We start from the raw sequence: 69,778 nt of genomic DNA on the forward strand, positions 1-69,778 counted from the left end.
GTGGCAACCAATAATTATCTCAAAAGAAAAGTTTAAGGAAAAAATGATAGGGGTATGCGTTACACAGGTATGTGCACTAGTCAATACCCATTGATCTATATTCTTAACGTCTGTGCATTAAACTGTTTGTAAATTTAATCTCTTTTAAAACTGATGTTACCTCCTAGCCACCTAATTTATGGCTTTTCAAAACACCAGGGAAAAGCGTGTTTGTAATAAAGAATGTGACACAAATTTCTAATTATACCATAATTTCTCATAAATACTTTTTGTGTGTGTTCCTTCAAGACTTACTTTTTGTTTAAAATTTTAAATTCCAGGGGCACCTGGGTGGCTCAGTGGGTTAAAGCCTCTGCCTTCGGCTCAGGTCATGATCCCAGGGTCCTGGGATCGAGCCCCGCATCGGGCTGTCTGCTCCGCGGAGAGCCTGCTTCCTTCTCTCTCTCTCTCTGCCTGCCTCTCTGCCTACTTGTGATCTCTGTCTGTCAAATAAATAAATAAAATCTTTAAAAAAATAAAAATAAAAATAAAAAAATAAAATTTTAAATTCCATTGTAGTTAACACACAGCAGAGTAATAATTTGAGGCGTACAATATAGTGATTCAACACTTCTATACATCACCCAGGGCTCATCACAAGTGAAATATTAATCCCCATTCCCATTCCTTTTTTGTTTTCAAAATTTTATTTATTTATTTGAGAGAGAGAGAGCACAAGTGGAGGGGAGAGGCAGAGGCAGACTCCCCACTAAGGAGGGAGACCAATGTGGAGCTTGATCTCAGGACCCCAGGATCATGACCTGAACCAGAAGCAGACATTTAACCAACTGAGCCACCCAGGCGCCCCTTGATCCCCATTCCTATCTCACCCATCCCTCCACCTGCCTCCCCTCCAGTAACCCTCTGATTGTTTCTAGGTAAGAATCTATTTTCTTTGGCCTTAGGGACTTAGTTTGAGTCAGTCTAACTTTAAAAGGGTTCAACTGACATAATATTAAATTATTTCTACTTTCTAATCATATATATAGTCTTGGATCCAGTTTGAGTTAACACTGTTTGAAACTTTTCTAGGGAGACTCCTTAATATATTTAGTAACGCTAACACTTTCTTTTTGGCACTTGTATTAATAGATGTATTTTGGAACAATGGCAATGGTTTATTAGGAGCCAGGCTGTTTCATAGAAGAAATATTTAATATTATAAAATAAAACTGCAGGCTATATAATTACACATAGTTCTATTCAATGCTCCACCATAATTTCAGTTACAATTAATATAACATTTATAAATTCTGAAATCTTACAATTATTATCTAACAAGCAAAATAAATTAGAAACAAGATTTGGGTTTAAAAAAATGTATAAGGTTTTTAGTCAGTGAAAACTTCTTTTGGGAACCCAGGTGGCTCAGTGGGTTAGGAGCCTGCCTTCAGCTCAGCTCATAATCCCAGGGTCCTGGGATGGAGACCCACATCGGGCTCCCTGTTTGATGGGGAATCTGCTTCTCTCTCTACCCCCCCCCCCTACTTGGGCTCTCGCTCTCTCTCATGCTCTCTCTCTCTTAAATAAGTAAATAAAATATTTTTTAAAAAACCTTTTTGTTACTCAACTAATAACTTAGAACTTCATTATTTCTTGATGCTTAACAGTTCCACAAATTCTTGCCTTAAAAGATGAGATTTCCATGTAATTATCAGCAAATATTTTTTTATAATTTTTTTATCATCCACTCAGAATCGCCCTCAGCTTCAACTGCGTATTTCCCAGAGGTAACTGAGGATATTAGAATCATAGACTATTAAAACTCGAAATGAGAGAAATTTTTTTCAACTATGTTGCTATATTCAGGAAGAAATGGAGGCAGGAGAAGGTGAAATCCCTTGCCCAGGCCACAGACTGGTGTCCTGAATGTGCATTCAGAAGTATTGCTTTAGCGCCCTCTACTGTTGAGGCCTGCTACATTGCCTGGGGGCTCAGCAGGAAATAAAAGGGGACAAAAACTCCTGGCCTCAGGAGTAGGGAGAGAAAGACAAATAAATTGCTAACATACATAGACCGGCAGATACACATACGTGCTATGAAGGAGAATAAAGTAGGGAGGGAAGGTGTTGCAGAGGGAGCTCTAATTTTATTTTATTTTATTTGGAGCTCTAATTTTAGATACATCGAGGTCTGAAAAGGCCTCAATAATCAAATGACATCAGAGCAGATTAAGGGAGGAAGGAGGGGGTTCGTAGGGGTGAAGGAGGAGGAGCTTTCTGGGCAGGGGCAACAGTCCATGCAGAGGCCTGAGGGAGACGCCTACTTGGCCTGTTCCAGAAACAGCCCCAGCCGAGGTAGGAAATAGAGCAGCAGGACAAGGGAGCATGAAGAGCTTTCCAGGCCTTTATAAGGACTGGGCTCTTATTGTCTAAAAAATGCGGAGCTACTGAAGGTTTTTGAGTGGGAGAGTGACCTCCTTTAACTTTGGTTCATTGGAGAATAGACAGTAGGGAGGCAACAGCAAACACAGAGACCAGTTAGGAAATTGAATTAATCCAGGGTAGAGAGGATGCTCTTTGGGACCAGGGTAGTTGATATGGAGCTTGGGAGAAGGGGTCAAAGTTTTGAAGGTAGAACCAAAAGGGAGTAAATGGCAGAGGGAGAACTAGAACCCAGATTTCTGATGCTCTGGTTTTTGATGTACCGTGTTGCTGGATTGTTCTTTTAGAGTCAAAGAAATTATTCCCAAGAAATAATTGGATTTCTGAGTCAAAATAAGGATTGGAGTTGTAAGTTTTCACATGCAGCTGATGCACAGCCCACTATCATTCTAGAAAGAAAATGTTTATAATTAGAAATTGCTGGCATTTCTCATGTTGACCCATCAGAAAGAAGAAAATTTTAATTACTTGCACTTTTTGAGTTGCTGCATTGACCCTAGACTTAAAGTATTAGTCTGAAATTGCACTATAGTTGCTAAAAAGAAAAGGCAGAGAGTGGGCTCATAATAATTAAGTTAAACCTGCTTTAGAAATGAGAATCTGGGGGCGCCTAGGTGGTTTAGTTACGTGTCTGCCTTCAGCTCCAGTCATGATCCCAGGGTCCTGGGATCGAGCCCTCAGTCGGGCTCCTGGCTCAGCAAGAAGTTTGCTCCTCCCTCTGCCTCTTTACCCCGCTCATGCTCGCTCTTTCTTTGCCTCAATGAATAAATTAGAAAATCTTAAAAAAAAAAGAAAGAAAGAAATGAAAGTCTATCCCCATTGATCACCTGTAGAGGGTGTTCCCTGCCCAATACCTGAAAACAGGGTTAATTAAAAGTAACACATTTTTCAGATACCATGCTTACACACATACATCATTTCTCCACATTTAAGATGCCAAATACATCGTTTTGTGTGCAAACATAACAATATTTACATCCAGCATCATTCAAGAAACTCATGTCTCCAGACATGAAAAAATGCTCATCACTAGTCATCAGGGAAATGCAAATCAAAACTACCATGAGTCCACTTCTCCCTCTCCCTCTGCCTGCTTCTCCCCCCAACCTTGTGTTCTCGCTCTCTCTTAAATAAAAAATCGTTTTTAAAAAGGTTTTATTGGAGAGCATGCACTGGGGGGGGAGGGGTAGAAGAGAGAGAATCTGAAGCAGACTCCCCACTGAGCAGGGAGCCCAAAGCAGGGCCTGATCCCATGACCCTGAAACATGACCTGAGCCGAAATCAAGTCGGTTACTTGAAGAACTGAGCCATCCAGGTGCCTCAAGTTTCATGGTTTATATTTGGTTAGACTCTTAAGCCTTTTTAAAGCTAGAACATGATCCCATTTTTTTTTTTTTTTTCTGTTATTGAACCTTCAAAGAACAGATGAAAGACTTTACGTAAAATAATTAGTATCTCAAGTCTAGAAGCCTGAGCAAGGCTCTGGGTGTCAGAACCCAGCCCTCTTCCTCCCAGGACCCACAGGCTGGTAGGACAAGGTGTGCAGCCAGGCCTCAGGCTTAGTGGCACCCCGCAGGTGACAGCCAGCCGGAATCCATCCCTGCCAGGCTTCAGAACCTGCAGCAGAGAGCTGCAGCGTAAGGGGCAGTTCTCCCAGTTATGGAGAGAGCCATGCCGTGGGCACCATGGACTGCCGAGGAAGGGGCTTAAGGCTGCCAGCTACTGTAGAGAAGCTGGAGAGCGAAGGGTGAGGGGTACACCTGAGGGCAGAGCCCCAGGACCGCGAGATGCATCCAAACATAGATCTTTAAAGGTGTCATTTACAAAAATGAGGAAGTGGAACAACCCTGTTATTGGCTTGAAAATAAAGTTCATGTAACAGAGATTAATTCTTTTTTTCCCCTCAAGATTTTATTTATTTGACAGAGAGAGACAGCGAGAGCAGGAACACAAGCACGGGGAGTTGGAGAGGGAGCAGCAGACTCCCCGCTGAGCAGGGAGCCCGATTCAGGACTTGATCCCAGAACCCTGGGATCATGACCTGAGCCGAAGGCAGACGTCCAATGACTGAGCCACCCAGGCGTCCCAAGAGATTAGTTCTTGTTTGAAAATTAATGTCTTTATTATTCTTTGATGAATACAAGTCCATCAATGTATGCCCAAATTAATGTAACAAACTGATTATGTGCTAATGATTAAAATAGAGACTAATTGCTTTCCTCAGTATCCATTCTACAAGAGTTAGACACATTTTTTTTTTTTTAAGATTTTATTTATTTATTTGTCAGAGAGAGAGCGAGCGAGAGGGAGCACAGGCAGACAGAATGGCAGGCAGAGTCAGAGGGAGAAGCAGGCTCCCTGCGGAGCAAGGAGCCCGATGTGGGACTCGATCCCAGGACGCTGGGATCATGACCTGAGCCGAAGGCAGCTGCTTAACCAACTGAGCCACCCAGGCGTCCCAAGAGTTAGACACATTTATGGACAGTTGTTCACTATGAGTTTCAAGAATATTTCAAGCAGATAAAATGGTCTTTTATAGAAAATGACAATATATAGAGAGAAATCAAGTAAGACTTAAAGAATAATGCCATTATTTTTATTTAAAGCAAGACATGAAAGATTAAACACATCCGCATTTAAATTAGGGAGGAAGGATGACAGTAAGTAGCGCCTCTAATATACTCTGTGGTCCTCACAGGGAGTGTATTTTATTCACCAGGCCACCAGGCCTCGATGAGTTTTCACTGGGCTACAAGGATCCATCTACCCAGCAGACGACACAGAGACTGTGAGAGTTCACTTTATGTGTCACCTGCACTGGCCACAGGGTGCCCACACTAAACCTTGTTTCTGGACGCCTCTGCGAGGGCGTTTCCAGAAGGGATGAGCATTTGAATCTGTAGACTCGGTAGACCGCCCTCCCCAGTGTGTGTGGGCATCATCCCATCTGCGCATGACCCGAATACAAGAAAAGGCGGAAGAAAGAGGCATTCACTTCTTTTTTCCGCCTCACTGCTGGAGCCACGTCTCCTGCTCTCTGCTTCTCAGGCCTCCGGACTCGGGACTGAGTGACGCAGGGCTTTCCTCGGTCTGCAGCTGGCAGACGGCAGACCGAGGGACTTCTCTACCGATTTGTCGTCATCTCTCTCTCTCTCTCTCCATATATCTACCTCCTATTGGTTCTGTATCTCTGGAGAACTCTGACTAAAACACACATAGCCAGTCTCCATAGGTGCACAAGAGAAACATCCGCAATTCTTGCAATCCAACCACCCATTTTCCACGACAACTATCAAACCGCTTATGTGTTATTTTATCATTTTTTTCATCTCAGTATATTTTTATTACAATTTCATTATAGTTGACGTTTATGGATTGGTCCATACCAAATGCATTTCAGGTAAGCTGTTCCCTAACAACACATGGGAAAGCAGAATCATCCCAGGGAGGGGGGCTGCCTATAAATCCAACTTCTGCCTGTAGACTGAAATGCCATTGATAGAATTTTGACATTAACAACCTTTAATTCTAAAAAGCCTGGGTATCACTGAAGCACCGGAGTGGCTTAGTTAAGTGTCTGACTCTTGGTCTCAGCTCACGTCTTAATCTCAGAGTCGTGAGTTCAAGCCTTGTGCTGAGCTCCATGCTGGGTGTGGAGCCTACTTAAAAAAAAAAAAAAAAAAAAAAAAAAAAAGATAGGGTATCTTTGACCTTATCTTCTTGAACTTTTTCTTCCATTATCACATGTGCATCTATCTTATTGAGGTCTACAGCACTGTCAATAAACACAAAAATTAACCATGAATATTTTTTAGTTCCATTATATACCTAGCACAGAGATTCATCTGGTAGGGGGTTAAATACGTTCTGAAAGAAAATGAATTTTAAAATATATGTGCTTTACCTCCTAAAAAATTGTTTTTATAGGAAGCTAGAAAAGAAAATGAAAAAGCCAAAGAAATCATTTATAAAGAAATCACATATAAGGAAACCACGGGAGTGGCCTACACCCCATATCTGGCCAGTTCAAAAGAGCACACGGGCTTCAAGTTATGACGTATCGGGTAAGGCCTCCCCCGCGGACCTCTGAGAGCCTCCGGCAGTGTCGTAAGATATTCAGTATCACGTGAAACCGCTTGTCAGCTTTCAAAGCTGTGAACTCCTTTATGTCAGCTTCCACTATGAAATAGTGACCTGAAAATAAAGATATTAGTACTACTTTTCATAAGGACAACTTTCAGGATGAGATTTAAAGGGATTACATTGTGACCATGAATAACATGGATCATGTTTACTATCATTAGGCAGCCAAAGTTGAGAACAGAAATCCTCGGTGAAATTATCAGTATTCTCTCAACTGAAGTTGCGTGATGTTTAGCGAAGTGTAGCCCTGCTTATTGTATTACTAGCTGTCTGCTGATATCTTCTGAACTGACTTTTCAAGAAGAAATACGGGATAGTGGTTAAGAGAATGAAATGACTGGCAGCTCCATCCCTTAATTGGCTGACCTCGGACAAGAACGGGACGCTCTCTCTGCCTCATCTGCAAAATGGGGGTAACATAGCTCGTAAGATGTGAGGACTAGAGCTCTCAGTACACTATCTGGCACGTGGTAAGTGTTTTCATTACTACTCCAATTCTGAAAACAGTGGGTAGAGCTTTATAATAGACTCTAAAGCAGTGTTTCTCCGCCTCGGAAGTAGAGACACCTGGAGCTAGGTATTTCTTTCCGTGGCAGCGGTCTTGTGCACTGTACTCAACTGTGCTTTTAGTCTCTGGACACCAGTGGCAGCCCAGCCCTAGCTGTAACAACCCGAATTATCTCCAGCCATGGAGAAAACGTGCCCTACTGGGAAAACCACTCCTGGTTGAGAACTACCTCTCTAGATTCAGAATTTTCTAGAATTCACCTCGTTTCTCACGATTTAGTTGCACTCCAAACATGCACACATATATAAGCTATCATTTTTACCTTTGGTATCTTTCGTTTCTTCGTCAATAAATCTGTGGTAGAGATTTCTGGCCACGGAACTCATGGACTTTTTTGGTTGATGTAGGATCTTGTATTTACTAACCACCGCCTTGTTGATTTCTTTAATAACATCATTAATTTGACAATAGGTTAAGCGAGATTTCATGTACCTGCAAATAAGTATGTGATTAATTTTTAAAGAATCATTATACAAAATTATTTTTTCTTTGAAAAGTGTTTATGTATGATGACTTTATACAGAAGCAAAGCTATTAGAACTCTTCATAAAAATACATACATATGTATAGGCACTTGGGTGGCTCACTTGGTTGAACGTCCAACTCTTGGTTTCAGCTCAGGTCATTATCTCAGGGTCGTGAGATGGGGCCCAGTGTCCAGATCCACGTTTAGCATGGAGTCTGCTGGAGATTTTTTTCTCTCCCTTTCCCCTTGCCCCAGCCCCCACCAAAATAAATAAATAAATATTTTTAAAAAATGTATATCAACTTCCAAATAAACACATCTCAATAGCTGAAAAATTAAATAGAAACAGAGTATCAGTCGCTTAACTTCCTATTTATATCTGGATGTATTCATCTCCATTCTTTGCCTTAATACTTAATACTGCCTTAATACTCAGACTTAATATTACAATTTTAAAAAGGGTCTCAAATACTACAATTTAAAACAAGGTCTCTTGCTGGTTAACTGCAAGAGAAAAGTTTATTTAAATATCTTTAAATGTTTGTGAGCAAGGAAAAGAAAAACTTAAATATTAAGTAAAGGGACACCTGGGTGGTTCAGTTGTTAAGTGTCTGCCTTTGGCTAGGGTCACGATCCCAGCGTCCTGGGATCGAACCCCGCATCGGGCTCCCTGGTCAGCGGGAAGCCTGCTTCTCCCTGTCCCTCTGCCCTTGCTTGTGTTCCCTCTCTTTCTATCAAATAAATAAATAAAATCTTTAAAAATATATATAAATAAGGGTGCCTGGTTGGCTCAGTGGATTAAAGCCTCTGCTTTCAGCTCAGGTCATGATCCCAGGGTCCTGGGATCGAGCCCCGCATCGGGCTCAGCAGAGAGCTTGCTTCCCCGCCTCTCTCTGCCTGCCTGTGATCTGTCAAATAAATAAATTAATTAAATATTTTAAAAAATAATATATATATATATATATAAATATATATTAAGTAGCTTACATAACTATACCACTCTGGTTTTCTGCTAACTTATCTGTTCTGAGAAAGAAAGGGGAGGAGGGGAAGGGAAGATGGACAACAAAGACCACAACAAAGATGGTGACGACCATCAGGACAGAGAGCCAATAGTGCAGCTGGCAGAGGACAGGGTCTGGGGGCGAGTTGCAGGGAGAGGGGAGCCAGTGTGCAGCTAAATCCACTCTTCCACTCCCATCTCCCTCTTGCCATCCTCCCAGTCACCATACAGTCTTAGAATAAGGCTGAAACAGGAGACTCGATTTCTCTGCATACGCCAAAAACAAAACCCAATCACTTGCCTCAATTTTTCCCTTCAATAAACTGTGGATTCAGTATGTGAAACACTGTCCTTCACCTCTCCTCCTAATCAAAACTTCTATAATATGAAATAACATATATTATAATTATATATAACAATCATATACTAATATAATATAAACAATATAACATATTAATATGTACATGATAAAATATAAATAATATAATACAAATAATATATTAATAATAATATATTAGCCAAAAAACATTCATTTTCACTACTCTCTTCTTTTCTTTTATTTAAGAATCTTATTTATTTGAGAGAGGGAGAGAGAGCTGAGCACGCACCTACAAGCAGGGGGAGTGGCAGGCAGAGGGAGAGGGAGAAGCAGACGCCCCCTGCACAGAGAGCCTGATGCGGAACTCGATCCCAGGACCCCAACAACATGACCTGAGCCAAAGGCAGAGCCTTAAACAACTGAGCTACCCATGAGCCCCTATTCTCTTCTTTTCTAAATTCATTTTTGCTTCTGTTGTTTGTAACTATAATTCTTACAAACTGTTGATCCTATAAGATAAAATAAAGAAAAGCCCAATGCTTGGAATACATTTTTCCTTATCCCAATCATCTAAGTTCTCTCAGTCAGTAAATAACCCCTCAGTTTAAAAATGAATAAATGAATACTCTACCAAGACTATCCTAATTTCCTTCATCTCTTCACAGAAGCATTTTATAAAAGCCCATCTACTCCACTGTTCCTCACAGACATTTGCTTCTTTCTTTAGGTCAGCCAATGAGCAACAAAAATAACAGTTTAAAAAATTGAATAGCATCAAACAAAATTTTCATGAAAATAAAGCTATCATAAAATAAATGACTGACCAAAAAAAAAAGATTAAAGAGAAAGGTCAGTCTCATTTTAAGGAAATCTAACACAACTAATAAATCCAAGTTTACAATAATAGTTAACAATGGCAAAATGCTCATAATAAAAAAAGCAAGTAAGCTCTAATAGCAGTATAACTACATTGTTGTAATGACAATCAGAAACAACCTATTATACATGTGAAATTAAAATCTGAAAGGAAATACTCCATCTTATCTGGGTGGCAGAACAACAGTTAAGTTTTTTTCTGACAACATTTTCTAAAAAGCTGTTATTTGTAAAATGAAAACATAATACAATATGCAACAATATAAAGCCAAGAAGTTAAGCAAAGCCCTGGAACGATGAGAGTTTAAAAACACGAGTTTCCAGGGGCACTTGGGTGGCTCAGTCGGTGAAGAGTCTGATTCTTGATTTCAGCTCAAGTCGTGATCTCAGGGTCATGAGATGAAGCCCCACGTGGAGCCCTGCATGGGGCTCTGTGCTCAGTGGGGGGTCTGGATCTTTCTCTCTCCCCCCACCCCTCTAAAATAAATAAATAAATCTTTAAACAAACAAACAGAAGTTTCCATCATGGGCTCTCCATTACTGTCTTCCGTAAAGAGCAAAGCAGACCTCCTTCCAGGGAAGGAATCTTGTCTTACTCACCCCTGCACTGTTCTCAGTGACCCACAGCCCGGAACAGAACACACACTCAAGCATATGTGTGGCATAAGTTGAAGAGCAAACGGAAACCAAACACACACAACATTTGCCATTCTAATTCTCAAACCTATACAGCACACGTTCCTTAAAATTCACCAAAACTGAAGCTACTTTTTTCTTTTTTAAGATTTCATTTATTTATTTGAGAGAGGGAGCCCAAGAGAGCACAAGTGGGAAGAGGGAGAGGGACAAGCGGACTTGAAGCTGAGTGAGGAGCCCAACGCAGGGCTTGATCTCACAACCCTGAAATCATGACCTGAGCCGAAAACAAGATATGGACACTTAGCCAACTGAGCCACCCAGGCACCCCAAAACAGCTACTTTTAAAATGTAACTAGATAAATCTGGACCACAAAATGGTCCTGGAGAGGACTCAGTAATACCCTCACCCATCTCTAGATCTTGCTCTGAAGAGCTCTAGACCAAATAAAAACCATGATTTTAACCATCTTCAACTAAAGGTTTCCTGCATTTTCATTGTCTGAGGTAAGACTAGCTGAGAAAAGATCAATATTTGAACACAGCACACTGTGAATATAATCAGGCTTTAGGATGTAAACAATCATGTATGTTGACCTAAAGAGTTGAACGTTAAAATTCTATCTTAAATACTTACGCTGGAATGCCATTAAATTCATCAGAAGTTATAAACGGCATTTCTTTTATACTTCTTTGTTCTTTTGGGGGCTTCTTTGTGGCTGCGGTTTCCTCAACTTTGACTGGTTCCTCAGGGTCAAGATCTGAGACATTAGCACTGCAGACAGAGATGCACAGAGATACAAGCGATCATCAGAATTTCATAGCATACTAGGAAGTTTTCCCAACTGAAAACAATCCGTTAACAAATACAAGATTCGCCTTATTATAATTGTATAGCCAAAAAAAATTTTTTAAAGATTTTACTCATTTATTTGACAGACAGAGATCACAAGTAGGCAGAGAGGCAGGCAGAGAGAAAAGAGGAAGCAGGCTCCCCACCCAGCAGAGAGCCCAATGCGGGGCTTGATCCCAGGACCCTGAGATCATGACCTGAGCCGAAGGCAGAGGACTCAACCCACTGAGCCACACAGGCGCCCCTATCCAAAAATTTTTGCTGCCCCTTCTCCTATCGTTCATGAAGATCTGAATAGTGAAGTGAACACTGAAAAAAGAAGTCCCCAAATCTTTAGTAGTAGAATTATATTTACACACCCAAAACACGGGTGTATGCTGTACCTAGGCTAAACGTCTTCATTGGTTATCCCACTGGCTTCTCAAAGTCAATACGTGTCAAGTCGAATTTATCTTAACCTCTAAACAGCTTCTCTTCCTGACTCCATAATTCTGAACATAGAAACATTAATCTTCTTATACTTCTATTTTTCTAGTTTATCCCACTGGTTGCTAGTATCAGTCTCTGCCTGTTGCAGATTCATTTTAGTTGCCAGCAATGAGCATGGAACTTTTGGCTTCAGTCCTACCCAATTTTTAGAGTCAGTGAGAAGCCTAATATAGTTCCTACCCCACTAGCTAAGAGTCTAGAAATAGGCTGTAGCTTCTGGGTGATTTAGCTGCCAGGGAAGGAACAGACCCTTGTTGGCAGCAGCAAGTGAAGCCATGCTGGCTCGACTACTCCGAAACAGAAATGGGAGACAGGAGACAGAGCAGATCCAACCCAAGAGCAAGTGAAGGGAATCCCAGAAACACAGGAAGATGAGACCCCAAGATGACAGCTGAGCACCAGACATGAGGGAACCAGGCCCGACTGAGGCGCCATGACTGCAGATGGACATATTGTTAGGTTGTCGAGATGAAGATGGCCAATGCTATGGTACCATCAACCTTCCATGAGTGTTAACATGAGACTTCATGGTGAGCCTGGCAGACTCTTGGCTCTACTTGCTTGTCTTCACCAGATGCTAAGAGAAATTCCTGATTTTTTCCTTCATGCTCTGCTGCGACTGTCAGCTGAAAAGAACCATTTCAAGCTACAGAAAGGTTCTGCTATGACCTTGGCTGAAAGCTGAAACTAAGCCACAGTGAGGTCGGGAGAAGAAAATTCCTCCTATTCCCTAAGCCATAGTCCTGCTGGCTGTCTGATGTCCAGCCCACGGCACAATCCTGGCAGATGTCCTGTGATGACCTCGGCTCCGAGCTTTCATTCATGACCTCACCCACCATTTTCTCTTCTTGCAGGGACACTGCAGGGGAGCCTGACCATGCCAAGTACTCTGTGGAGCTTATCTTTTTCTAGAGAACTTCAACCATCCGCAGTAATGTGGCTCATCTCCCACACGGCAAGGCTCATGCCTTCCTTTCAGTTTTTCAAATTTAAACAGCATCATGTTTATAGAAACACATGTGCAAGAGTATGATTATCACAAACAGCAGGATGGCTACCTCTTTGATAAAGGAAAGGTCTGCAAGAGAAGAAGGGTTGTGAGGTATAGGTAATATCGTATTTCTTAATCTGAAAGTTAGATACACTGATGTTTGTTTAATTCTTCTTCAATTTGCACAAATAATGGTTAGTCACTTTTCTGGATATATATGATACATTTCAAAAGTTAAACATTTTTATATTACACATGGAATGTTTTTACACCCTTGGAACCCCCTTTTAGAAATGTAACTTTGGTGGCAGATGCCTGGGGAGGGGGAGCAGTGGAACCATGGAAGGACAAAGCACAGGAGCTCTCAAATGACAAAGACACGGGATGATGGGAGATCGCACTCAGAGCCAGCCAATGAGAACAGAAGGGAGGGCTGCGACAGACAAAACCCTACAGAGGCAGCGTGCATGGCTGAGGGCTACAGAGAGAAAGACAGGCGGAAGGTACCCAGCTCCTGTCCAGGGGAAGGGGGGAAGGCAGCAGGCACGACGGGTTGGTAACAAGGAACTGGTCGGTTTGGCCTCAGACATGCAGAGCTGGAAGGAACAGCTCATGTGCTAGGCTCCTGGCAAGCAGCAGAGGTCACGTCAAGGCTGGAGTTGGGACATTTGAGAGCACTGACTATGGTGGAAGGGAAGCGTGGGCCAAACACAGCTTTAGGAGATGCCCGTAATTTAAAGGAGGGCAGAGAAACGGGAGGCAGCCAAGTCAGAGGTGCAGGATGACCACGGAGCACTGGGGCAGAGCAGAACACAGCGTTTCAGAAACAAAGAGACAGCGAAATACAATCTGGAAAGAAGAATCGGGTCTGCAGGGGAATTTCTGGGTCAGCTTCCTAAGTGTGGTGGTACTAGCAGCCCAGGGACAGGCGGAGGGGGGCTCTGGGGAAAAGGGGAGGCGCAAACACATACTGGTGGGGGACACACAGGGGACACTAGTTGTGGGGGAGGGAAGAAAAGCTAAGTGTTTTGTTCCTTTGGCTGTTTATAAGATGGGAACTTCATTAAGCTTATTTTTGCCCTAAGACAGTGGTTCTCAAGGATCAGGGAGAGTCTGTCCCCCAGAGGACACATGGCAATGTGAGGAGACATTTTTTCATTGTCACAACTGGGCATGGGTGCGGCTGGGGGGATGGGGGTTCCCCTTAGCATGTAGTTGGTAGACGGAGATCAGGCATGCTACTGAACCTCCTCACTGTCCTCACAACAAGGAATCATCTGGCTGAAGATGGCCGGGGTTGACCAACTCTGGTCTGAGGTAAAGAAACGAGACAAAGTGGGAAAAGAGAGCCTCGCGGACACTCGCCTGTGGGAAAGACGCGCAACGATTTCTGCGGAGGCAGCAGGATAACTATTTCTAGGGTAAATGTTAAGAAAACTAACAAACACTAACAAAACCACAAGTCCATAAGAAAGCAAAGAGCTGAGGTGTTGAAGAGTTTGATAAATGCAGATAGCAAGAATCATTATAAATACACTTACAAGTTCTGGCTTACTGTTACTTGAGGCAAATGAGGAGGAATGTTTTCTTTGAGATGCTCCACGTCTTTATAATCCTCTTCAAGGGATTCAGAGAGTTCCTAAAATTTAAAAAAAAAAAAAAAAAAAAAAAAATAGCTCCCAAGTAAGCGTCTGTCCCACCAGTGTGTGTTTTAAGACACTGTAAAGAGCGCAATCACAACCACAATGACAGTGACTGGGAGTGTTCAGAACACAGGAGGTGGGAAAGCACTGCCTGTAGCATTCTTTTTTTACAAACCCTCTGGTTTCCAGAGCTGGTTTTAGACGGCAATACAGTAGCTTTCTCTACTGGTTTTCAGAGAACAATGGTTATAATCACATTACAGCAGGGAGGGTTGACATGTCACCTTGGAGAGCAACTAAAAAATGCATGAAGGATTTTCGTTTGTCATTCTAGTAAATTGCTTTTGTCGACTTGACAAACATTCCCCGGTGTTATCTGTACAGCAGCGCCAGGAGGATGGTGCATGGCTGGAGCACACGTCCGAGACGCTCCTCAGAACCACCAGCATCGCTGACACCCACATACCCTGGCTTAATGGAAATTTCCACTGGCTTCTGAGTGCTTTGCTTTTGTTTTGTCTTTACCTTTCGCTAGAACTTGAGGCTATGAACTCATGCAAATTTAATAAGAAAAATACTCAACACCTTTAGATTGCTGACTACTGATTCTCAATCGTAAGATGAACAAAAATTCTAAATAGCCTTCCATTCTGAACGTAATGTTCTTTAGGCCCACACTTAACTCTGGGCACTCCTGGATAGGTTAGAACTGAAACCAATATTGGTTTCTGTTTTGAATTTATAGGACATCTTTCTTTCTATGAGCTGAATGACATTCATAGCCACTAATTTCATTTCAGCAGTAGAAGGATTCATGCCCATTCCTATAGTGGAAAAACGGATTATTTTAAATGGAAAAAATTAAGGATTATAAGGCTGAAAGGGACCATAGAGGCCACCTCGTTCAATCTCAGGGAACCCACCAATAGCTCCAACAGCACGAGGTAACTATGTACAAGTTGTGTATTTTCCCAGAAGTACACAAGCACTCTCATTAGCTTAGTCAGTTAGAAAGCTTATTTAAATCAAAATGGGGTGTGACTGAGACTCAAATTTTTCTGTACTTGAGAATCCTTATATTACACTTCATAGAACAGAGAAATGCAGAATAGAAGGACCTAAGAAATCCTTCAGTATGACCCATTATTTCCCAAAGGATGACCACAAGACCCAAAGAGGTAAAAGGGCTTTCTCAGGGTGGCAGAGGGTGCTGAGCGCAGCCAGGGCGAGAATCTGCATCTCCTCAGCCCAGGCTAGGTGTTCCTTCCACATCACTCTATCAGATCATTCGTTTAAATTAAAGCTACCAAGATTTATTTAGGAAATCTTCCTTTTCAGTACAGTTCAATTTCACTGGCTACCCACATAAAGAAACAAACACCTGAGGAGCTCTGGAGTTTTTTATACTAAGAAGATACAGTGTATACCATTAATAATAATTTACAGCTAAGAACATTTGGAATGTAAAGAATCCAGAATTCCCTGGCGATTAGGCAGTTTGTATTTATTGCCCTTTCGTTTCTTCATTGTAAAAACATTACCTTGAGTGAATGGTTGGTTTGTTCTTGATACTGAATCTCCAATTCCAATTTATTTAGAAGTTCATTTACTACAATGATCTCATCTCCTATTTTATCTAATTTAGTCCTCAAGGCAGGTTCCTGACCTATTAGTAAACAAAGAGATAATGAAAAATCAAGTATACAGAAAAGTATTAGCACACCGTATTCTTCTCAATCTCAACCCAATTAAACTCTTGGGCCAGAGCTTTACCTGAGACAGACACTTGGGGGAGGAGAAAGGACTACTGTTTCAGGTCCTAGAACTTGTCTCCATGGATAATCTTTTTTTTTTTTTTTTAAAGATTTTATTTATTTATTTATTTGACAGAGATCACAAGTAGGCAGAGAGGCCCAGGCAGAGAGAGAGGAAGGGAAGCAGGTTCCCTGCTGAGTAGAAAGCCAGATGCAGGGCTCGATCCCAGGACCCTGGGATCATGACCTGAGCTGAAGACAGAGGCTTTAACCCACTGAGCCACCCAGGCGCTCTCCATGGATAATCTTAAGACCTCATTTCTAAGTAATATGGTAGTGAAGGAAGGGAGAGGTAAGTACAAAGTGTCCCCTGAGTCCCATGATTTTGGCAAAGTCCTCCACTATAATAAAACACCTAGAAATGTTGGATTAAAAACACACACACACACACACACACAAAAGCCCTTCTACCCTCAACCCTTCTACAGTTGAGCTTTCATGAGAACATGATAAATCTCCAATGGCTTTGGCATGAAGACAGACCCACACAGGCAATATGGGGGAGCTGATGCTACAACAGCCCCAACTGGGTGTGCAGAGGAAACCTGGAGAGAGTTGTTTACCAGTCTCAGCAACCCAACACATTTGGTTTTAATGGGGTCAAGAACCAAGGCTTTGATAACTCAAAGCACAGGGTGTTGGAAGTGAGAATCCCAAAGGAGACTCATTCATGGGGTAAACCTTCAGTGAAATTGCATTCCTCAAAATTCTGTCACTGGCCAGGGAGAGAAGCTTTTGTTTTGGACTGGTTCTCAAGGGTATGTGGGAGATGGGGGAGAGCTTCTCTTTATGATCTGTAGTACTGGCTTGGGATGCACTTGGGTTTGAGATTCATATTAAACAGAAAAAGTAACATAAAAGTCACAGGCTAGTCATAAGCCTGGAGTTTTTGACAGAAACAAACATCAGGCGTTTATAAAGCAGCATGCTCTCATACTCCCAACGCCCCCTCCAGCACCCCTCAAATCTATAGATTTGAGAATGGGAAAACCAGAGTCTCCTCCTCCCTAGAAATAAAAGTAGGAATAAAAAATTTTTTTTATGAGATCAGAAGCACAAAAGAAAAACTATCATCATAATCAAGTATTTCCATCTTTACTTCTAATAACCAATGAAATGTACGTAAGTAAAGACACTATTAGGGAGATGGGGAGAAAAATAAAGAAAAGAACAATTCGACCATATCTGTAGATTCTGGAGGCTGTAGTGTGAAATGGCCAGAAGGTCCAAGACCTAAAGTCAGAGACACCAGCACCTACTTCAAGGTTACTGTGAAGATAAGCAACAACGTATATATAAGATGGGTTGAACATTGTGCCTGGAAATCTAGTAAAACACTCAGTAAATGCTAACTACTATTCCTCATGAACATGACAAGCAATATATAATTCTTATCTAATATCATTATCATTATCTATATCATTATAATACCATAATCATATCATTATCTAATATCTAATAATTCTTATCTAATATCAATGTTAATTGCATTTGACAGTAGGTTCATAATGACTAAAAGAAATTAGTAAGGGAGTAAGAGTACAGATGTCTCTATCAAGATTAATTTCAGGGAGTTAAATAACTAGTGTGGGCACACTTGCATTTCAAATAACTTTTAGTCACCTCATTTTAGGGCCCTGTCTACTGATTTAGTAACTTACGGCAGCTAGAGTGGCAAACAGATAAGGGTAAATAGACTGAGCTCTATTAAATGAGCGATGAAGGGGCACCTGGGTTGCTCAGTGGGTTAAGCCTCTGCCTTCAGCTCAGGTCATGATCTCAGGGTCCTGGGATCGAGCCCCACATTGTGCTCTCTGCTCAGAGGGGAGTCTGCTCCCCACCTCCCCCGTCTCTCTCTACCTGCCTCTCTACCTACTTGTGATCTCTGTCAAATAGATAAAATCTTTAAAAATAAATAAATAAATAAATAAGCGATGGAACCAAATAGATAAATCATTCTCTCCACATACAAATGATAGTGTGTAATGATCTAATAGGTCACATTGCTTCGGCAAACCTCATGCTTTGGTGGGGTCATTTGAATTCAAGGTTTAATTGTTTTAGAGGTCTCTAAATTTTATCTTTTTATCATACAGTAATCATGCCCCTAGAAAGAAAAGGCTAAACAAGACATTAAAAATCTAGATGTCCTTTTTGGGTTATTCAATAAAAGTGGCACAGAAGTAGGAAGAATACTAGACTGGGAATCAGGATCCAAAACGGTAGTTCCAACCGACCACCATGAGCTAGGGAGCTCGGCAAGTGACTTGACTTCTGAGAGTCATGTATGAAATGAGAGAGCTGGAGGAGAAGAACCCACAGTCCCCTCAGCTTGCACTTTCTACAGAGAAAGTAAGCTGTAAATTGTACAATGGGTGGTGTTCCTTTACTGAAGGTTCTCGACAAGAAATGAAGAATACGAAAGTCCCTAGAAGGACATGTATAATTCAAACGGGCATTTCAACATTATAATTTCATATTCTTAAGAATGTCTTAAATTATCAATTCACAGTACAAACTACAGTGAAATTCACTACAATTTTCCCAGCAAATAGAATTCTGCCTATAAATAAATCTTAAGCTCTCCTAACATAGATTCGGGAGCTCACAATTTTTGTAAACAGTATTTTCCCAGACTTGACTAGTATCACCCATTTCTTTGCACTGTCATTGCCTCATCCTCTTTCAGCCCTTCTGAATATTCTGGAAGATGGTTACAACCTCCAAGCTTCTGGACATTAGAAAACTGGACATTTTCAATCAGTTGTTTCCTAGTCATATATAAAGATCAGATTCCTGCAAAGCAAGCTGCTAGATGGAGAATGGGCTATTTTTACCCCTGTGGGTCTTTTTCACTTCTATTTTTATCCCTTACCTTTCAGTATCTCTAGCTTTACCACCACAAATGCCAGATAACCTTCAAATCTTCCTATTGTATCTTGTGTATCTCAGAAAAACACAAGCCATTAAGTCTAATTAATATGCAGGTCATTGTTCACTATAACTTACATTTTAGTACTCTGCTATATTCAAACTATTAATGCTGGAGCGCTTCAAAAAACCACTGTTTGAAAGTTAAAATGTCAAAGCTTAACCAGGCTTAGGATATTCAAAGTGGAACCAGGCTTAGGATATTAAAAGTGGAACAATAATTAAAATGCATTTTACATCTATGTCAGTGGAATCTGTTCTACTTACCACAATTTCTAAGTGACAGAGTTCTTTTAATATTGTTAATCTTTTCATTAATATGAGAGCATAATTGTTCCAGATCTGAGGAGGCCATCCTTTAATCCTCCGAAGAAAAAATAAAGAAATAAACATTTACAAAAACAGAAAGGACAAGTTTCTGTTTACTTTCAAAATCCGTACAGGCATTTACCAGTACTGATCCAGTAATGTGATCCAGTAAGTGAACCACAGATGTGATACACTAAATCATATCTTGAAAAGAAAGTGCAAAAACTCAATTTCTTCCAATTCTACAAAATTCAGTTTTTAACTAGAATCCAATACTGACTAGTCTTTGAGCCTTCTGTAATCAATGCATCCCAAATCAAGGTACAGGGGACTTAGGGGGACAAATGCACGACTTATATATAAAGACAACTATGAAATCTTCTTTAAAAATGTAAAGTACATATGAATTAAAAAGAAAGCACACAGTAAGGGCAAAGAAACAAGTCCAAGTGAGCATTTCTCCCAGGCTGCCGGGGACTGGGGCTTTACGGTTTGGAGCTGATACAGAGGCAGAGGGAGGGGAAGGGAAGGAGTCAGTTATTCATTCCGAGGGTAGGACAGATCTAAAGCATCCACTGCAGCCAACCGAGCGGTGGGGAGACGGAGCGCAGTCCCTCGGCTCGGCCTGGCGGCCCCGCGCCCCCATTCTGCCCAAACAATGCCTCCGCCGGCCTCCGAGGGCAGGATCCCCAACTTCAGATTCCAACCTGCCGCGGGTCCGGAAGCAAAGCGCCACTCGCTACACGATCGCCAGCCGCCGAGACCCCAGCCTCGGAAGCCCGGGATAAGAGACTCCGGGAGCGAAATTCAAAGTGCCCGCCAGGACCCCGCGCCGCGCACGCGCACGTCGGCACTCCCGGAACGCGGGCTGCTCGAGTTCCGGCGCCCTAAAGTGCCACCGAGGGGGCAGGGCCACAGCGGGGCGGAGCCACAACGGGGCGGGGGGGGAGGCGGGGCGGGGCGGGGGCGGGGGAAAGGGCGGGGCTGGGGGGATTGACGCGCACGTCTGCTGGAGCCCAGAGCTCCTCCCAGTCCAGGTGGTCCCGGATGATCCCGGTCGCCGGTCCAGTCTCGGCTGCAGGCCTGCCGGGGCTCGCGCGCTCCGGGAATCAAATGCTGAGCTCCAACAGTAGGTGTCCAGGCTGGTGGCAACGTTAGAATCACCAGGGACAGCTTTTACAAAATTCCAATGCCTACGCTGGACCCCAAGCCTACGCTGGACCCCAAGTCTTTGAAATCAGACACCCTGGAAGTGGGGTCCACGCCCTAATATTCTAAAAACCGCCCCAGAAAATTCCAGAAATTCCTCCAGTTTGTGAGCTTAAAGACAGGGACCTTCTCTTCCTGGAGTTTACAGCCTCTGTAAGGGCAAATACAAATTTAAACTAAGAAAAAGGGTTAATTCTCCCTGTTGGGGGGGAAAAAAAAAAGAAAGAAAGCATCCCCAAGCTGGTGTGGCAACTCCACAGTCATCAACTATCCAGATTCCTTCTTTCTTTTGAAGACATCATCCATAGCATCATGCATTCTGGCCTTGGGATTTCCTGTGATGCAAGATGACCCCCGTTCCTTCCTCAGATCTCGGTCTACAGTAGCAGAAAAGAAGAGGCAGGGGTATCAGGCTCACTTACCAGCTGAGCCACCATCTTTAAAAAGTTTTTTTGGAAGCCACACCCAGTGCCTTCTCTCTGCTTTCCACAGGCCATTCACATCTGCAAAGTAGACTAAAAGAAAAAAATCATTAATTTTTTTTTTTAATTTAGACAGTTACATTGCATCCTCAACCATATAGGGGTTCTGTTTGTAAGGGAGAAGGAGAGCATAGGTTCTGGGTAGGCAAATAGCATACTTGGCCGTTTCTACTTATTACTTTTAAAAATTTCTGGGAAATTTCAAACTTAAGTTAAAATAGGATAGTGAACCCGGTGCTCAACCCATCACCCCAGCTTCAACCATTATTAACTTATCCCAGATCGTGTTTCATTTGTACCTCCTCTCCTCTCACCCTTTTCCTACTGGATTTTTTTTTTTCCCCTACTGGAATATTTTAAAGCAAATTTCAGATATTGTATCTTTCCTCCAAAAACATTTATATGCATATCTCCAGAAGATAGAAACTCTTTAAAAATCACATTAGCATTATCACACACAAATATTTTAACAATTACTTCTCAATAACAAATATCCAGCCAGTGTTCAGTTTCCCCTGATTGTATCATTGTTTATTTCAAAAACTATTGGTTTGATTTAGAATCCAAATAAGTTACACATTATTTGGCTGATACATTTTCAATGTGTCTTTTAATTTTGATACACCTACTTGTCTAAAGCTAAAGTCCTTTAACAGAACAAAGCCTTTCATTGTAGGACTAAATGTGAGGCTTCAAATGTCAATATCTAAGAAAAATAACAACGCAAATGCACTCTGTAGCATCAAACACAAACATTTTCAGATTCTTTCTCATGAGAAAATAGGAAGACCAAAGCATAAAGGCAGTCATTACAAGGTGGGGGGACGTGGGGGGAAAATTTGAGCAATTAGATTGCTCTGCCTGATTCATATTTCTTTCCAATATAGGATTATTTATGAGGATTTCAAGTACAATGACAGAAACTCAATCCAAACCAACTTAAGCAAGGAAAAAAGACTTTCTTTGGCTTATAAAATTGTAAAGTGTGCATATATATGTGTCTACAGTTGTTGCTGGACCCAGGAACTCAAACATCCTATTAAAGAACCGTCTCCTTCTCTCAGTTCTGCATTCCTATCTGTCAATTCCATTTTCAGGCAGGCTTTTCCCTATGGTAACCTCTGGTACCTCTAGACTTATACTCTAATAGGTTAGCAGTTCTTGCTTTCCCAACAGATCTGGCAAAAGCCCCAGGATTTCACCTCATTGTCCTAATTTGGGTCATCTGCCCAGTCTTAAACTATTTTATCAGCCTTTTTAGGGGGGTGGAATGGTCTGACTGGCTAGACATTCAGGAGCTGGAAGTTAGGATAATCCTACCCTAAACAGGGGATCCAAAAGTAGGACAGAAGTAGTCTCTGAAACATTATTTTATGGGAGAGGAGGAGGAAGTTGGGAAGGGTTGTTTTGACCAAAAGTTTGCTGGGGAAGAGCAAGAGTTCAGAGTGATGATGATTTCTCATTGGCTGAGTTGCAGAGAGAGTTAATTTCTCCTAGGAGATACTATGTACATCTTTCTCTGCTGGGGCTTATAATTAATTGTTCTTTCTTGTTGGTGATTCTTCTATTGGGGTCTATAATTGACAATTCTTCCTATAACTGACACAGAATAGAAGGCTTCCCCTTCTAGCCACCTGATTCCACCTTAGAGAGGTTTCCCTTTATTAATATTTACAAGAGCAAGATATAAGAAATTGCTGGACTGGTCCTTGCAAGAAATATAATCAAGAGTTAAAGCAATGTGAACTCTAGTCCCCAGGGAAAAATAATATCAGAAAACTTTTATTGGGTACTTCATCTAATTCAGGCATTTTACACATATTACCCTGTTTAGACTTTGTAATAAACTTATGAATACTTACGATTATGACCTATACTTTACAGATGAGCAACTGGGGCTTATAATTAAGTAACTTCCCCAAGTCGGTATTTAGAGCCTGTCCTCTTTCCCATGATGCTCCGCGGCCTCTCGGGTGCAAGGGTCAGTCACTTGCTCCTATGCTTTATGTTTCTGAACCTAAAGACTTCCATCATCATTTAATTCCTTCATGTGAAGTATATTATCACATGAATAATTCTAGATTCTTTATGAATTCTAAGCTTTTGATACCCAATGGACTTTGACGAAATACTTTACTTCCTTTCTGTCTTTTTCTTACAGCAAGGGGTCAAGTTTAATTTCTGGATGTCCCAAAGTCAGAACAATTAAGGTCCTCATTGTAGAACAAAGATCAAAAATCTCTTTAAGCCCTAGGACTCTGCATTCTGGGAAATTAGGAAATATTTAATCCCCTGGTTTTGACAGTGGATAGTGACCAATAAGTTTGTGGACAGTTTTATAGCTGTCATTTCAGAAGAGGAAAGGTCTATTGTATAGATGTGGTACAATCTGAGATGCATCACTGATCACGAACAGGTCTGACCCTTTGGGAAGTAATAACATTCAAGGCAAGCTTGTGTTTTTACATTTCCTACTAAACTATCTTCTTTTAATTTTTTTTCTGAAGTCATTTTCCAAGGAGCAACATTAAAATCCAAGGCATATACTCATAATACAATTCTCACAGGAACCATTTCTCAGTTCTCATTATGTCATGGCATCTGAGGTGACGCATCCCAGAAAATCAAACTCCTCACTTATGCAATGTTTCATACCCTAAAATGATTTATACCTCTGGTGGTATTTTTGTTGTTGTTGTTGTTGGTTGGTTGGTTGGTTGGTTGGTTGAGGTTTTCTTTTTTGAAACTAGAGAGAAGAGGGAAAAGAAAACTTCTCATACTTTTCCCCTAGTCTTTGTCCAGTGTGTACGTTTTTTAGTTTTATTGTTACAGCCCCAATTTCTGGGCCAACAGGGTGCCTTTAACAAAGTCTCAGAGGCATATAGTATGATTAGAGGTAGAGAAAGAAAGTCAGAAGCTTGAAAACTACTCTGTGTGTGTGTCTCTCTCTCCCTCTCTGATATCTAGAATTCTACCCATTCGTGAGACAGAGGAAAATGGAAAAAAAAAAAATACAGGGAAACCTTTAGTTAGTCCCAGTTCAGTTATTAACTGGCTCTGTGAACTTGAGAAGTAGATGACTTCTGAGATTTTGTCTAACTCAAAGCATTTGGGTTTTTTCCTTCTGAAAATTATTTCCGTCTTCCTGTGACCTGCTTTTAAAAATAAACATGACTAAGTGGAGAGTAATGGCCTCTAAAAAATTAACATATAATGTATTATTACTCCAGGGATTCAGGTCTGTGAATCGTCAGGTTTACACACTTCACAGCACTCACCATAGCACATTCCTTCTCCAATGTCCATAACTCAAGCACCCTCTCCCTACCCCCCTGCCCCCGGTAACCCTCAGTTTATTTTGTGAGATTAAGAGTCTTTTATGGTTTGTCTGAGTAATGGCCTTTTAAGTTAAAAGGGGGGAATTAAGACCATCCCACAGATTTTCCTTTCCCTACTTCTTAACAAAAGTCCCCCAAAGAAGTTTTTATTTTTTTAAATCCTCTTCCCCCAAAATCACTAATATTTGGCAACAGAGATAATGTAAGGTGAGAAATTCAAAACCTGATGTTAAGGAGGGAAGCAGAAGATTTTGGAGCACAGAGGAGAAGTAGAGGATGGCTTGGCACCTAAGCACACCATCACCCTGAAATCTTATTGAAGAACCTACATATCTCTGAATTAAAGGAAATCTGAAGGTTACCGATTCTGGGATACTCTTTCTTTTCCCTCCTATTCTTGGTCATCACTTTCCCTCTGAGTCTAATTTCCCATTGGGAAAGGACCCAAAGTTGAGAGTATTCCTCAAAGGGGTGGACTATTACTTGAAATTGTGAAAAGCAGAACAATGGTTCAGTGCAATTAACAATGAAAATGAAAAAAAGGGGGGAGAGTCAAGGAAGGAAGAAACCATGTAGAGATTGATAAAGAAAATGATCAAGAATACATATTTAGGGGCGCCTGGGTGGCTCAGTGGGTTAAGCCGCTGCCTTCGGCTCAGGGCATGATCTCAGGGTCCTAGAATCAAGTCCCACATTGGGCTCTCTGCTCAGCAGGGAGCCTGCTTCCCTTCCTCTCTCTCTGCCTGCCTCTCCATCTACTTGTGATTTCTCTCTGTCAAATAAATAAATAAAAATCTTAAAAAAAAAAAAGAATACATATTTAAATGAATACATACAAGAATACATATTTAAATGAATAGCAAGAGGGGCGCCTGGGTGGCGAAGTCTGTTAGGGATCTGACTCTTGGTTTTGGCTCAGGTCCTGATCTTAGTGTCCTAGGATCAGCCCCAGGTTGGGTGCCTTGCTGGGCCAAAGAGTCTGCAGAAGTTTCTCTCTCACTCTCTCTCTGTCCCTCCCCCAACTCTCTCTTTCTCAAATAAATAAATCTTAAAAAAAAAAAAGCAAGAAATTTTGTATTTATATGAACTGTATATATACTAATTAAAAATAAGACCTCATCAAGAACAGAGTAAACAGAAACAAAAGAAACAAAACAGAGAACATTAGACTTAAAAATATAAATTGAAGGTTCAAACACCACCATATACTAAATTACAAATAGCAAGGAATAGAAAAGACACCCCTGACAATTAAGTAAAGAGAAAAGCTGAAGATGATCACACTACATGCAGTTGAAGAAAAGGAAATTAAAGAAACACAGAGAAGCCCACAGAAACAGAAGATAGAAAAGATCCAACATGAGGATAATTTGTGTCCTACATGCAAAATGTCCCTAAAATGGGAAGAAGATTTATTTTTTTCTAAAGATTTATTTGAACGAGAGAAGGCGAGCAAGCACAAACGGGGTGAGGGGCAGAGGGAGAAGCAGATTCCCAGATGAGCAGGGAGCCCGATGTAGGGCTCCTGGACTCCATCCTGGGACTCCAGAATCATGACCTGAGCCAAAGGCAGATGCTTACAGGTGCCCCAGGGCCATTTTAATAAAGATGTTTCAAAAAAAAAAAAAAAAGTCTTTAGATGGAGAAGCACACTGCATTATTAAGGGACACTTGACAGCTGTTAGTATCCAATTTAAGTTATCCAACTTTAAGGATAAAGAAAGAATACTTTAAGCATTCAGGTAAAAAGCAAACTGACTACAAGAAGGCAAAAATAATCAGGCTGGCTGGCTCTGGCAATGGCACAGTAACATTTCCCCCCTTATTTTTGTTTTGAAAAATTTCAAACATAAATAAAAATGGAAAAAGTCTGGGGTGCCTCGGGTGGCTCAGTGGGTTAAGCCTCTGCCTTCGGCTCGGGTCTTGATCTCAGGGTCCTGGGATTGAGCTCCGCATCGGGCTCTCTGCTCAGCGGGGAGCCTGCTTCCCCCTCTCTCTCTGCCTGCCTCTCTGCCTACTTGTGATCTCTCTGTCATATAAATAAATAAAATCTTTTTAAAAAATGGAAAAAGTCAAACAGCAAAGACTCATACACCCTTCACTTAAATTCTTCAAATTTAAACATTTTGCAACTTTGTCCTTGCTCTATATCTGTACATGTATAGTGGTGGTTTTAAAACCCCATAAATATTATAGTATATTGCAAATTCTAGGGAGACCATTTTTTTAAAAAAGAAGTATAATTGTTTATTAATGAAAATGCTCAACTAAACCCAGGGAAAGTAGTAAAAGATGCTTCTAACAACAAATAGAAAATACTTATAAACATGGCTGATATTAATCCAATTACATCAATAATCACTTTAAAGGTGAATGGGTCTAGTTACACTAAAAGACAGGGATTGTCAGAGTGGATTAAAAAAAGTAAGACCCAACCATATGTTATCAACAGGAAAACCACTTTATTTTTTTTTAAAGATTTTATTTATTTACTTGACAGAGAGAGAGAGAGCGAGAGAGCACACCTGTACGCAAGCACAAGCAGGCAGTGCAGCAGGCAGAGGGAGGAGGAGAAACAGGCTTCCCGCTGAGCAGAGCGCCCAGCGTGGGGGCTTGATCCCAGGACCCTGAGATCATGACCTGGGCTGAATGCAGATGTTTAACCAATAAGCCACCCAGGTACCCCAGGAAAACCATTTCAAATGCACAGAATCTGACAGATTAAAAGTAAAGGTATGTAGAAAGGTATACAGTGATAACACTGATCAAAAACAAAACAAAACAAAGCTAAAGTACTTATATTCATTTTGGATAAAGTTGACTTCAGAACAAGGAAAATTATCAGGGACTATTACACTTGGAGATCCCAACATCTCCATCAATAACTAATAGACCAAGCAGGCAAAAAAAAATCAGTAAGGATATACTTTAATTGAACAACAGTATCAATTTGATCTAGTTGATATTTATGGAATATTCTGTCAAACGAAAGCAGAATACACATTCTTTTCAAGTTTGAATAGACCTTTCACTGTGACAGACCACATTCTGGGCTAAAAAGTATACCTTAACAAATCTGAAGACAAGAAATAATACATAGTGTGTTTTTAGACTACAGTGGAATTGAACTCTTAAAAGTCGTATCTCCAAATACAATCACATTGTTGGGTTAGGATTTCAACGTATGAATTTTAAAGGGACACAATTCACTATCATATACATTTTCTACTATAAGAGACTAACATGCCTCTGGCTTCTAGGGTCTAGCATTTTAATGAGACAGACTGTGTATATGTAATGAAAGAATAAGGTGAGAAGTCCTGTTGCCTATTGGAGGGGAGGGACAAGGACACAAATGAAAAAACTTTGTATTTTTTCAATAATAATAATGTCTTTCTAGCTCACATATTCCATAGGATGGCTGCCGCATTTGGGGGTATAAAATGTCCAACCCACACAATAACAAGGTATGAATAACCCCTTGAATTCTGATAGGCTGTGGCTAAGCTGACCTCAAGAGAGACTCAGGTGACTGGAAATTGGAGCACTGGTTTCTACTAAAAGAAAAGGGAGAAGAGATGTGTGACTAGAACAGCTCTATCGTACAAAATCTCTCCTGTGTTTCACAGAGATGGTATGTTAGTAGTTTCTGCCATATGCTTAGTTCACACAAAGGAAAGAGTAAGCACATTATATTATTCAAAATCTTGGCAAAAATAAGATTGGGGGGAACTGGATAATTTGAGGAGAGTGTAATAAAAGGGACTACTTAAATATGTGGTAGAGTTTTCAGAAGGTAACATCTCATGGCGCAGCTCCTTGGGGTTTATAACTTAGGAAAAAGTAATTATTCCTAAGCAGGAAGATGGACAGTCCCATGAATTTGGGGGGCAGCTCTAAGGAAGTGACCACTTGTTAGGAGCCATGGTCTCTGGTTAGGTTCAGAGCACCCCTGTCGGGAATTCAGCAGGAAGGAAGCTAGGAGAATAAATATCTCCTTGTGTTCCCCTCCCACCGATGGGTCTTCTGCTGATAACCCCAACTTCCATTGGCTGGACCCATCCCGAGGCCAGGAAGCAAAGGAAAATCTTGAAGCAGTCCATATGGATCAGGCCCCCTCAGTCCAGGACTGGGTAGAAAATCATGGAAAGTGGATCTGGAGAAGAAGACAACCAACTCATAAACTTGGATTACGGCATTCTCATATTGGCATACTTTGTGAATTTAGTAAAATATTTTTTTGAGAACAGGCATCAGTATTTTACATATGAATATTTGAGATCAGGTTTTATACATGACAAAACTCTTTTGACAAAGACTTCTCCCAAAGCATTTTAAACATGTAAAGGATATTGTTATATTGGTATTTATAAATGGCGCAGTTTGCGAGTCTTGAGGTAGAGAGGAGCAATGCTTGCTAAATTTTTCAGAATCAATTAACTGCAGAAATACCTGCTAATCAGATCTCTAATAATGGGTCACAGGAAAGCTAGAAAAGATCATTTGTATACCATTTATATAGATGTGCTTATTTTGCTGAATATGTTCTAATCTTTTAGAACCAAGGTGTTTTTCTTGCTTTCCTTCTGCAAGTTCTTCTTAATGGAAACTCAGCAACAAAATGAAAACTCAATTAGAATTTCATTTTATTAACTGTCATTATGATGTACAAATCTATAGAATGAGGTGATTTCCATGTTTTAGAAAATCTCTATCTGCCTAGACACGACCAAACAGGATATGTTTATAAATCTTGTGTAAGCTTTATATAAAGCTAAATCGATAACAATTTATGTATTTCAAAGATTTTTATAAGATTTTAGAGGTTTACATCAAAGATTTATCGGACCTCATTAGAACACTCCCAGCCCTCCAAACCCTCCAAATTAACTTCCCAGATAGCCTAGGAAATGATTGAATTACATCAGAAATCTCTCACATGATGTTAAGTTACTATCATAGCAGAGGAGACAAACCCAAGCGCAGTAGATTGACCCTCCCAGGTTGCTATTGATGGTTAAGAGAAACTGAGGCCGCCCAGAAGGAGTCTGAGTTGCTAATGAACTCCCCAGAGCCTAGTGCACTCATAGGGAACAGCACAATTGTGCCAGGCCAGGTGTGTCCATACCACAATGGCGCCTAAAGCAGCAAAGCTCAATCCTGCCCGAGCCTACAGTTTAGGGATTACACGCACATTCTGCAGTTGAGTGGTTCAGCTCTTCCCTCATCACACCCCAGTGAAGCTGCTCCCAGGACCTTCACTGGTTCAAGGTCCCTCTCTGCCTTTTCTCTTATACCTAGCATGGGTCCCCCATACCCTGCTGCCAGACCATGTACTTCCCCTTCATGCCTTGGCCCAGCTGTTCGCTTCCCCTCCCCCACTCCACATTATGGGCTTCCACCCTACCCACCCTATTGCCTGTCAGATCAACAATCCCCACCTCCATCATGCTCCACGGGTCTTTCCAAGCTCTTGGTCATGCCCCTTCCATTCTCGCCTGACCCACTGCCATCCAAGGCACCTATGAAATAGTAATGGCACCCTTCTTTTGTATCACTCCCCTCATGCTTGTTTATTGAAACAGAATTGTGATTCAGCTGATGGGAAGCCAAAGGAAGGTTGAATTGTGCACCGCCCCCTCACCCCCATTCATATGTTGAAGTCTAACCTCCGTGACCACAGAACGTGACCTTATTGGGAGCTAAGGCCTTTAAAGGGGTAATCAAGTTCAGCTGAGATCATTACATGGGCACTAATCCAGTATACGACCGGTGTTTTTATTAAAAGGGGATATTCGGACACAGAGACAAATACGAAGTAAGATAAAGTGAAGAGGCGCAGGGAGAATATGGCCAACCACAAGCCAAAGAGAGAGAAGCCTGGAACAGATCCTTCCCTCACAGCCGTCGGAAGGTACCAATGCTGCCAACACCTTGATCTTGGACTTCTAGCCTCCAGAACTGTGAGACAACAAACTTCTGTTGTTCAGAAGTTGTTACAAGTGCCGAGCTTGTAGCGCGTTATTATAGCAGCCCTAGCAAACCATACAAGTTGTAACCGTAAGAAACCGCTACTCCAGGCCCCTGGTTTACTGATTAACTATGACTAAACTGGGCTCTTCCTGGTGGTATTGATTTTCTTTAAACCATAAGCTCTAAAGGAAAGGTTGTTTTGTTCAATATATTCTTTTTTAAGAAACAGTGAGAGTGTTCATCTAATTTTTAATGTAGTTCCTTAAGAGTTAAACCTCGAGTGGAGTTCATAGGTGGAGTTCCTTGATGATGCCAAAAGGATGAGATTTTACCATAAAACAGAATACCTTATCTGTGTTTGGTATCAATAAGCCTTCAACCAAGTCCAAGTTTTACCCAGAACAATGTACATTTGTTGCCTTCTTCCGAAGTTGCTAAAACAAATTTTGGCTTTATTGAAATGCTGGTTGGAAGGCACCTTTGCCATGCGACCAGTAGATGGCAGGGCAGGACCATTCTTCTTGAGGACAGGAGCTAATAAAATGCAAATTCAGGATACCTGCTCAGAAAGTTTAAGAAGATAAACTTCACTAGCTTCCTTTTTAGCATTAACTTTTTCTTTTATAAAGTAGCGCATGTTTTTAACGGCAAATCAAAACAACACATAAACGTATAGGGAATAAAATAAAAACTCTCATTATTCCACCTGTCAGAAGCAAACACACGGAAGGTCCTCCTCCTGCTATAAAATGGCTAAAAGGTGGACCATTCCCAGCATTCTCTGTAAACACCCCTGCTCAAGGTTCCCTCCCCTTGAGGGAATTTCACTCAAACTTAACAGAATCCGAACTCCAATCTAACCCTAACCCCAACCACAATTCTCCTTAGGTTATTTTTAGAAATCTGTTAGCACTCCAGGTGAACACCCAGTGTTCACAGTGCTCAACATAAATACCAAATCTTATGTCAGCTGCGGCATCAGGTATTAATTTTGGTAAGACTGATAAACTCTGCCTTTGTTTTTTCCTTTGGCCATTTTTAATTATAGGTAAAACACTAACATCTGAAGAGACGTCACAGAGACATCAGACCAGTTAAACAAAAATATGTTTCCTCTTCCCACCTATGCTCAGGGAAGAGGCCATAATCCTCCCCTTAAAGACGGATCTTCCTACTTTGTACAAGACTTTGTCCATTAAATTCTACCCTGTGCAGGCTGTGTAATTAACATCCTCTCCCACAGGATTTATTTATTTATTTTAAAAGATTTATTATTTATTTATTTGAGAGGCAGAGATCGCAAGTAGGCAGAGAGGCAGAGAGAGAGAGAGAGGTGGAAGCAGGCTCCCTGCCGAGCAGAGAGCTCAATGTGGGGCTCGATACCAGGACTCTGGGATCATGGCCTGAGCTCAAGGAGGAGGCTTTAAGCCACTGAGCCACCCAGGCGCCCCAGGATTTATTTTTAAATAAATCTTCCAGCTCTGGTCAATTAATCAGCGAATCAATAAATATCATTCAGTACAACTAAATGTCCTGGCTTTAATCCTTCTGCCTTTCACACTGTTTTTCACTGTTTGTTTCCTTTGGTGTCTGCTTAAGATTCTCAATAAAGCCTCTTGGTGAATTTCCTAGCAACATCACCTGTAGCTGGTCCGTCTCTCAGTGGTAACAGGTTAGTGCAATACAGCATCTGATACACCTGGACATTCCATTGCTAAACTGTCTCACCCCTAGAAGGGAGATCCGGATTATGTGGTCCATTAGCCATCCTGGTCCTGCCCTTTCACCTGGACTGCCCCACATATGTTCAGGATAGATTTGGAATCCACATCCTCTTATGAACCATCACGGTCAGATTTATTATTGCTTAGAAAAAATAGGATCAGAATGAAGAGTTCGGCCCTCGGGAGGGGAACCAGATCAGGAATGTTTTGAGACGGATGGTCAGGGGTGATTGTGGCAGGACTTAATGCTTCCCTGACAAAAGAACCTTCGTGGCTGTCATCTTCAAAGGAAAGCCCAGGTTCCTTGGCCTGGCATACAGTTCTACTGTTGACCTGCCCCCTGACTACCTCATTAGCCTCAGCGACCGCCCCTCTTGCCCAGCACTTGATACCACCAGGAATCGATGTTCGTGGTAGCTGCCATGTTGTGCCTCCCAAGCCCATCTTGCCAGTCCGTACATGCTGTGTGATACCTCTACGTCTCTGTTCGTAATGTTCTTCTGTCTGGACTGTCCTTCAGCCCACGAACCCTTTCGGTCCTCTGAATAATTCCGAATCATCTTTCAAAATTTAGCTCAATACTTGCCTCTGCGGGTCATCTTCCTTGATCTCCCCTCAGAGCGAGTCAAATTTTTCTGAACTTTGCATTCCTTTATTATTGATGGTAGTTTAAAAAAAAAAAAAAAAAAATATATATATATATATATATATATATATATATATATATATATCTTGAAATTGTTTGATGTCGTATCGTCTTTCCAACTACATCATGAGTTTCTCACGGGAAAGGATGCCGTAGTAGTAGGCGTCATAATCGATTTCCCGTGTCTCCACCCACCCACCCGAACCCGAGAGCGAAGGAGCAGGGGAGGCTGGGGGCGTGGCCAATGAGGAGGCCAGGACTGCGCAGACTCAATTTCAACTCTGTTAATCAGATGATTAAATATAGAATTGCCATATGATCGAGCAATTCCATTCCCAGGTAGTAATTCCCAATAGCAATGAAAACGCATGTCGAGGGGCGCCTGGGTGGCTCTGTGGGTTAAAGCCTCTGCCTTCGGCTCAGGTCATGATCCCAGGGTCCTAGGATAGAGCCCCGTATAGGGCTCCCTGCTCAGCAGGGAGCCTGCTTCCCCCTCTCTCTGTCTGCCTCTCTGCCTACTTGTGATCTCTGTCAAATAAAGAAATAAAATCTTAAGAAAAAAAAAAAGAAAGAAAACGCATGCCCATGCAAAGACTTGTCCATAAATTTCATAGCAGCATTATTCATAATTGCCAAAGAAAGTGGAAACATCCCAAATATCTATCAACAAGTAGATAGATGAAATGTGTTATATCCACACACCGGAATATTATTTGGCTATAAAAAGGAATGAAATACTGATATATGCACCCGTATGAATTTATCTTGAAATTATGCTAAGAAACCAGTCACAAAATACTAGATACTGTATGATTCTATCAATGTGAAATACCCAGTCTAACCAAATCTATAGAAATAAAAACTAGATTTTGACTGCCTGTGGTTGGAGAAGTTGAGGGAAAGTGAGGAGTGTCTGCTAATCGGTTCAGAGTTTCTTTTTTGAGTTGATGGAAATGTCCTAAACTGACTGTGGTAATCTTTGTACCATTCTCTGAATATTCTAAAAACCTTTGAATTATACATTTTAAAAAAGATTTCATTTATTTGAGGGGTGCCTGGGTGGCCCAGTCTTTAAGCATCTGATTTGGGCTTGGGTCATGATTCCAGGGTCCTAGGATCCAGCCCCACATCAGGCTCTCTGCTTGGTGGGAAGCCTGCTTCTCCCTCTCCCACTCTCCCTGTTAGTGTTCCCTCTCTCTCTGTGTATCTCTCTGTCAAATAAATAAATACAATCTTTTTTAAAAGATTGTATTCATTTGTGAGAAAGAGAGAAAGAATGAGCAGGGGGAGGAGCAGATAGAGAGAGAGAGAGAGAGAGAAGCAGGCTCACCACTGAGCAGAGAGCCCAATGTGGGGCTCCATCCCAGGACCTGGAGATCATGGACCTGAGATTAAGATCAATACCTTGCTAAAGAAGAGTTTAAGTACAGTCAACGCTTGAACGAGACAGTGACTAGCAGCACTGATCCTATGTGAAGTCAAAAATCACATATCATCCCCAAAAACTTAATAGCCTGCTATTGGCCAGAATCCTTATGGATAACATAAACAATAAATATGTTAACATGAACAATATGTTAACATAAATATGTTAACATAAACAATCGGTTAACATATATTTTGTATATTACATGTATTACATATGGTATTCTTAATTTAATTTAATTTATTTATTTGTCAGAGAGATCACAAGTAGCAGAGAGGCAGGCAGAGAGGGGGAAGCAAGCTCCCCGCTGAGCAGAGAGCCCTCAGGACCCTGGGATCATGCCTGAGCCAAAGGCAGAGGCTTTAACCCACTGAGCCACCCAGGCGCCCCTACATACGGTATTCTTACAACAAAGGCAGCTAGAGAAAAGAAAATGTTCTTGAGAAAATCATAAGGCAGAGCGGTGTCTGGGTGGCTCAGTGGGTTAAGCCTCTGCCTTCAGCTCCCATCCTGATCTCAGGACCCTGGGATTGAGCCCCGAATCAGGCTCTCTGCTCAGCAGGAAGCCTGCATCCCCCCTCTCTCTGCCTGCCTCTCTGCCTACTTATGATCTCTCTCTCTCTCTCTCTCTCTGTCAAATAAATAAATAGAATCTTTTTTTTAAAAGTTCAAAAAGAAAATCATAAGAAAGAGAAAATACATGTATAGTTCTATACTGTATTTATTTTAAAAAGTCATGTTTAGGGGTGCCCTGCATGGCTCAGTCAGTTAAGCGTCTGCTTTCAGCTCAGGTCATGATCCCAGGGTCCTAGGATCCAGCCCCAAATTGGGCTCCCAGCTCAGCTGGGAACCTGCTTCTTCCTCTCCCTCTGCTGCTCCTCCTGCTTGTTCTCTCTCTCTCTCTCTCTCTCTCTCTCTCTGTCAAAGAAATAAAATCTCAAAAAAATAAAATAAAAAATTATGGTTTTTTAAAAAGATTTATTTATTTATCTGACAGAGATCACAAGTAGCAGAGAGGCAGGCAGAGAGGGGAAAGCAGGCCCCCCGCTGAGCAGAAAGCCGGATGCGGGGCTCAATCCCAGGACCCCAGAATCATGACCTGAGCCGAAGGCAGAGGCTTTAACCCACTGAGTCACCCAGGCGCCCCCAAATTTAAAAAATTGTGTTTAAGTGGCTGGTGCAGTTCACATCCTTGTTGCTCAATGCGCAACTTCTAATCTTAAAATACTACAAGCAGTAAGAGTCTTGGTGACAGCTGCCCTGGAGGCAGGCAGGACAGGTGTGCCCTGCACTAACCAGAGAACAGCGGAGAGCCTGCCAAAGCTCTGTCTTCGCTTCTAAAGACCTTGGAGGCTTGAAATCCATTAGTGGCCCAAGAGACGCCCCAAGGGTCTGGAGAGAGCAGTGGAGAATAATGTGTTCCAGGTGGGGGCCCCGGTGCACTCCCAGGAGGACCCAGCCAGTGCAGCCTCTCCTGTGAGCCATCCTGCATTATTTCGGGCACCCAGCAGCGTATCTGGCCTGACCTCTGTGCTTTGGCTCAGGAGATCCGACTGGAAGGCCACTGCAAGGGGGCCTCTGATCCTGGTGATTCCCTCCAGGGGCCTGGAGTCTGATGATGCACAGGAAACCCAGAAGCCTCTATGGATGCATGCTTCCAGCTCTTGATCTGGTCTGCAAGTAGGGAAACCCAGAGGCCACCTCCAATGGCTCCTGCAAAACATCTGACCTAGAGGCAGTCCTCTGCAATTTCACAGAGCTGACCCAGGAGCAGCAGACTGTCTCCAAGGATGGATCAAGAGTCGGGTACCAGGAGGGGCAGGAGGATGTCTATGTGTATGACATTCACTCCGTGGAGATGATCACTCCAGGATGGGTGGAGGGTTTCCTCTGTGCGTTCCTACAGCCAGGAGTGAGACTAGCAACCAGAGGACATTTACGAAGGTGAAAATGATGAGAACAGTAAGAAAAACTGGCAGAGTGAGGACCCAAAGGAGGCAAAAAACACCGGAAATGAAGAAGATTCCAGAGGCTCTGATGAATAGGACAGCTTCACAGAAAAGAAAGGAGGCAATGGTAGACCAGAGATGTGGGGCAAATCCCCTCTGGGGGTAGAGAAGAAGTTGGGCTGTGACAACCCCTCTGATCTGGAGTCAGACCAATGGTCTTGTGATGTCTGTGAGGTTCGGCCACTGGTCCTTGAGGGCTCTGTGACTGCAGTGTCAGCTGCCCTGGCAATATTTTCTTGGGCTTCCTAGCTTAACACATGGAAGGAAAATGCATGTCCACCAGCACCATTATACCAGGGAAATTTTTACTGAAGAAGTATGTCTTTTCGAGTAATAGTAGGGTTCCTTCACCTCACTCAAAAGTGATTCTATGGTTCATAATATTTTTTTAAAGCCATGAAAACGAAGCTGGTTTGCCTAGACATTTTCCTATTCTCCTACTGTGCTAAAGTCAGTAAATGGAGGAGAGGCTTGCTTTCCCCAGCACTAAGATTTCCCATAACATCAGGACACTTGTCTTCAGTAAAAGCCTGTTTCTTTTAATAGAGGGCACCTAGGGGCCCCTGGGTGGCTGAGTGGGTTAAGACACTGCCTTTGGTTCAGGTCATGATCTCAGGGTCCTGGGATTGAGCCCTGCATCGGACTCTCTGCTCAGCAGGGAGCCTGCTTTCTCCTCTCTCTCTGCCTGCCTCTCTGCCTACTTGTGATCTCTGTCAAATAAATAAATAAAATGTTTTTTAAAAAATAGAGGGAACCTAGAAGGGCATCCCTTATAGCAGCACAGACTAGATGGTAATAGCCACTAGGGAAGGAAATAGAATCTGCCTGAGCTCTGAGAGGTTCTAGTCAACAGCTGTCTCTACTTCCCTGCTTCCTGACTTTGATAATGGTTGTCAATATTGTTTTCCTTTGGCAGTGGTGCCAAGAAACAGGGACTGTATGAATGTGATACCCTGTGTTTAGTAGAAGCTAACTTTAAATATGAAAAAGAAACACCAGAGCAATAGAAAAAAAGTCAGTGACTTCCCTCTTCTCTCATTTTTGTTTAAAGGAAAATATTTATTCATCTGAAAACACAAGCTTCAAATTATTTGTCACACCTTTTTCGTGGTATTACAAAGATTTCTCAAAATCTTTTACATAATGAGCAAATATAAGCACATATATTGTAAATTTATATAGGATTACATCAAATACTATGTTCAAGAGCAGACAATATATTTTATAGCTACATTTGTGTTTTGAAATGCAAACGCCCTGTCCATATTAAAATAACACACTAAAAACTATTTCAAAGAAATTACACAAGAATGGTCTTTTTTGTTGTTCTTTGTTTTCTTTTCATGGAATTCCCTGCTATGCTTGAGATCAAAGGAATATTAAGACAATTACAGTCTTTAAAACAGCACAAAACAAAAACATAACATGGCAGCCCCCCATAAACATTCTGAAAACTGTCAACATTTGTTTTCCTCTGTTTGTGTATGTCTGCCAAAGTGAGCACTTGTTTTATCTTCCTAAATCATCAGAAGAAAGAATAAGTCAAGGGACACAGCAGGGAGACAAAGTCATACCACAGTGGTAGAAAAAACCAAGTTGGCAAGTGGCGATAATAATTTGAATTCAGTTGTGGTGTGAAAGGCGTTGTCTGGGAGAGAATAGCAGTTAGCACACATGGCCTCCAACTGGTCTCCCTCAGTGCGAAGGGATTCCCCTTCCTGTCCTAGTACTCAAGGCCCATGGATGGTAGGGAAGACAGGGGCTGACCCAGTCATACCCCAGAGGAAATAACCTCGGGTTCCCTGCTCCCCAAAACCACGTGACACTGATCCCCAAAGGGCTGCAGATCATTGTGTCACAGTCCCTTGAGGCCCATGATAGGCTTCCTGCTTCCAAGAGGTCAATCAACCCTGTTCCCATCCAGCGATTTCCTTGTGCCAACCTGTCCCCAGACCTGCACTGGCTGGACTGAGTCTCTGTGATCTTCTCACCACATAGGGGCAGAGGGTTGAGTCCTTGAAGGGGTTAAAAGTGGCGGGGCCAGGAGCTCCAATCTTATGCCCCAGTCCTATGACATTGTTCATTTAACATTTGTTAAGTGGGATGCAGGGGACTGGAAGGTGACAGCTTGTGTTGGTGCTTTGGAAGACTTAATGTTGCTCCCATGACAGTACTACAGATTCAAACACCCCTATCAAAATCCCAGTTGACTTCTTTGAAAAACTAGACAAGCTCATCATAAAATCTTAGGAAAATTTAAGAAATCCAGAGTAGCTAAAACAATATTTTAAAATAAAGAGACTCAGACTTTCTGAATTTGAAACTTACGACAAAGCTACAACAATAGATATATGGTACTGGCATAAAGACAGATATACAGATCAATAGAATACAATTCAGAGTCAGAAATGAATCCTCATATTTATTGTCAATTGATTTTTGGCAGGGATGCCATCACTGTTTATTGAGGAAAGAATAGTCAACAAATAGTGCTAGGACAACTGTATACCCATATGCATAAGAATGAAGTTGGACCCCTACCTCACACCATACAGAAGACTCAAAATGGATCTTTTAACTCAGAATGGAACAAAAACCTAAGTGTAAGAGCATAAACTATAAAATATTTTGAAGACAACATAGGTATGAATCTCTGTAACCTTGGATCAGGTAGTAGTTTCTTAGATATACCAAAAGCACAAGGACAAAAAGAAAAAGTAGATAAACTGGGCATCATCAATATTAAAAACTTTTTTTCCTTTCCCATCCCTCCACCCACCTCCCCTCTGGTGATTCTTTGTTTGTTCTCTACAGTTAAGGGTCTGTTTTTTGTTTTTCTTTTTTCTTTCCTTTTGTTCATTTGTTTTGTTTCTTAAATTCCACATATGAGTGAAATCATATGGTATTTGTCTTTCTCTGGCTGGCTTATTTCACTTAGCATTATATTCCCTAACTCCATCCATGTTATTGCAAATAGCAAGATTTCATTCTTTTTTATGGTCTGATAATATTCCATTGTATATATATAAACACCATCTTCTTTATCCATTCCTCTATCATTGGACATTTGGACTGCTTCTATAGTTTGGTTATTGTAAATAACACTGCAATGAACATAAAGGCACATATATCCCTTCAAATCAATGTTTTTATGTTCTTTGGGTAAATGCCCAGTAGTGTGATTGCTGGATCATAGGGTAGTTCTATTTTTAATTTTTTGAGGAACCTCCATACTATCTTCCAGAGTGGCTGTACCAGTTTGCATTCCCACCAGCTGTGTATGAGAGTTCCTTTTTCTCTACATCCCACCAGCTGTGTATGAGAGTTCCTTTTTCTCTACATCCTTGTCAGCACTTGTTGTCTCTTGAGTTTTTCATTTTAGCCTTCTGACAGGTGTGAGGTAATATCTCATTGTGGTTTTGATTGCATTTTTCTGCTGAGGAGTGGTGTGAGCATCTTTTCAGGTATCTGTTGGCCATCTGTATGTCTTCTTTGGAGAAATATCTGTTCCTGTCTTCTGCCCATTTTTAATATGGATTATTTGTTATTTTGGTGTTGAGTTGTATGAGTTCTTTATATATTTTGGACACTAACCCTTTGTAAGATATGCCATTTGCAAATATCTTCTCCCATTCAGTAGGTTGTCTTTTAGTTTTGTTGGTTGAAAATTAAAAGCTTTTGTGCTCCAGAAAACACCATCAAGAAAGTGAAGAGAGAATTGACATAATGGAAGAAGGTGTTTGCAAATCCCATGTCTGATAAGGAATATGTCTAGAATATTTATAGATACAGTAACAACCAATGAAAAATAGGCAAAAGATTTGATTAGAGATTTCTCCAAAGAAAATATAAAAATGGCCAATAAGTCCACAAAAATATGCGCAACATCATTAACCATCACAGAAATGCAAATCAAGCCCAGAATGTAACACCACTTCACACCCACTAGCACAGCTATAATCCAAAAGAGAGATAGCAAATGTTACTTGAGGAGTTGGAGAAATTAGAACCTGCTGGTGGGAATAGAAAGTGGTGAAGCTATTTTGGAAAACAGTCTGGCAATTTCTTCAAATAGTCAAACATAGAGTTATATGACCCAACAATCGTGTTCTTAGTTATATACTCAATAAACCTGTTTATCCTTAGCAGGTAATGGACTACAAGCACCCATCTTGTGCAGTAGGGGAAGGACCACATTCCTGGTGGGAAGTAGTAGTGGAGTTAGGCAGGTGCTCTATGATGTACATGCTTAAGCAGAACAAAGGAGTACACATTGAATGGGAAATTAAGTACTTCATACTCAATGCAGTAAAAGTCCCACTGGCTATGGGAAACCAAGGCTTACTGGTGTAGCTGATCTCCTTTTGTACCTTCTCTGTGTGACTAGAGCATTGTTTTAACCAATAGTCACATTGTTTTTGATGATCCTGATACCAACAGATCATGAAGTGTGTTGACATGCAGAGACTGCTACTCTTCATTCCATGTTGCTGGTTTCCTGACTAAGATCCTAATCCCTGGAGTCTGATTACCTGGACTACTGATCCATTCCCTGACATAGGCCTACTGTGATCCTCAGATTTCAGAACCTGCTCCATTCTGTGGCTGTCCCAACAGCCTTTTCATTTGGCTGTTCCCATACTGGGGTTCCCTCAGTCTATGCCCTGATTTCAACCCACTGGGCAGCACTCAAAGGGGAAAATTGTGGGGCACCTGGGTGGCTCAGACGGTTAAGCCTCTGCTTTCTGCTAAGGTCATGATCTCAGGGTCCTGGGATTGAGACCTGCACCAGGCTCTCTGTTCAGCAGGGATCCTGCTTCCCCCTCTTTCTCTTTGCCTGCCTCTATTCCTACTTGTGAACTCTTTCTCTGTCAAATAAATAAATAAAATTTTTTAAAAAGGGGGAAAGTTGTTACTAACAATATCGGATTTATTATTACTGACTGTGTGATCTGACAAGAGACTTAGGCTCCCTGAGTCTGGATTGCTTTCACTGTAAAGTGGGGATAACAATCCTAACTTTCAGGGACCTGAAAAAATACTTTCAAATTAGTTTAAGAATTATTTTAGGGTCACCTGGGTGGTTCAGTTAGTTAAGCAGCTGCCTTCAGCTCAGGTCATGATACCAGGGTCCTGGGATCGAGCCCCATGTTGGGCTCTCTGCTCAGTGGGGAGTTTGCTTCTCCCTCTCCCTCCACCTGCCTATTTGTGCTCTCTTTCTATCTTTCTGTCAAATACACAAATAAAATACAAAAAAAAGAATTATTTAAAAAATATTTACAGATATGGCAAAGTATTTCTCAAAAAAATATTCGATTGAAAGATTATAACATAGGCCTGGAAATAATTCATGCAACCCCAAATATGTTTTTTAATGTTCATGCACCTGTATGTACATATATAAATATGTTAGCAAGTTAACACTGCTTCTCCCAATGGTAGGATTGTTTTGGGGTTTGTTTCACATATTTCTAGAGTTTCTAGTTTTTCTGCAGTGGATTGGTATTATAATTAGGAGAAAGGTAAAGGAAAAATATCACAAATCATACTTTCTTTTCCTTGTAAATTTTAGGGCTTTACTACGCACTATGTTTGCTACAATAAAAATTTAGATTAGAAAGACTTTGGACACGTGGGTGGCTCAGTTGGTTGGGCGTCTGCCTTCAGCTCAGGTCATGGTCTTGGAGTCCTGGGATCGAGTCCATATCAGGATCCCAGCTAGCAGGGAGTCTGCTTCTCCCTCTGCCCTTCACCCTGCTTGTGCTCTCTCTCAAACAAATAAACAAAATCTTAAAACAACAACAACTTGGAAAGTTACTGTGCCTCTTCTGACAGGATTTCACTGGTGTATCTTTTTCTGTTATCCACCCCCTCAACCTGGTGTATTTCAAAGAATTTCTCTTCTCATTTAAAAACTTTTTTTGTTGTTATCTAGCAACTTTGGGTGTTCTCTTCCTGTGTCATATACAGAAAGACAGGTAACTGCTGATTATTTTTAAGATCTTAACAAGCATGCTTACTGTATCAATTAACTGACAGTTATCTACGAGTCACCAGGTAGATAGAGTACTGTATGCCAAAAAAAGTAAAAAGCTTGTATCCCTGACTTCAAACAGGTTCCAGTTAAGTTAGTGCAATGAGAGTAATCCACGTCAATCAATCAGCAACACTCAACAGTATTTGATTAATACTAATCTTTATGGTCTAGAAAATTGGTTCCCAAAGTGTTGTCTATGGACCTCTGGGGATTCCTGAGATGATTTTAGGCAGGTGAGATCAAACTTTTTCATAATACTAAGGCTCCCCTCCCATTCCTCACTGCATTCATAGTTGCACCAATGGGGTAAAAGCAATGGTTGGTAAAATTGAAGACGCTTTAGCATAAATCTAGGCAGTTTCTCTAAACTATACTGTTGATCCTAGAACAACACGTCTTTCAACTTACATGCAGATTTTTTAAAAATAAAAAATAGTACAATACTTGGGATGCGGGGGTGGCTCAGCTGGTTAAGCGTTGGCTTTGGCTCGGGTCACTCCCAATGTCCTGGGATTGAGTCCCACATCAGGCTTCTTGCTCAGCAGTGAGCCTGCTTCTCCCTCTGCCTGCAGCTCCCCCTTTTTGTGCTTTCTCTTTCTCTCTGTCTCTCTCAGTACAGTACTGTAATAGTACAGTACTGAAAATACATTTTTTTCTTCCTTAGAATTTCTTTAATAATATTTTCTCTTTTCCAGCTTTATTGTAAGAATACAGTGTGTGAGTCATATAAACACACAAAATATGTGTTAATAGACCATGTTATTGGTAAGGCTTCCAGTCAACAGTTGGTTATTAGTAGTGAGGTTGCAGGAGAGTCAAAAAAGTTACATGTCAATTTTCAACTGCACAGGGCCTGAAGCCCCTTACTTACCCCCAGGTTGTTCAAAGGTCAACTGTAATTAGTACATTTCAAGAAGGGAGTTTTTAAATTTTTGGTCTCAGGATACTGTTATACTCTGAAAGTGGCAGACCAAACAGCCCATGAATTAATAAAACCAGCCAACCAACCAAAAAAAACACAGATTCATGAAGGGGTGTGTATTGGCTGGGGCTATGAAATGGCTTCTTCCCACATAGCACAGCAATCACAACTGCTTTTGATTTGTAGCTGACAGTGAGTTTTTGTTTGTTTGCTTTTCTAAGATTTTACTTATTTGCCAGAGAGAGACAGAGAGAGAGAGAGTGTGTGAAAGCACACAAGCAGGGGGAGCAGCAGGCAGAGTGAGAAACACGGTCCCCACTGAGCAAGGAACATGATGCAGAACTCCATCCCAGGACTCTGGGATCTGACCTGAGCTGAAGGCAGATGCTCAACCGACTGAGCCACCCAGGAACCCAACAATGAGGTTTTAAGAGCTATAGTGTATCCTATCATGCAAAACCAGGATGGCCATCGGGCTAGGTCAATTGCATTCAGCCAGACCTGTCTAGTAAGGCACATTCTATCTGGGGAAGAAAGAACAGTTTTTGTTTTTGTTTTTCTTTCTTTTTTAAAGGAACACATTTCTTTTCTCTTCTTTTAAGATTTTATTTATTTATTTGACAGAGAGAGAGAGATCACAAGTAGGCAGAGAGGCAGGCAGAGAGAGAGGGGAAAGCACACTTCCTGCTGAGCAGAGAGCCCGATGTGGGGCTTGATCCCAGGACCCTGGGATCATGAACTGAACCAAAGGCAGAGGCTTAACCCACTGAGCCACCCAGGTGCCCCAATAGTTGTTTTTCTTGACTGCCATAATAATTATACAGCATGAGCACATAAAACCAAAAAACTTAGCAAATAGGCCCCTAAATTTGGGAGGTGGTTTATCAGTCAGTCCTTTGGGCAGAGTATCATAATGTTTTAGGTCATTGACACTGAGGCTTTGACATTGCCAACCAATGGGTGATCATCTATGAATAGGTTGGACAATGCGGAACCTGTATTCCACCAGCACCCACCACCTCGGCAAGAACATTTGATACTGAATCCCAGGGAGTTTTCATGTTCATTGCTTCAAACTGTCAGGTGGCCAAGCAGTCCCTGAGCAGTGGCATGGTGGCTAAAAAGGTGACAGGTTTCACTACTACCCCTGTTTAGCATGGCTTGCCATGCCTCCACAGACTCACTTGGTGAGGAGACAACAAGCTGAAACACATTCAGACTGCTTATTATATTTAGCAAGATCATCATGGTATCAATTTCCTGCATCCCAATCTCACAAACATAACGCGCAATCAGAGGGGTCAAATGGGCAGTACTGGTGGTGGTCACTTATCTGCTCAATGATCAGTTCTAAACTTCAGTCAAGTGCTTCTATAACCAGTGGCCTGAAGGAGAGGTGAAGTGGTAAGTCTTGTGCTCAGCTGCAGCTGTGGAGCTGAATGAGACATGGTCTTTTGGCTATTCGTCATAAGGGGGGAAATCCAGGGCATTCCACCAAGACTCAGATGGCAGTTAAGTCTTTCCTACTTGGCCTCTGTGGAGATGTGTAAGGCAATACAATATTTCAAATATGAAACTAATCTTGCATTTTGAAGATCATTCCTGGCATAAATACATTTGTTTATGATATATTACCATTTTTACAAATTGCTAGATGCAATTTGCTTATATTTTGTTAATGACTTTACATCTGTGTAGAAAAGAATTTAACTTTGCCCAAACAGAGGTCTGGCTTTTGGTCTCCTTGATTTCTGGGAGCTATCTCTAAGCCCTTTAATGTCATTCCTGACTGAAGTGTCTTTGCCTGGGGGTCTTTAGTCACTGGATAGTCTAACAATGTGACTTAGGGTGAGAACTTCAAGTCACACAGTATCATGCTCTCTTGAAGGGATAGAAACTGTGATCAGACACGTGGGTTGTCATTTTCTTTTCTTGTAATGCCTTTGTCTAGTTTGGTAGCAGGGAAATGATTATGAAAATGAATTGGAAAGTGTTCTTTCCTCCTCTATTATCTCAAACACTTTGTGTAGGATTGATCTTTTGTCCTCCTTAAATATTTGATGGAATTTATTAGTGAAGCTATTTGGGCTTGGAGTTTTCTTTGGGGGAAGTTTTTAATTAGAAATTCAAATAATTTTATAGCTGCTTGGCTACTCAAAATTTCTATTTCTTCATGTGTTAGTTTTGGGAAGTTGTCTTTTTCAGCGAATTTGTCCATTTTATCTAAGTAGTCAAAGATATTGCATTAGACTGGTATAAACGTGTGAAAAATTCTCTTTTTAATGTCTGTGAGATCTGTACTGATGGCTCTTTTTGCATTCAAAAGGTGAGTAATTTGTTTTCCCACTGTTTTTTCTCAATTGAATAAATCATATTTAATAAGTTATATATTAAAATTACAGTAATTGAATATACATTTAATTAATTCAACTTAGTTATGTATCTTTAAAAGGTAATGAATTAGGTGAATTTGAATTAAAATTTAAGTGTATTAAGTTGAAATAATATTAAATAAAATGTAATATAACAAAGGAAACAATATTAAATTGAAATTAAATGATACACGACATTGAAATGAATAAATTGACTTAATATTAAATTATTTTAAACCAAATTAAATTTAGTAAATCAAGTCAGTAACGTTAAATTAAATTTGAGTAAATTTAAGTTAAATTTGAATTATATTCCCTTAAACTTATTTTCCTACATCAAATTGTAATTAAATTAAAATTGAATAATATGAAATTCATTAATTGATGTTAAAGTAAATTTATCAGTACCTTACCAACACGTACATATTCATTTATACTAACCAAAATTAACTTAATACAAGAAATGAACAACTAAATTTGAAGAATTAAATTATGCTAATTTAAATAAATTACAATCAAATTAAGATTAATTCAACATGAATTAGAGAAAGGAGGCAAGTCTGGACCGGAAGGTCCGCTTTGTGGATTAAAAACAGGTTTTAGGAAGAGAGGGTCATTGAATCCCTGTTGCAGTTCCTATGTCTTCAGTTGTTTGTGATGGTGTGGAGGGGCCAGAAGTAAAAATGTTTAGAGAAGGTGAAGAAAACGAAAACAAAAACCAGACTTCCGAAACCACTGGCAGGAGAATCATCAGTAGCAAACAAGTTGCTATCATGTCGGGAGCCAAAAAATCCAGAATTATCAGCAAAGGGGAAAAAGTTTCTTTTTCTTCAGGCCTCTCTCCTCAACCCGAATCAAGTCGTTCTGATTCTGAATGTGGACATGTGGACATTTACCACGACCAAGACTCGCGCTTTGGGTGGCGTTTGGGCTGGTGGGGGCACTGATCCGCAGTTTCTCATTTGATTTGGTGGTTGCCCGAGTTAGATCATTACCCTAACGGGACGTCTACCTCTCTGATCGATCAAAAATTTTTTTTTATTGTACATTATCTAATTTTTAAAATGTTACAATTAACTTTATAGGAGAGAATTGAATATGTATGAAACCAGAGAACTGAAATGGACGTCACCAGGAACCCTGCAAATCCACATTCTGGCGGTGGCCGGAGGTCAGAGGAAGACTTGGTGAAGCCAGCTGTCTTGGATTTCGAAATCTGCCTTGTTTCGGCCACTTCTCAACAGAGGCGGTCAGTTCACCACCGTTTATAGCCTTCCATGGTTGTTTCCATGAACCGTGCCAGGGCTGGCTGAGGAACTGGAAGGAAGAATGAGGGCGGGAAAGAGTGGTGGACGGTGACATCGGCGACATAACAGGGGGAAAGGTTTCCTTCGCAGCGCTAAAACACACACTCGGCTGGCGCCCAATTAATACATGTGGAAGGGGAAAGTGACTGAATGGAAGAGTGAGTGTAACTTGATACAGGTAGTGTTTCGGGAGGAGCCACTCTTTCTTTGAACTTCTACGCAGTGCAAACCGCTGGCGTACGGAATCGATGGCCAAAATGGCGGCGCCATCCTGGAATCCGCGATTAGGACGCTGCCATGTATTGCCTGTGAACGTACGGACTCGGCCATCTTACGGAATCAGATTCCAAGATGACGGCATCTGAGTGGAAGTTGCGCACAGGCGCGGCCATAGTTCCTGCAAGGTTGTGTCCGTACAAGCGGTCACCGTACGGACTTAGCTCACAAGGTGGCGGTGCCCTCGGGAAAGCAGCCGTATAGGTGCGGCCATGTTTCCTGCAAACTTACGGATTTGGCGGCCGTACGGTCTCAGTAATCAAGATGGTGGCGCCTGAGAGACCGTAGAGGCTCTAGACGGCGGATCTACTTGTATGCTGCGGAGCCGACGCATTAGGCCTGCGCAATAAGAGTACGGTGCCCGGGAGGCGCGACCAAAGCGGAAGTAGTTTCGGGCGCCTTTACAACGGCCGCGGACGCCACCGAGAGGTCTGTACGGATTCGCGGGTCGCTGGCGGGGATTGCGGAGGGGTGCGCCGAGAGCGGAGAGATGGTGAGTACGGGTCCGGGGAGGGGGTCGGCGGTAGAGGTCAGCGGGGTGGTGGTAGTGGTGTGGTCCGTGGGCAGACTCTTGGGGGTCTGTGGTGAACCATAAGGAGACTGAGGGCAGTATGGTGGGGGCCTGTGGTGAGCCTTAACAGGGGTCTGTGGGTAGAATGTTGGGGGTCTGATGTTCTGAATTTTTTTTGATGAGTGAGCCGTCTGGGAGTTTTGTGATGAGCCATTGTGGGGGTCCGTAATGGAAGTTTGGTGGCGATCTCTTTCGGTAGTTCCGCGGGGGTCCGAATGGGAAATTGTTTGGGCAGAGTGATACGGGGTTTGCGATGAGCGGTGCTGGTTAGTATGTGGTGAGCCGCGACGAGTCAGTGTCAAAGGACCGGTGGGGAAAGGTGATGGGGGTGCGTTGTCTGTGGGGTTGATAACGGGGGATCTGCGGGGAACCGTAATGGAAATACATGTTCCGTCTCCGGAATCTACTCTGTGGTGTCTGTGAGAAGTGAGGGGGTCCTGTGAGGAGTCACGATGGGAGCAGCAGGAGATGAACGGTCGAGTGAACTAAGTTATAAGTGTGTGGATTGAGTGATAAGAGTGTCAGCGGACGAAGTGATGGCAACTCTGAGACAGTGATGGGATTTGTAAGTGTGGTACTGGGATGTCAGGGGTGAGTGGTGGGGGGCTTGTGATGGAAAGATTTATGAGGGGCTCTGATGGAAAGTCTGTTGGCAGAATGTTGGGGTTTGTGGTGAGCCCTGGTGGAGCTGTAATAAGGGATGAGGCACTACGATGGGGGTTCTCTAAGGAACCGTGATGGTGGGGGGAATCCCACAGGAGGGTGATGGTTCAGACCCGGAGCCTCCAGATGCTGGGGAGGACAGCAAGTCGGAGAATGGGGAGAATGCGCCCATCTACTGCATCTGCCGCAAACCAGACATCAACTGCTTCATGATGTGAGCCGGGGAGAGGCGGGCGGGGCAGACACTTGCAAGGTTGGGTGAGGCTGATGGGTCCGGCCCCTCACATCTGCACCACTCACCCCATCCTCTGCAGCGGGTGTGACAACTGCAATGAGTGGTTCCATGGGGACTGCATCCGGATCACTGAGAAGATGGCCAAGGCCATCCGGGAGTGGTACTGTCGGGAGTGCCGAGGTGAGGGGGTGGGTGGCCTGGACAGGGCAGGCAGATCCATCTGCCTCGAGGGAGGAGAAGCCATGAAGGGAGGGTGGGTCGTGGGAAGTGGTGGTATGTGTCTGTGGGTGATTATTGGTTTGTGGTGAGCTGGAGTGGAGACTCCACTGTGAGCCCAAATACAGGGTCCCACCAGATGGGGTCGCTCTGCTCTGGAGTAGGGGGACAGAGAAGGTGGCTGGGATAGAAAAAAAGAGGAAGGAGTTCTGGGATCATCCAAATTTCTCAGTGTCCACCCGCCTTGGCCCCACAGAGAAAGACCCCAAGCTGGAAATCCGTTATCGGCACAAGAAGTCACGGGAGCGGGACAGCAATGAGCGAGACGGCAGTGAGCCCCGGGATGAGGGTGGAGGGCGCAAGAGGCCTGCCCCGGATCCAGACCTGCAGCGTCGGGCGGGGTCAGGGACAGGGGTTGGGGCGATGCTTGCTCGGGGCTCTGCTTCGCCCCACAAATCCTCTCCACAGCCCTTGGTGGCCACACCCAGCCAGGTGAGTGGCTGCCATGGTTGGGGTGGGTAAGGGGATCCCATTTCGGGCCCAACTTGAGTTCCTGAGTTTTGTTCTGGGTCCCTCTCCTCAGCATCACCAGCAGCAGCAGCAGATCAAACGGTCAGCCCGCATGTGTGGCGAGTGCGAGGCCTGCCGGCGCACTGAGGACTGTGGCCACTGCGACTTCTGTCGGGACATGAAGAAGTTTGGGGGCCCCAACAAGATCCGGCAGAAGTGCCGGCTGCGTCAGTGCCAGCTGCGGGCCCGGGTGAGCACGGGTAGAGCTGGGCAGGGCCAGGTGGGGGTGTCAGTATGTCCAGGAAGGGCTCACTCAGGCCAGGAGGGGTGGGCCAGGTGAGGTGGGGCCTGATTGCCTGCAGACAGGTGGGAAGGAGCCTGTCCAAATGAATGGGGCACGATCAGGTGTGCGGGGCTAGCAGGGGTGCCTCAAACCCTAGGTGGGCAGTGTACAGCCAGATGTTTCAAGGCGGCCAGGCATGTCGGGGCCGGTGGGATGGGACTGAGCATGTCCTGGTTCTGAGAAGTGAGGGTAGTGGGTCTGTCTGGGGAGGCAAAGCGGGGCCAGTTGGCGGGGCTAGGCTCTTGTGGGAGGGGTTAGGGCAGGGCCACCCTCCATCCACCTGGGGCTGACCTGGGCCTTCCTCCTGCCGGCACAGGAATCGTACAAGTACTTCCCTTCCTCGGTGAGTCCAGCCCCCCAGGGCGGGGCGGGGCATGCGGGCAGGGCGGTCAGGGCCAGTCCTGAGATTCTGCCCTGCAGCTCTCGCCAGTGACGCCCTCAGAGTCCCTGCCGCGGCCTCGAAGGCCACTGCCCACCCAGCAGCAGCCACAGCCATCACAGAAGCTGGGGCGCATCCGTGAGGACGAGGGGGCAGTGGCATCATCAGCAGTCAAGGAGCCACCTGAGGCTACGGCCACACCTGAGCCACTCTCAGATGAGGACCTGCCGCTGGACCCTGACCTCTACCAGGACTTCTGTGCGGGGGCCTTTGATGACCATGGCCTGGTGAGCAGCCAGAGCGTCCCACGGTGGAAGGGTAGAAGTTACAGAAGCTGAGTTCCCATGATAAGGAGAGATGGAAGATGAGGCAGAGTATGGAAGGCTGACGGGGGCACTGAGTGGTGGCAGGGCAGTCACGAGTGCGGCAGGTGGGGCAGTGTCTGTCTCACTTGCAGCCCTGGATGAGTGACACAGAGGAGTCTCCATTCCTGGACCCTGCGCTGCGGAAGAGGGCAGTGAAAGTGAAGCATGTAAAGCGTCGGGAGAAGAAATCCGAGAAGAAGGTGATGGAGAGGGTGAAATGGTTGTGGGAAGGCAGCGGGCAGGGAGAGGAGGGAGAGGCACAGGTCAAGAGCTGGATGGGACAAGAGCCAGAAGGGGGTGGGATACGGGGAGACACGGATCTCGGGCTGACTTTAAGTCTGCCCTAACCTGACCTAACCTGCGTCGTCCCACAGAAGGAAGAGAGATACAAGCGGCATCGGCAGAAACAGAAGCACAAGGACAAATGGAAACACCCAGAGCGTGCCGATGCCAAGGACCCTGCATCACTACCGCAGTGCCTGGGACCCGGCTGTGTGCGCCCTGCCCAGCCTGGCTCCAAGTATTGCTCCGATGACTGTGGCATGAAGCTGGCAGCCAAGTGAGTCATTCCTGAAAGGTTTAAGGGAATCAGGGAATACGGGATAGGGTGTGGCCAAAGCTCTCTGTATGTCTTCCCATCAGTCATCTGCCCACTCGTCAGTCCACAAAGCACCATCTATCCATCCCTCATCCACGTACCATTCAAGTGCTCATCCGCTTATTAATATCTTCCACTCATTCAGTTATCCTTTTTGCCATTTGGTCGGCCATCCGTTCTGCCAATCGTGGATCACCCCACTTTTTCTGTTGTCTGCCACCTTTCCTGCCTGCACCTAACCCACTGCCTCCCTGCAGCCGCATCTACGAGATCCTCCCTCAGCGCATCCAGCAGTGGCAGCAGAGTCCCTGTATTGCTGAGGAGCACGGGAAGAAGTTGCTCGAACGTATTCGCCGTGAGCAGCAGAGCGCCCGCACCCGCCTTCAGGAAATGGAACGCCGATTCCATGAGCTCGAGGCCATCATTCTTCGTGCCAAGCAGCAGGCTGTCCGTGAGGATGAGGAGGTGAGCAAGCAAGGCCCAGCGGCACAGGACGCCGTGCCTGGTCCTGCCGGGCCTCATCGTTTCTTCTACTCCACACAGAGCAATGAGGGGGACAGTGATGACACAGACCTGCAGATCTTCTGCGTGTCCTGCGGGCACCCTATCAACCCACGTGTTGCCTTGCGCCACATGGAGCGCTGCTATGCCAAGGTCAGGGTGTCACCCTGAGGGGGAGTATCCGTGGGTCCACGGGGGGACAGATGTGTTGTCTGGGGGTTGTCTCAGGCGGGCATGCAGCGCACATCCACAGTTCCCTCCATTTGTGCTCATCCCTCCAGTATGAGAGCCAGACGTCCTTTGGGTCCATGTACCCCACACGCATTGAGGGGTGAGTGTGGGCTCTCCGTGCATTTAGAGCAGGGAGGTGAAGGCTGGGTTGGAAGTGGCATGTTGGGGCAGGATACGGGCGTGGACAAGAACAGATGGGTGCCCCTTCTCTCCCTTCACTGCCTTGTCTCTACCTCCAGAGCTACACGACTCTTCTGTGATGTCTACAATCCTCAGAGCAAGACCTATTGTAAGCGGCTCCAGGTGCTGTGCCCTGAGCACTCACGGGACCCCAAAGTAAGTTTTGCCCTCAGCTCCCCCCGTTCTGTCCTTTCCTCCTCCTCACTGCCCACATCCATCCCTTGCTGCTGCTTTTGCCCTCCTGCCTTCCCTTTTCCCTACGTGGCTGCTTCCGTAAGTCTCGCTTTGCCTGCCTTATCACTCTTCATTCCTTTCCTTTCTCCTGTCTCATTGTCTCCGGTTCCTCTCCTTTTCCATTCCTTTCTACTCCCTGAACTCTCTATTCCTTCCTTTCTCTCTCTCTGACCACTCCCCATTCCTGTCCTCTTTTCTCCCTCACCGCCGCCATTCATCCCTGACCCCTGCTGTCCTTGCAGGTGCCAGCAGATGAGGTATGTGGGTGCCCTCTTGTACGTGATGTCTTTGAGCTCACGGGTGACTTCTGCCGCCTGCCCAAACGCCAGTGTAACCGCCATTACTGCTGGGAGAAGTTGCGGCGTGCTGAAGTGGACCTGGAGCGTGTGCGCGTGGTAGGTTTTGATGCTGAATGTGGCTGGGATCAGGTGGGGCTTCTAGAGCTCCTTCTCACGGCTCTTTTCTGCTTCCCTGGCAGTGGTACAAGCTGGATGAGCTGTTTGAGCAGGAGCGAAATGTACGCACAGCCATGACTAACAGGGCAGGATTATTGGCCCTGATGCTGCACCAAACGATCCAACATGACCCGCTCACTACCGACCTGCGCTCCAGTGCTGACCGCTGAACCTCACACTGGCCCAGAAGTCTTCACACCCTGCATTCCAGGCCAAGGAGCTGCCCTGAATCTCCCATTTGTCTGTTCTGCCATTCATATGTTTCTCCAAATGGTCCCTGAGTTTCTCCCTGTGCCCATCCACCATCTGACTACCCAGCTGCCGTTACCAGAGGGTCTCAGAATCTTCTCCTGTCCTTGTCTGTCCCTCTGTCTCTCCATTCTCTGTGCCTGGGTGGGACTGTGGAGTCTGCTCACTCTTGGCTCCCCTATCCTGGTTTTGTTAATAAAATTTTGAAGAATCAAGAAAGATTACTACTGAAGGTTTTCACATTTATCCAGCTGCAACCACATTCCCAAACCCCATGGGTAGATGAGCTGTGGCACACACCTGTATTCAGAAGGGGTTGCAGTACACAGCTTTAAGTATACAGTTGGCACCTACTGTGTTCTGCAGGAGGCCCCCGCCCCACGGGCGGTGGCATATGCCTTGCCAAAGAAGAGCCCAGTGGCCTACATTCTCAGCATTTCATCTTGAAACAATGGGTATACAGTTGGCACTAATTCAGTATTGTGGTTGACTTACCACCCCTGTGTCAGCATTAACATTCTCCGGACTAGAAATGTATTCGATGATGGACACAAGGTCTCGTTCTCCCTCAAACCCCTCTTTTGCGACATGCGTGTTAACAGAAGTCCGGGAACCCCGTCCCACCCTGTCGTCGGGGCTACTGATCCCCCACAGCACAGCCTTTCCAGGACGGGCCCCGCCGGTCTCCGTTGCACGGCCCTTCCATTTACCTGCAGCGCGGCACCGCCCCCTTCTCCAGTTCCTGTGGAAAGTACTGGGGTTAGCGTGCGGCCGGACTAGTCCCCGCGTGCTCCTGCAACTGTTCGGCGGAGCGGAGAGAGCTGGACGCAATAGTCCTGGGGGAGATGTTCGGGAAACCGCACGGCACAGGCGCGACGTAGACGAGAGGTGGGAGAGGACCCCTCCGACACAACCTCAGCCCTGGGCACCCCTCCCTCCCGGTAACCGCTGGTGAAGACCGCCTGGGGAACAGCGTAGGGCCAACCCCAACCCTCCACGCCCCCTTAGGTTGGGAGAGCGCAGGCGCAAGCCAGGTGGGCGGAGCGGGGAGAGCGCCGGTTGGGGAAGAGAGGGGCTCCGGCGCTGCAAGTCTCCGATAGGGGTGCGAGCCGTACTTGGACGTCACGGTGCAGGCGCAGTAGGTTCCGGGCTAGAGGCGCGCGCTGCTGTGGGACCGAGCACGCAGGCGCGGGGGGGGGTCCTCCCTACTAAGGGCAAACGCCGGAGGAGCATTAGAGCGCAGGCGTCTTGCCGGGGGCGGGGCCCTAGAGGGGGCCAGCGGGTTTCCGGTTCCGGGAGCAACGAACGGCCGCGGCAGCGACAGCTACCGCTTCAGAGGAAGCGTCTGCGGAGGAGGAAGAAGAGCAGGGCAAGGCGGGAGTCACAGGCGGGACCCTCGCCATGGGTCCGCGGACCTAGAGCGGCGGAAGCTACCGGCCTGGTGCCGAGCTGGTGAGACAGTTGTGGGGGTGGAAATGGAGAGCGCTCGGGCGTAGGATGGGGAAGAAACGAGGCTCAGAACCCTGACGGAGAGGAATGAAGGGCCTTCAGGCCGATGAGTGGGAGGAATGGCGGCGTCGGAATACTGAAGGGGAGGAATGGGAAGGTTTTGCCTGAAGACGGGGAGTATTGGGGCTCAGAGCGCTGACAGGTGGACGTGTTGGGAGTCTGGACGAGGACGGAGAGGGTTGGGGAAGGATCCGAACCCCGAGGGGAGACCTTGGTGCCTCTCAGGTTGAGGAGAGAAATGAGGGTTCAGAACGCTGAGAGGGAGAAATGAAGAGGGGTCTCAGGTTGATGACGGGAAGAAATGGAGCCATTGGGAGGCTGAAAAGGAGCGGCGGGGACTCCTATGGAGAAGAGAAGGAATAGGGGTTCCGAATGCTGAGTTAGGGATGGCATGATCTTGGGACTAAAACGGGGAGGATTGAGGGGTGGGTTCAGAATGTTGAGGGGGGAAAGCAGGCTATCTCAGGGTGATGAGGGGAATGGAGAATAAGAGACACTGAAGAGAAGGCATGAAGAAACTTTGTAGCTGAAGATGAGAGGAATAAGGGTTGGGGACTGATATTGGTGAAGACTTGTGTCTCAGAGCACTGACAGGGAAAACAAGGGAGGAGGAGGCTTTCAGGCTGAGGAGTAGGAGTGAGGGGCTGTTCAGGGTAAAGAGATGCAGAAGCTGGGGGCTCTCTGGCAAGGACACGGAGGAAACTGAGGCAGTAGCACTGAGGTAGCATGATAAGAGGACATCAGAAAGGGAAGGAGTGGGAGGGTTAAAAGACTGAAAGAGAAATTGAGGACTCCTGGGTCAATGATGAAAGTGAGTGGGAGTTCAGAACACTGAGGTAGATAGAGTACTGGGACCTTGGTCTGAGGATGAGCAGAATGGGGGCCTCTTGGGCTGATGATGGGAGGAATAGGGCCTCTCAATTTGGGGAATGGGGTGTACGGAGGTTTCAGGGTGACAAAGGGACGGCATAGAGACCAGTAGGTTAAAGACAGCGTCTCCTGGAAGGAAAGAGATTCTTAGGCTGGCAGAGGGGAGAAGTGATGTGTTCTCAGGCTGAGGAAAGGGAGGAAGTGGGAATCAGGACATTGAGTAAGGAATGGGGATCTTTGGGTTGAAGATTGGGACCCTTAAGTTGAAGATTGGGCTTCCAGGTCCCGAAGGGGTAGGAATGACAAGTTTCTGGGCTCAGGACAGGGAAGAATGAGTTGGGAAAGATTTTCTCTTGTGTTGGCCAGTTGGCTGTGGGAGGTACCAAGTCTCGAACAAGCATACTAGCAGTTTGGGGGACTAGGGTACAACACGTCCTCTCCTAGTCCCTCAGTTTTCGTCATTACACACTTCGTGTTGCAGGCCGCTGCTCCTTCCCGTGGCTTCCATGGCTGAGGACTGGCTGGAGTGCCCAGCCTTGGGCCCTGGCTGGAAACGTCGTGAGGTCTTTCGAAAGTCAGGTGCCACCTGTGGACGCTCAGACACCTATTACCAGAGGTACTGGGTGGGTTGTGGACAGGGTCATGGGTAAGGCTGAGTCTGGTTGAGCAGGGTGAAATCAGGGGGTGTGTTTAATTTTGTGGGTGGATTAAAATTATGCATATATAGTCCATTCTTATTACTTGTGTATTTCATATTTGCTAATTTGTTTGCTTGCTAGAATTTGTTTTCTTAAAGTTGATATTCCTTGTACTTTCATGGTCTTTCATAGACATGCACAGAACAGCAAAAAATTTAAGTTGCCTGATACACGCATTCCCAGCTGAGGTTGAATGTGACTTTCTTATTTCAGTTCTTTTACTGTAATCATGTGTCTTTTTCATGGCCTACTTAGTGCCATGTTTTTCACATTTTTGTACTTTTTATTGGTGATTTTAGTATTTAGAATGGCCCTCAGCATAGTGCTGAAGTTGCTATCTAGTGTTCTAAGTGTAAGAAGTCTGATGGGCTACAAGGAGAAAAACGTGATGTGCTGCAAGGAGAAAATACATATTAAATAAATTTCAGGTGTGAGTTGTAGAGCTGTTAGGAGTGAGTGCAATGTCAGTGAATCAAAAATGTGGTACATCTAGAAAAAGAGAAGGAAAATTTCCAATTTGTCCAACTTCAATTTCTGGAAAATGCTAAAGTTATGCTGAACCTAAGGAAAAGGTGGGAAAAGGGCTAAGTCTAAATAAAGATCCGTAATATGACCAGTAAAGTAAAGCGTAGTGGGCATCGGGAGAGGCCGAACGCCAAGGACTTGATGGTTGTGTTACCTCTGTTTAGGAAAATGTTGAATCTATCTTAGTGCTGACTGGCTTATGTGTTTCAGAAGGTGACATATTGTAAAAAATGTTAAATTTGCATACAAGGTAGGTCTGCAGATCAAGAGTTTAGAGAGGAATTTTTAAAATAGCCGTTAAGTGTTACATGGGAAGTGTGTCACGTAGAAGACCAGGTTTTCGATACTGGCAAGGCTGGCTTGTTTTACAAGGGCCTTGGTAAAAGTACCTATATAACAATACTCCAGAGCTTCTGGCTTTAAATCATTCAAAGGCCATACATTAAAAGAGGTTACACATTGATCATCTGAGGCTCGCAGGAAGCTATCCTGTGGTTCCCTAGGACCTGAGGTTCTATGTTCACTAATTCCGTGTTTAATGTGACTTTATACAACAAAGCACGAATGATAATTGGCCATTAATACATGAATATACATGTTTGTGTGCTATTTGCATTTAAGGATCTAAGGTGTTTCAGGATCTATTAGTGATGCAGTTATTGAATTTACTCTTCCTGAACTTCCTGAAGTTCACTCTTTCTGAACTTTTTTGGTATCTAAGTTGCTGTTTTCCTGGAGGAATATAGTAAAATCATAAATATAATTGTTCATTCACACTTAGTTGTATATTTATCCACATATAACGCATCTGAAACTGTCACAATTTATATTTTTAAGTGTTGTCATCAAGAACTGTAAAAGACTAGAGGTTTTGTCCTAATTAGGGCAAGATAACAAGTATGTCACAATTTTGTAGATGCTGGTGTAGGATATACAACACTCCTGGGTCAGAGATGAAAGACAGTTTATTACTCACAGTTATAGCGGTATTCAGAATGACTTTATTTTCCTGTCAGTTCCCCAAATGCCAGTTCCCATATCATGACCTGAAGATGGCTATCTAGCATCTGCCCATGCATTGGGTTGTAGGAAAGGAACTACTTGAGCTTCAGGAATCTAGTCTTTTATGTTAGGATAGTAAGGATGCCTTTCCTCTGCTCTGGAAGGAGAACTTATCTCTTATCTTCCAAGGCTGTTTGCTGTACAAACATCCTTGAAGAGATAGTTCATAACAAAGGACTATCAGTGCCTCTCTTGCAAGACATGCAAAAATGCTGGAGACCCGTGGAGTATTCTCTTTCGGTATTGCTTATTCCTGCTTTGTTTTGTATGTAGTTGCGTTTGTATGTTTATGCATGCATTTGCATATACATTTATGTGCTTGTTCATTTGTGTGTATGTTTTTAAGCAGGTGTTTATTTTATTTATTTATTTTTTAAATATTTAGTATGTAATATTAACACACTTAGACATTACTTAACAGATTGGGATTGGTACTCTTGACTGTATAGACTAAGTAGTAACATGTGACATAAATACATACATATCTACGTTTATATTATTTACTTATATATGCATATGTGTGGCTATTTGTACACATTTTATATTTCTGCTCTGCAGGCTTAGTTGGGGTACGATCTGGTCAGGGTTTACATGCCAATCCCAAGCTACTTCCTGAATCCCCTGCCAGCCTTACTGGCCTGTTCATCAGTCCAGTAGGAGGGTTGTGTGGGTGGAGTGGCCATGACTTCACCCAGGTACCAACCCATCCTGGTCCATCCTTAGCCCCACAGGAGACAGGATCCGAAGCAAAGTTGAGCTGACTCGATACCTGGGCCCTGCGTGTGACCTCTCCCTCTTCGACTTCAAACAAGGCATTCTGTGTTATCCAGCCCCCAAGGTACTACACAGTGTGGGGTACCCAGCAGGGATGACTGAGCCACCTAACACCCACCCACTGATCTCTTCCTCCTTTTCCTCTCATCTGCAGCCCCAGTCCTTACCTGTCCCTAGCAGAAAGCGGAAGAAGCCTTCACGGCCAGCCAAGACTCGGAAACGTCAGGTTGGACCCCAGAAGGGTGAGGTCAGGAAGGAGGCCCCAGGGGATGAGACCAAGGCTGATGCTGACACAGCCCCAGCTTCACTGCCTGCTCCTGGGTGAGTGTTGACCTAAAGTGAGCCAAGAGGGTGAGGGTTGCGGTTGAGGGTGCACTTAGAGCCCCACACCCATGTTTCCCATCCCAGGTGCTGTGAGAACTGTGGAATCAGCTTCTCAGGGGATGGTACCCGAAGACAGCGGCTCAAGACATTATGCAAGGACTGCAGAGGTGAGTGGCCCCCAGGCCCTGGGACACAGAAGTGAAGCAGGTCTGATGTCAGGTTAGGACAGCACTGTCAGGCTGGAGGTTGAATGGTGGACGTCAGGGGAGCGGCAGTGCGTGAGGGTACATATCTGATGCCTCTTGTTAACTTCTACTTTTCCCTCTGCAGCACAGAGGATTGCTTTCAACCGGGAGCAAAGGATGTTTAAGGTAAGCACGACCTGCCTCCTCCTCACAATTGTGTGGTGGGAGCAGGATGTGATGGGGGCTTGTGGAGGGTCTGAAGGAATGGTGATGGATTCACAGTGTGTCAGAGTCATTTTGTAGGGATCTAGCTACCAGCAGCAGACAGTAATGGGTCGTTGGGGTATCAGCAGTTTCAGCAATGAGGTTAACAGGGCACTGGTAGACCTTGGGGATAGCCTCTGATGGCCGCTAATCAATAGTTGTCAGGTACAGTGATGAGACAAGTGGTAGACTACTAGACGTGGCAGTGGGAGCTAATAATAATAGACACGTAAGGGGCAGTGCACCTGGAGCTACTCTGTCTGGGCCTATGACCTCGCCCCACCCATTCCTGGCAGCGTGTGGGCTGCGGGGAGTGCGCAGCCTGCCAGGTAACCGAGGACTGCGGGGCCTGCTCCACATGCCTTCTGCAGTTGCCCCATGATGTGGCCTCGGGGCTGTTCTGCAAGTGTGAGCGGAGACGGTGCCTCCGGATTGTGGAAAGGGTGAGCTGGGCAGGTGGGGTGGGCCAAAGGCTTACCCTAGCCCCTGGCTCTCATAGCTCTGGCCACATGCATCATGCTTGTGCTCCCTCCCATCCCCCCAACAGAGCCGAGGGTGTGGAGTGTGCAGGGGCTGTCAGACCCGAGAGGACTGTGGCCGTTGTCGAGTTTGCCTTCGCCCTCCCCGCCCTGGTCTCAGGCGCCAATGGAGGTGTGTCCAGCGGCGCTGCTTACGGGTGAGTTAGGCTGGAGGGGCCAGCGCTGTTGGGGCCAGGGCTGGGGCAGAACTCATCTGCTGTTAAAGTTGCTACTGCTGCTGCTGCTTCCTCCCAGTCTTGCCCACCTCATGTCTTCTTTTCTCCCTCGCCCCATGCTCAACTCCCTGGTCCCACCTACTTGCCCCTATCTGCCAGCACCTTGCCCACCGTCTCCGTCGCCACCATCAGCGATGTCAACGACGCCCTCCCCTAGCTGTGGCTCCCCCTGCTGTGAGTGCTGCACCCCACACTCTGCCTGCCTGTCCCATGCATGCTTTCTGCACTTTTCTTGGGGGTGGGTATGAGGGTTGGGATTCTGTATCTGCCTGGTGCCATCAAGCCTAAACTACTCTTCTGGCTTTCTCCCAGGGTAAACGTAGCCGCCGCAGAGGAGGCTGTGACTCCAAGATGGCTGCCCGGCGGCGCCCCCCACGAACCCAGCCACTGCCTCCAGTTACCCCGTCACAGCCTCCAGCGTCCCCAGAGCTGGTGAGGCCCTGGTGGGCCGGGGGAAGGAACAACCCTAATCTTACCCAGCACTTGCCCTGACCCCAGCCCATTTGCCTCTGCAGCAACCCAGAGCCCTGGCCCCCTCGCCACCTGCCGAATTCATCTATTACTGTGTAGACGAGGACGAGCTAGTGAGTGGCTCCACCCTACTTGGACAAACCTAGACCCTCCCAGGGTACTTGGTTAAGCCCAAAGAAGCAACTGCTGCAATGGGCCTAATAGGGAAACAGCAAGACACAGTAATGGGTACTAGTATGGGGTGAGCAAAGAATGGGGGAGGGACCAACATGGGATCAATAGGGGCAGCAGCAGTTGCTAATGTCAGGTGAACCGGTGCTCTGGTGGGGCTGATAGAGGAAAAGTCGGCATAGTGAAGGGAGTTCACATAGGTTGAGCAGATTCAACAGGTGCGGTGGAGCGTCACAGTGGAGGCTCAGCAAAATTCTGCTTGAGGTGGGGGCCGAAGACCTTGGTAGCCACTGGTCTAGCAGATGACACGATGGATAGGCGTTGGAGTAGCCACAATTCTGATGGTATTGGGCACTGTCCACTGCAGTGATAGTGCCTGGTGTTGGACTAGCAGGTGCTGAGGTGTGACCCAAGACCAGTGCACAGCTGGTTCCCTCTGCTGAGGCAAGTAAAGGAGCAGCATTGGAATAGTGCCCGTAATAGCATCTTCTTCTTGCCTGTCTCCCAGCAGCCTTACACGAACCGTCGGCAGAACCGTAAGTGTGGGGCCTGTGCAGCTTGCTTGCGCCGGATGGACTGTGGTCGTTGCGACTTCTGCTGTGACAAGCCGAAATTTGGGGGCAGCAATCAGAAGCGCCAGAAGTGTCGTTGGCGCCAGTGCCTGCAGTTTGCCATGGTGGGTGGGGCAGGAAGGATCAGGTGGGTGGGATAAGTTGATCCAGGGCCCCCAGTGCCTGGGAGTAGTGGGAAAGGCCTGGTAGGTGGTTGGCACAGGCCAGATGGGCTGTGCATCTTCAGAGGAGTGGGCAGGGCAGTAGGTTCAGCCAAAGATTACCAAATATTGTCTTGGGGCAAATGAAGAATCTGAGTGGTGCTGGCATTGCTAATAGGAGACCAGCAGGCTCAATGGTGAGGGCCTCCTTTGTGAGGTTCTGTGCTAGAACTAATTGGGATTAGCAGGCACAGTGATCAGGGCAGGGTGGTGGATATTGGAGTTGGTCACTGCCATATGGCCGTAACACCTTGTCTTTATTCAGAAGCGGCTGCTGCCTAGTGTCTGGGCAGGATCTGAGGATGGAGCAGGGCCGCCCCCACCGTACTCTCGTCGAAAGAGACCTGGCTCTACTCGACGGCCACGTCTGGGCCAGATACTGAAGACCTTGACCACACCCACAGTCAGATCAGGCCGTACCCAAACTCCAATGAAACAGGAAACGGGCAGTGGCTTTGTGCTACCCCCACCTGGCACTGACCTTGTGTTCTTACGGGAAGGTGCAAGCAGTCCTGTGCAGGTGCCTGGCCCTGCTACAGCTTCCACAGAAGCCCTGTTGCAGGTGAGGGTCCCATCTTACCCTGCCCTCCCCAGCCCTATCCAGCCTTGTGCCAGGAAGCTGGGACCAAGTCTGCCGCAATCCTCCTTCACACAGGAGGCCCAGTGCCCAGGCCTGAGTTGGGTTGTGGCCTTACCCCAGGTGAAGCAAGAGAAGGTGGATGCCCAGGAAGACTGGACACCGGGCACAGCCATCCTGACTTCTCCTGTATTGCTGTCTGGCTGCCCCAGCAAGGTGGGGGTCAGTGATGGGTGGTCTGTAAGCAGAATGATGGTGGTTTTTTTGAGCAGAGCAATAGATGTGCTGATCGCAGCCTCACCATAAAGTTTCCCTACCTGTCTGACAAATGCCCCACCTTCCCCAGGCAACTAACTTTGCCTGCTTTGCTGTCCAGCTAACAGAAAAAAGGAATTCTCTGAGGAAGGGGAAAGGTTTGTAGGTTGAGAGATGAGTTTTCTGGGCTGAAGTGTGTTGGAAGTGAGATTTGTCAGCACACTGACAGGTTGGTTGGTAAGAGACTCTTGCCTTAGGCCAGCCTTGCCCTTCTGACTGATGCCTATTTCCCACCTCTCCCAGGCCGTAGATGCAGGCCTGCCACCTGTGAAGCAAGAGCCATTGGACCCTGAGGAGGACAAGGAGGAAGAGAGCAAGGAAGACTCCGCCTCCGACTTGGCCCCAGAGGAGGAGGCAGGAGGGGCTGGCACACCCGTGGTCAGTGCTGGGGGACATTTAACCCTGCCTTGACCCTGCTTTAGCCCCATTGGCCATGATGACCCATGATATTAATTCTTCCCCAGATCACGGAGATTTTCAGCCTGGGTGGAACCCGCCTCCGGGACACAGCGGTCTGGTTGCCAAGGTGTGCCCCGCACAGTGAGGGATGGTATGGGGTTGGTGCTGGTCAGATGTGGGCCCTGAGTTTTAAAAGTAGAGTCAGTAATTTGGTGTGGTGCAGTGGGAGGTAAAGGCTCATATCACTTTGTTGATTATGATCAGTGAGGGGTTATGTGTAGGACGTTAGAGATTTCTCCTGAGGTTCAGGTCAGGGTTTTCCTTGGGTGTGTGTATGTTGCGGGGCAGGGGGAGGGGGGTGTGGAGGGACAGGGGTCAAGGGAGGTTGAGGACTTAATGCCCTGCAATGAGATTTGAAGGAAAAATATAAAAGCCTGGTCCATATCTTCTTTAGGAAATCCAGAAGGGGTCAGGTTTAATATATAAATTTTTATTCAGAGAATCTTTATTTGGGGTTTTGAAGGCCTCTGGAGTTGACAGGTGGGCTGGACAGTGCTGGGTGGGCAGGTCTGGGCCCTGAGATAGCCACGTGCAACTGCTGAATCTCAGGCTGTCTTTCACCTCCTAGAACATCCTTTGTGGATGGAGTCGGGCTGTGTTTCTTGAGCCTCTCCTGAGCCTGTTGAGGTTATTAATACAGTTTTAGCTGCTCCAAAGAACTGTCCCTGCAGGCCTGGCAATAGGATGAAGGATGACTGCCCCTGAGGACAGGGCTGGCAGGAAGAGGACAAGGGAATGCTGCCTCCTGCAGGATGTTCACAGGCTGTACCATACAGCTCCAGACAAAGGCAACATAAACTGTTAGCCTAGGCACCTGGATTCCTTTGTTCCCACCAACTAGTTTCTGCAGGCCAGAAACTCCTTCATCTGCCTTGGGCGATGAGTACCTGCTGGGTGCACTGCAGTGTGAGAGCTCCAGTGGGGAATACAATGACCCTGGAAGGCTTATCCTTCAGGAGACACACGGATTCCTGCCTTCAGGAAACTTACCGTCTAAGTGAGGAAACAGTTTCCCTATGTATGAAATCAGTACGTGTTAATGGAGAAGGTAATGATGTGTTATCTCGTTTGTAATGGAGTATTTTGAAAGCGAGAAGAGAGAGAAGGGATAATTATGGGGAAATGGGTGGTGTGCACAGAATACTAGGAAATGGTTTTGTAATGCTCCATTTTGCAAAGAGCGAACTTCATTCAACATACAGACCTGCTCCCTCTTCTCTAGGTCCAAGGACCTTAAAAAACCTGGAGCTAGAAAGCAGTAGACTGGAGGCTTCTGCAGACTGTAGGATTCAAGGTGATATTTACAGACTGGCTTTATGAGAGAACACTGATCTACTCAGAGGCTGGACGGTAGACCGAGGGGCTTATGTAGGATTCAGTAGGAACTGGAAAAACCTACCACCAAACCAGAGAAGCAGGCCTATTCAGTACAATGAGCTTAAAGAGGAAGTAAGCAGGAAAGGAAGAAAAAGAAAGTTTTGCATTTGCTCCCACTGGTGCAAATCCCAGGTGCTTGACTGTGATAAGCTGTGGTGGGAGATCTGGGGTGGAGAGAGGCTGTAAAAGCCGCCACAAAACAGCCTGTACAAGCCATCTTCGTGAATAATTTTTCAGTGGCTTCTGGATGAGACCTGGCAGTGTTTCTGAACATTTCCATTTCCTCAGAGAAACAGCATTGGAAAATCGTAATGTGAAAAAATGAGGAAAGGAACTATTTGGTTAGTTCTTCCTACTGATCTATTTAGTCCTCCAATCTTTTTAGGGAAACAATGATTTTTGCCCATTTTTGCATATGGGAAAACAGACTCAAAGAAATAAAATAACTTGTCCAGTGTCCGACAGACAGCTAGTATCAGTAAGCCTAGGAGAAAAAAAACCGGGTTGTAAAAACCTTGTTCTTTAAGCCACCGAACTGTAAGTTGTAATCCTATATCCAATAATGTATAATATTATAGTAAGTTTCCAGTGACCTTGAAAACAAGGTGGATTGCCCTAAACACAACAAATTGTTTACACTGCTGCCTCTAGCGTGGTTTAGGGAGTGCCAAGGCTGCGTGGATTTGGTCACCTTGTCACAGCACCCATGCATTCAAGAGACTGGGTTCTTCTGAGGCCTTGGGTGTTGCATAATACTCCTCAAACACTAACGGACATCCTTCTCCAGGGTTCACTGTCCATTTTGCTTGTTGCCCTCATTCTGCTCAGCCAAAGCAGTCTTCAGAAGTAAAGCTGCCAGGCTGGCTCATCTTTGCTTATAGCTTGCCTCCCCTGTCCCTTGATGGCTTCTCTGCTTAGTTTGTCCTTGGTCCCTCTCTGTGAGGAGTCCAAATTCCTGCCTCAAGTCCTGCATAAGGGCCAGTCTTGACTCAGACCTGCCTCACTTCCCCATTCTTCGTAAAGTGCCAAAAAGTTTAGACCTGTCCTTCATTACATAGCCAGCTTTATAGGGCTGTGACAGGGTGCATGGCTCCTTAAATTCTGTAGCCTTTGTATCTCCCCTGCCTTATTCTAGTCCCAGCCCTGCAGCTTTAGATAACTCAGATGTAGATTAGGCATTTCCCTGCTCTTAACCCTTTCTGCTACCCTTCTTTGCCCCTTCGTTTGCTTTACCTTCTTGAGCCAGAAACAAGACTGGCTAATTTTCTGGTATTGTTTTGTTCTTCCCAGGACCCAGGCATCTCACCCTAGTATTGTAATGTCTAAAATGAAATTTGATTGGCATTCAGACTTGTAAGAGTCTGATTACAGTGTGAGTCACAATACAATCAGAAAAGCAGTACCACTAATGTAAATATTATATATATATGTATATATATGTGTGTGTATGTATATATATATATATTATATATATGTATATTTTAAGGGACTTAATAGGGATTTGAGCTTATACAGTAGTGGGAGCTGATTAAACAGTCTCTAAGGCTGTTGTCTTTGCATCTAATGCTGGAGCTTGAAGTCTGCAGGGCAGGCAATCGGGAAGGGAAGATGGATGTAAAGTGTGGGAGACGGAGGACACTTTGGCGTGCACGAGCAAGAGCTGGAACCGGCGAGGATGGCCTAGAACCCCTGTCAGTGTCTCACCATCTCCAACTGCGATAATGTGGGTGTCCTGCAGAAGAAGCTGGTGCCCTTCATCACAGAGTTAAATACTCTTCTGGCCCAGGAATTAGAGAAGCAGAAGGAAGATCCCAGGGAAAGTGGAGCAGCTGCAGGCCTGGCTGCAGGCCTGACTGCTGCCCCACACCAACGAGGTGAGCCAGCAGATAAGTGACAACATGTGTGAACTGCAACAGTGCCTGGTGCGCCTGCACCAACCTTCCGAGTGTAAAAACAGTATGCTGCTGCTTCACTTCTGTCCTCCAGTTACCATGCAAACTGTCTCTTGTGGCCCATCCTAACCGGAAGCATACAGGGAAGGGAGTTCTGGGAAACGTAGCCTAGTCAAGGTGACACATTACAAAGCCACCCTGCCATGAATCAGCTCCCAAGGGTCTCACTGCTCACCTGAGGATAACTTGATAAAGCTACGTTGCTGGAAATGCAAAGCTGAAGACCATGGATTTCATGGTGACCCCAGCAAGTACAGAAATACTGTCAAGCCCACCCAGAAAAAAAACTGGCTGGTCTCGGCTATTTTTGTGTCATTCATTCAAGTAATGAGAACCGGGCCCATGGTAGGCACTGTACTTGATACTGGGATACAGGAATGAAAAAGATACAGTCCATGCAATTTTATTAAATAACATAAGTATGTATTACAAATGGTGAATGGATATCCAACTTTATCATGGAATTTAATGGTGAAAATATAGAATTCAGGAAACTGTCGGGAGGAAAGCCCTTGCGTGAACCTTGGGGCACAATAGGAATTGGAAATAATATAAATAGTTTCTATCTCTGAGCTGTTCTATTTTAAAAAATTATTTTAAAATGATTTTTATTGTCCCGTTTACTGTTTCATATATTTAGTGTTTCTTTGGGGAGTGTCTTGATGGTGTAACAGTGTTGACTCTGAGAAAGTGGGATGGTGGGTGGCAAGATCAAGGTCAGGTTCTGTCGAAGGACCTTGGGCCAACCACTTCTCTAGGCCTTGGGGCTTGGCTGAAGGCGGAGGCTCACTGCTGGTCCCGGTCCCGCCCCTCCATCCTCTTAATAGGCCCCCACCAGGGGGCGCCGGGGCCGCGGTCATCCCACCACTGCTCTGGGAAGACGCAGCCCCTCACCCCTGGCCAGGGCGGCCCGGGGGCGTGGCCTCCGCCCGGCCGAGACAAAAAAAATCCTTGGCCAGGCTGGGAAGAAAGCCGCTTCTTCACTAGTGGTAGAAACGGTCGGTCAAAAACAACCAACCGGAGTTAAGTTAACGGGATGCGCCCAGGGGAGGGTGCAGCAGGACGAGCTCTCCACCGACGCTGGGACCTTTGAGGACAGCAGTGTCACCAGGGGTCGGCTTCCCCGTCGCAGAACTCGTTTCGACAGGATCCTACGGGCTGTACGACCTCTGGGGTGTCCGACGCACTCTCTTGTATCTGCTGCTTTTCCCAAACCCAGCGCCTGAGTGAGGGCCTTTTCATTGCCTCCCTTCTTTCCCAAGGGTGTGGTGTGAGGTGTGGTTCCACCCAGACCAAACTGGTGGGCCACTCGCCCGTGGGACATGAAGATCAAGGAACTGACCCTCAGGACTCTGCCCAGGGAACCGAGACGACCTCTAATTTCTTTCTTTTTGTTTGTTTCAGGCTACGTAAACTCTTAGCAGTAAATGAAAATGAGTATTTTACCGAACTGCAATTGAAAGAAGAAGCATTATAGGAGAGAGGAAAAAAAAAAAAAAGACAAAATGAGAATTATTAAAAGAGATTATAAAAAGAAAAAAGAGACATTATTTTGTGGCTGAAAAGCTGAACCAGCATTTCAGGAAATGGAATCCAAATCTAGAAATGTACCGCATACAAAATCCGAAGTGGGTGGATTACAAATGATTAAGGAACGCTAATTTACAGTAAATTGCGGCCTTACGACGGTATACACAGCAGTTGTACTTTGGTTATTGTTAGATGTCAGTGACTGACTAGGTTCTGATTTTCTTCTGTGGTCTAGTGTTCTGTGCGGCTCACTGCACTTGAGAAGGAGAGTACCAAAGCGTCATTCTTAATTGGCTTTTATTTACTACCACCTTGCTCTTGACCAGTAGTACAGCCCTGGCTACACCTGTGCCTAAGGCTCTTTCTAGGTTCCCGGAGCTGTGTTGCCTCTTTGGCCTCCTCAGATACGGATTCTTAGGGCCTCATTACCTGCGCTTCCCATCCATGCCCTGACCCTGGTTTACTGTGAACGGTACCTCAGACTCTTGGTCTTCACTTTGCCCAGCCAGGTTATGCCCTTGCCCTCTTAGCCCATCTGATTTGTCCCCCATCCTGGGGTTCTCTGAGTCAGCTCTGGTTTCTGTTCAGTGCAATAGGAAGATCTTATTACTAACAAATTTATCATTACTGGTTTGGGTGGGCTGACAAGACAGGCTCTCTAGGCCTTGTCTTAGCTGGAAGATGAGAATACCTGCTGTCCATCAACGCTCTAAGATAGTTGTGAGGCCCAAAGGCTTTATGTGTGAAAATACCTAGCAAATTACCTTAAAAGAACTACACAAATGTAGGGTGGTTGTCCTGTGATGATTATATATTATCAATATTTACCTAGAAATGCCCACAAAACGCAACCTTCCCACAGAATATCCACTAACTTTCCTCATGCTTTTAGGCTGATTACAGGATATAAATAGCAAAGTCAATTGGATGCAATTAGATCTTCGCCTTCACTTCAAGTTAAGGAGGCTTATTTCTGCTATTCTGATGAACCCTAGAGGAAGGGAGCGAGGTCGCTGGAGGCATGGCGAAGGGCGGGGTGAGGACTGCGCAGACTCAGCGCCTCGGCTCCGGGAGGAAGTTGGGAGCACCGGCGTCTATGGTCACCATGGTGACGGGACCGACTTCGGCCCCTCCCACCTGCCCCTCACCCTGCTGGGCGCACCATGGCAACCAGACTTCTGCACTGCGGAAGCGGGTCCCGCAGGTCTTCGCCGTTGGTATACCGCGGCGGACGCCGCCCCCATCCCGAGGGACTCGAAAATGTACAGCCAGCGATTTGGCATCGTACAGCGGGAGGTTAAGGGCCCCACTCCCAAAGTGGTGACTGTGGTAAGCACGGGATGTGTGTGCGGGACCCTACTGCTTTCTGCATCTCCCAGCACTCCGGGCCTAGCCGAGCCCAACCTGGCCCAAGCGGTGGCTCTCAAGGGGAGTAGGTGTCTTGTGCAGTGGTTTGAATTTTGAAAGAAGGAGTGAGAAGGCCATTCATTTAGTTCCTGTACTCTGTTCCTCAGTCCCCCACCACGCACCAGTTATATTTAGATTCTGTATCTGTAGAATCACCCCTTGGGATGCTGAGAGTTTTCAGTCTCCAAGACTCCCAAGAAGTCTGTCCCCTTGTGATGTGGCATGGCTGTTACAAAAAGAGTGCTGGGCCCAGGCAGGGCAGGATATCGGGCCTGGGCTGCTGGTGATTCAGCTGTATGATCTTGGGCTGGTCCTGCATTCCAGGGAAAATGTATGAGGAAGGAGGATTGGGCTGTGAGGGCTTGTGAGCAGTTACACTGCCCTTCCTGTGTCAACTCAGCTGTAACAGAAGTGTCCCTGCAGGCCTGGCAATAGGATGGTTGGTTGCCTCTAAGGCAGGGGTGGTGGTAGGAGGCCAGGAGAATGCTGTGTGCTGCAGAATTTGTGATGGGTCTTGCTCAGAACCCTAGACACTTGGTTTATGCACCTAGATACCTTTGTTCCTACAAGTTAGTTTCTATAGGCTAGAAAGCCTTCATGTGTAATTAGACAATGATAGAGATATTATTTGAGCCCCTGCTGTGTCCACAGCACTTCGGGAGATATGGGGGTAAAAACTGACTCTGAGAGGTTTATTTTTCATTAAATGTCTGATCCCTGCCTTCCTGTTGCTTATTCTCTAATTGCAGAAATAGTTTGTTCATGCGTAAAACCATTAAAGGCTAACATGGTAGATAATCATGTGCTATACTGTCTGTGATGGTATTTTATGGCAGAAATACCAGCAATAATGAAGGATACGGTTTT

At 44.8% G+C, this 69,778-nt stretch overlaps 3 protein-coding genes and 1 long non-coding RNA gene across 58 annotated transcripts; 3 read left to right on the forward strand and 1 right to left on the reverse strand.

Annotated features, from left to right (window-relative positions):
• The first annotated feature begins 4,327 nt into the window (after nt 1-4,327).
• Nucleotides 4,328-6,083, forward strand: LOC309848085. The gene is made up of 2 exons (XR_014302815.1): nt 4,328-4,663; nt 4,887-6,083. It is a non-coding gene; the product is annotated as an uncharacterized lncRNA (long non-coding RNA).
• SKA1 (spindle and kinetochore associated complex subunit 1) lies at nt 4,998-30,996 on the reverse strand. Its single transcript, XM_082699175.1, has 8 exons — nt 30,814-30,996; nt 21,095-21,188; nt 19,423-19,521; nt 15,952-16,076; nt 14,309-14,406; nt 11,072-11,209; nt 7,397-7,566; nt 4,998-6,617 (listed from the first exon to the last, which is right to left on the reverse strand). The coding sequence occupies exons 3-8, from the start codon at nt 19,508-19,510 to the stop codon at nt 6,469-6,471; spliced, it is 768 nt and encodes a 255-aa protein (XP_082555301.1). The 5' UTR covers nt 19,511-19,521; nt 21,095-21,188; nt 30,814-30,996; the 3' UTR covers nt 4,998-6,468.
• Nucleotides 30,997-46,155: 15,159 nt separating this feature from the next.
• On the forward strand, nt 46,156-53,134 carry LOC309848087 (CXXC-type zinc finger protein 1). 6 transcript variants are annotated; one of them, XM_082699229.1, is made up of 15 exons: nt 46,156-47,678; nt 48,515-48,633; nt 48,734-48,834; nt 49,127-49,362; nt 49,454-49,630; nt 50,040-50,066; nt 50,144-50,389; nt 50,560-50,667; nt 50,842-51,026; nt 51,323-51,530; nt 51,609-51,719; nt 51,848-51,897; nt 52,037-52,133; nt 52,454-52,606; nt 52,690-53,134. In XM_082699229.1, exons 1-15 carry the CDS (start codon nt 47,676-47,678, stop codon nt 52,834-52,836), a joined length of 1,968 nt encoding a protein of 655 aa, XP_082555355.1. In that variant the 5' UTR covers nt 46,156-47,675; the 3' UTR covers nt 52,837-53,134. The 6 variants fall into 6 exon arrangements, with proteins under 6 accessions (XP_082555355.1, XP_082555352.1, XP_082555353.1 ...); XM_082699226.1 differs by having other exon boundaries at nt 46,331-47,678; nt 50,533-50,667; XM_082699227.1 differs by having other exon boundaries at nt 46,331-47,678; nt 50,542-50,667.
• A 560-nt stretch (nt 53,135-53,694) lies between these two features.
• Nucleotides 53,695-67,515, forward strand: MBD1 (methyl-CpG binding domain protein 1). Of its 50 annotated transcripts, none has more exons than XM_082699223.1 (17): nt 54,017-54,367; nt 55,776-55,910; nt 58,303-58,417; nt 58,508-58,674; nt 58,762-58,844; nt 59,008-59,048; nt 59,423-59,569; nt 59,674-59,802; nt 59,980-60,054; nt 60,193-60,312; nt 60,396-60,464; nt 61,031-61,198; nt 61,560-61,856; nt 61,950-62,087; nt 62,430-62,564; nt 62,651-62,712; nt 67,379-67,515. In XM_082699223.1, exons 2-17 carry the CDS (start codon nt 55,801-55,803, stop codon nt 67,449-67,451), a joined length of 1,929 nt encoding a protein of 642 aa, XP_082555349.1. In that variant the 5' UTR covers nt 54,017-54,367; nt 55,776-55,800; the 3' UTR covers nt 67,452-67,515. The 50 variants fall into 50 exon arrangements, with proteins under 50 accessions (XP_082555327.1, XP_082555317.1, XP_082555349.1 ...); XM_082699176.1 differs by lacking the exon at nt 67,379-67,515 and adding an exon at nt 65,602-66,579; XM_082699187.1 differs by lacking the exon at nt 67,379-67,515 and adding an exon at nt 65,602-66,579 and having other exon boundaries at nt 61,995-62,087.
• Nucleotides 67,516-69,778: the final 2,263 nt, after the last annotated feature.

This window comes from Mustela nivalis (assembly GCF_964662115.1).
Source record: "Mustela nivalis genome assembly, chromosome: 14".
Classification (NCBI taxonomy): domain Eukaryota; kingdom Metazoa; phylum Chordata; class Mammalia; order Carnivora; family Mustelidae; genus Mustela; species Mustela nivalis.

What these genes read in the sequence shown, in the direction of transcription:
- MBD1 (XM_082699176.1), top strand. Translation starts at nt 55,801, where the DNA reads ATGGCTGAGGACTGGCTGGAGTGCCCAGCCTTGGGCCCTGGCTGGAAA. An exon ending in GTGTAGACGAGGACGAGCTA is followed by an intron (nt 60,465 to 61,030) that starts GTGAGTGGCTCC and finishes CCTGTCTCCCAG; the next exon opens with CAGCCTTACACGAACCGTCG. An exon ending in ACAGCGGTCTGGTTGCCAAG is followed by an intron (nt 62,713 to 65,601) that starts GTGTGCCCCGCA and finishes TGGAGCTTGAAG; the next exon opens with TCTGCAGGGCAGGCAATCGG.
- LOC309848087 (XM_082699226.1), top strand. An exon ending in GACATCAACTGCTTCATGAT is followed by an intron (nt 48,634 to 48,733) that starts GTGAGCCGGGGA and finishes CATCCTCTGCAG; the next exon opens with CGGGTGTGACAACTGCAATG. An exon ending in AGAAGAAATCCGAGAAGAAG is followed by an intron (nt 50,668 to 50,841) that starts GTGATGGAGAGG and finishes GTCGTCCCACAG; the next exon opens with AAGGAAGAGAGATACAAGCG.
- SKA1 (XM_082699175.1), bottom strand. Translation starts at nt 19,510, where the DNA reads ATGGCCTCCTCAGATCTGGAACAATTATGCTCTCATATTAATGAAAAG. An exon ending in GAATTTAATGGCATTCCAGC is followed by an intron (nt 7,567 to 11,071) that starts GTAAGTATTTAA and finishes ACTTATTTGCAG; the next exon opens with GTACATGAAATCTCGCTTAA. An exon ending in AGAAACGAAAGATACCAAAG is followed by an intron (nt 6,618 to 7,396) that starts GTAAAAATGATA and finishes CTTTATTTTCAG; the next exon opens with GTCACTATTTCATAGTGGAA.